This window comes from Peromyscus maniculatus, chromosome 1, assembly GCF_049852395.1.
Source record: "Peromyscus maniculatus bairdii isolate BWxNUB_F1_BW_parent chromosome 1, HU_Pman_BW_mat_3.1, whole genome shotgun sequence".
NCBI classification, from domain to species: Eukaryota; Metazoa; Chordata; class Mammalia; order Rodentia; family Cricetidae; genus Peromyscus; species Peromyscus maniculatus.
This window is the reverse complement of record NC_134852.1, coordinates 2,421,655-2,484,859: the sequence shown is the minus strand read 5'-3', so window position 1 is coordinate 2,484,859 and position 63,205 is coordinate 2,421,655. Positions and strand designations below refer to the sequence as shown.

The 63,205-nt window shown below is 38.8% G+C and overlaps 1 protein-coding gene and 1 pseudogene across 2 annotated transcripts; one reads left to right on the top strand and one right to left on the bottom strand.

Moving 5' to 3' along the window:
• The first annotated feature begins 15,128 nt into the window (after positions 1 to 15,128).
• LOC102904907 (vomeronasal type-2 receptor 116-like) lies at positions 15,129 to 37,499 on the top strand (annotated as a pseudogene).
• On the bottom strand, positions 32,630 to 55,093 carry LOC102928556 (vomeronasal type-2 receptor 116-like). Of its 2 annotated transcripts, XM_076568100.1 has the most exons (6): positions 54,594 to 55,088; positions 52,883 to 53,689; positions 52,026 to 52,253; positions 50,861 to 50,984; positions 40,163 to 40,255; positions 32,630 to 38,497 (listed from the first exon to the last, which is right to left on the bottom strand). In XM_076568100.1, the coding sequence occupies exons 1-6, from the start codon at positions 54,849 to 54,851 to the stop codon at positions 38,436 to 38,438; spliced, it is 1,572 nt and encodes a 523-aa protein (XP_076424215.1). In that variant the 5' UTR covers positions 54,852 to 55,088; the 3' UTR covers positions 32,630 to 38,435. The 2 variants fall into 2 exon arrangements, with proteins under 2 accessions (XP_076424215.1, XP_076424212.1); XM_076568097.1 differs by having other exon boundaries at positions 32,630 to 40,255; positions 54,594 to 55,093.
• Positions 55,094 to 63,205: the final 8,112 nt, after the last annotated feature.

The following is a 63,205-nucleotide window of genomic DNA, read 5'->3' as shown; positions in this document are numbered from 1 at the left end:
TGGAAGAGCAGCCAGTGCCCTTGAACTTTGAGCCATCTCTCCAGCCCCTAATAAAGTTTTCTTTCTTAGCAAAGCATTCTTTGTACACAGGGAAGCAAGTGTGTTTTGTGTTAATTTTGCATTCTGCCATTTTTTCCCTTTTTATGTTTATTATTATTATTTTTATTATTATTTATTTTACAATACTATTTGGTTCTACATAATAGCCACAGATTCCCTTGTTCTCTCCCTTCCAGCCTCCCTCACCTTCCCCCGAGCACACCCCCCATTCCCACCTCCTACAGATCAAGGTCTCCCCCGAGGACTGGGATCGACCTGATAGACTCAGTCCAGGCAGGTCCAGTCCCCTCCTCCCAGATTGAGTCAAGCGTCCCTGCATAAGTCCCAGGTTTCAAATAGCTAACTCATGCAATGAGCCCAGGACCTGGTACCACTGCCTAGCTGCCTGCCAAACAGATCAAGTCAATCAACTGTCTCACCTATTCAGAGGGCCTGATCCAGTTGGAGGCCCCTCAGGATTTGGTTCATAGTTCATGTGTTTCCATTCATTTGGCTATTTGTCCCTGTGCTTTATCCAACCTTGGTTTCAACAATTCTTGCTCATATAAACCCTACTCTTTCTCACTAATTAGACTCCCAGTACTCAACCCGGGGTCTAGCCATGGATGTCTGCATCCAAATTCCTCAGTCCTTGGATGGGGTTTATGGCACAGCTATTAGGGTGTTTAGCTATCCCATCACCAGAGTAGGTCAGTCCCGGTTGTCTCTCGACCATTGCCAGCAGTCTTTTATGGGGGTATCTTTTTGGATTTCTGTGGGCCTATTTAGCTCCTTGTTTCTTCCTTTTCTCATGGGGTCTTCAATTACCATGGTCTCCTCTTCCTTGTTCTCCCTCTCTGTTCTTGATCCAGCTAGGATCTCCCACTCTCTTTCCCTCGACCCTCGCGATTCATTGCTCCCACTCATGTCCTGGCTGTTCATGTAGATCTCATCCATTTCTCTGTGTCTTTCTTGGGGTCACATTTTCCAGGTACTCTCCCTAGTGATGTGAGTAGCACTCCAGTCATCCTTGTTCCACCTGTAATATCCTCCTATGAGTGAGTACATACCATATTTGTCTTTCTGAGTCTGGGTTCCCTCACTTAGGATGATTATTTCTAGATCCATCCATTTGCCTGCAAACCATATGATGTCATTGTTTATCTCTGGTGAGTAGTATTCCATTGTGTAAATGTGCCACAATTTATTTATCCATTCTTCAGTTGAAGGGCATTTAGGTTATTTCCAGGTTTTAGCTATTACAAACAATGCTGATATGAACATAGCTGAGCAAGTGCTCTTGTGGTATGATTGAGATTTCTTGGGTATATGCCAAGGAGTGGTATAGCTGGATCTTGGGGGAGATTGATTCCCAATTTTCTAAGAAAGCAACATATTGATTTCCAAAGTGGTTGTACAAGCTCGCATTCCCACCAGGATTGGAGGAGAGTTTCCCTAGTTCCACATCCTCTCCAGCATAAGGTGTCTTCAGTGTTTTTGATCTTAGCCATTCTGACAAGTGTAAGGTGGTATCTCAGAGTTGCTTTGATTTGCATTTTTCTGATGATTAGGGATGTTGAGCAATTCCTTAAATGTCTTTCAGCCATTTGAGTTTTCTCTGTTGAGAATTCTCTGTTTAGTTCTAAAGCCCATTTCTCAATTGGACAGTTGGTCATTTTGATGTCTAATTTCTTGAGTTCCTTATATATTCTGGATATCAGTCCTCTGTCAGATGTGGGGTTGGTGAAGATCTTTTCCAATTCTGTAGGCTGTCGCTTTGCCTTGTTGACTGTATCCTTTGCTCTAGAAAAGATTCTCAGTTTCAAGAGGTCCCATTGATTGATTATTTGTCTCAGTGCCTGTGCTACTGGTGTTAAATTTAGGAAGTGATCTCCTATGCCAATGCGTTCAAGACTACTTCCTACTTTCTCTTCTGGCAGGTTCAGAGTAGCTGGATTTATGTAGAGGTCCTTGATCCACTTGGACTTAAGTTTTGTGCATGGTGACAGATGTGACAGATATGGATGTATCTGCAGCCTTCTACACGTTGATATCCAGTTATGCCAGCACCATTTGTTGAAGATGCTTTCTTTATTCCATTGTACACTTTTGGCTTCTTTGTCAAAAATCATATGTTCATAGGTGTGTGGGTTAATGTCAGGGACTTCAATTGGATTCCATTGGTCCACAAGTCGGGTTTTATGCCAATACCTAGCTGTTTTTATTACTGTAGCTCTATAGTAGAGCTTGAAGTCAGGGATTGTGATGCCTCCAGAAGTTGTTTTATTGTACAGGATTCTTTTGGCTATCCTGGGTTTTTTGTTTTTCCATATGAAGTTGAGTATTATTCTTTCCAGGTCTGTGAAGAATTGTGTTGGTATTTTGATGTGGATTGCATTGAATATGTAGATTGCTTTTGGTAAGATTGCCATTTTTACTATGTTAACCCTGCCTATCCATGAGCATGGGAGATCTTTCCATTTTCTGACATCTTCTTCAATTTCTTTTTTCAGGGACTTAAAGTTCTTGTCATATAGGTCCTTCACTTGCTTGATTAGTGTTACCCCAAGGTATTTTATGTCATTTGTGGCTATTGTAAAGGGTGATGTATCTCTAATTGCCTTCTCATCTTCTTTGTCCATTGTATATAGGAGGGATACTGATTTTTTGAGTTGATCTTGTATCCTGCTATGTTGCTGAAGGTGTTTATAAGCTTTATCAATACCTGGGTGGAATCTTTGGGGTCACTCAAGTATACTATCATGTCATCTGCAAATAGGGAAATGTTGACTTCTTCCTTTCCAATTTGTATCCCCTTAATCTCCTTATGTTGTCTTATTGCTCTGGCTAGAACTTCAAGTACTATATTGAATAAGTACGGGGAGAGTGGACAGCCTTGCCTTGTTCCTGATGTTAGTGGAATTGCTTTGAGTTTCTCTCCATTTAATTTGATGTTGGCAGTTGGCTTGCTGTAAATTGCCTTTATTATGTGTAGATATGTTCCCTGTATTTCTGATCGCTCCAAGACTTTTATCATGAAGGGGTGTTGGTTTTTGTCAAATGCCTTTTCTACATCTAGTGAGATGATCATGTGGTTTTTTTCTTTGAGTTTGTTTATATAGTGTATTACATCGATGGACTTTCATATGTTGAACCGCCCTTGCATCCCTGGGATGAAGCCTACTTGATCATGGTGGATAATTGTTCTGATGTGTTCTTGGAGTCTGTTTGTCAGTATTTTATTGAGTATTTTTGCATCAATGTTCATGAGGGAGATCGGTCTGTAGTTCTCTTTCTTTGTTGCATCCTTCTTTGGTTTAGGAATCAGGGTAATTGTAGCCTCATAGAAGGTGTTTGGTAATGTTCCTTCTGTTTCTATTATGTGGAACAATTTAGAGATATTGGTATTAACTCTTCGTTGAAGATCTGGTAGAATTCTGTGCTGAAACAATGTGGTCCTGGGCTTTTTTTGGTTGGGAGACTTTTAATGATGTTTCTTTTTCCATAGGGGTTATTGGACTATTTAAATAGTTTATCTGGTCTTGATTTAACTTAAGTATGTGGTACCTATTGATAAAAATGTCCATTTCTTTTAGGTTTTCTAGTTTTGTGGAGTAGAGGTTTTTGAAATATGACCTTATAATTCTCTGGATTTTCTCAATGTCTGTTGTTATGTCCCCCTTTTCATTTCTGATTTTGTTGATTTGGATTCTCTCTCTGTGTGTCTTTTGGTTAGTTTGGATAAGGTCTAGTCTATCTTGTTGATTTTCTCAAAGAACCAACTCTTTGTTTCATTAATTTTTTGTATTATTCTCTTAGTTTCTAATTTATTAATTTCACCTCTCACTTTGATAATTTCCTGGTGTCTATTCTTCCTGGGAGACTTTGCTTCTTCTTGTTCTAGAGCTTTCAGGTGTGCTGTTAAGTCACTAGTGTGGGATTTCTCCAACTTCTTTATGTGGACATTTAGTGCTATGAATTTCCCTCTTAGCCCTGCTTTCATAGTGTCCCATAAGTTTGGGTATGTGTTGTCTTCATTTTCATTGATCTCTAGGAAGTCTTTAATTTCTTTATTTCTTCCTTAAGGCATTGGTGATTCAGTTGAGCATTATTCACTTTCCATGAGATTGTAGGTTTTCTGTAGTTTTTGTTGTTGTTGAAATCTAACTTTAAACCATGGTGGTCTGATAGAACACAGGAGGTTATTCCAATTGTTTTGTATCTGTTGAGATTTGCTTTGTGGCCAAGTATGTGGTCGATTTTAGAGAAAGTTCCATGGGGTGCTGAGAAGACAGTATATTCTTTCATGTTAGGATGGAACGTTCTGTAGATATCTATTAGGTCCAATTGGGCTATGACATCAGTTAAGTCCTTTATTTCTCTGTTAAGTTTCGATTTGGGAGATCTGTCCAGTGGTCAAAGTGGGGTGTTGAGATCTCCCACTATTAATGTGTGGGGTTTTATATGTGGTTTAAGCTTTAGTAATGTTTCTTTTACATATGTGGGTGCCCTTGTGTTTGGGGCATAAATGTCCAGAATTGAAACTTCACCTTGGTGGATCAATCCTCTGATGAGGATGTAATGCCTTTCTTGATCTCTTTTGATTGAGTTTAGTTTGAAGTCTATTTTGTTGGATATCAGGATGGCTTCACCTGCTTGTTTCTTAAGACCATTTGTTTGGAAAGTCTTTTCCCAACCCTTTATTCTTAGGTAGTGTCTGTCTTTGAATTTGAGATGTGTTTCTTTCATGCAGCAGAAAGATGGGTCCTGCTTTCCTATCCATTCTGTAAGTCTATATCTTTTTATAGGTGAATTAAGTCCGTTGATATTAAGGGATATTAACGACCAGTGATTGTTCATCCCTGTTATTTTTGGTGGTAGTGTGTGTGTACTTCTCTTCTTTGGGGTTTACTGTTGTGGCTTTATCTATTGCCTGTGTTTTCGAGTGTGTATCTGACTTCCTTCGGTTGGAATTTTCCTTCTAGTGCTTTCTGTAGGGCTGGGTTTGTGGATAGATATTGTTTAAATCTGGCTTTGTCTTCGAATGTCTTGTTCCTTCCGTCTGTGATGATTGAAAGTTTTGCTGGGTATATTAGTCTGGGCTGACATCCATGGTCTCTTAGTGTCTGCATTACATCTGTCCATGTCCTTCTGGCTTTCAAAGTCTCCATTGAGAAGTCGGGTGTTATTCTGATGGGTTTATCTTTATAAGTCACTTGGCCTTTTTTGTTTGCTGCTCTTAATATTCTTTCTTTATTCTGTACATTTAGTTGTTTAATTATTATGTGTCGAGGGGACTTTTTTGGGGGATCTAGTCTGTTTGGTGTTCTATAGGCTTCTTGTATCTTCATAGGCATTTCCTTCTTTAAGTTGGGAAAGTTTTCTTCTATAATTTTGTTGAATATATTTTCTGTGCCTTTGAGTTGGTATTCTTCACCTTCTTCTATCCCTATAATTCGTAGGTTTGGTCTTTTCATGGTGTCCCAAATTCCTTGGACATTTTGGGTCGTGACTTTGTTGGCTTTAGTGTTTCCTTCGACTGATGAAACTATTTCTTCTACTGTATCTTCAATGCCAGAGGTCCTCTATTCCATCTCTTGCATTCTGTTTGTTATACTTGCATTTGAATTTCCAGATCTTTTACTAAGGTTTTCTATTTCCAGCATTCCCTCTGTTTCTGTTTTCTTTATTTTTTCAATTTCCCTTTTCAGGTCTTGGACTGTTTCCTTTACTTGTTTCATTGCTTTTTCATGATTTTCTTTCAGTACTTTATTGTTTTCTTCCAGTGCTTTGTTGTTTTCTTCCAGTACTTTGTTGTTTTCTTTCTGTACTTTATTGTTTTCTTCCAGGACTTTATTGTTTTCTTGCAGGACTTTATTGTTTTCTTCTAATTTGTTTGCCCTTTCCTCTAGTTGTTTACAGAGTTCTTCCAATTTTCTTGTCTTTAGCTCTACACAAGCCTCTAACTTCTTCATGATGTTACTCATGAGGCTACTTTCTTCTGCTTCTTCCAATTTTTGATGTTCAGGTCTAGATGTTGAAGGCGGGCTAGGTTCTGGTGATGCTGTATTGCTCTTCATTTTGTTGTATGTACTTCTGCCTTGATGTCTGCCCATCTCCTTGTGGTTCCTTCTTGGTCTTATCAGTGTACTTGGTTCAGAAAGAGCTGACAGATTCAGGAAGTCTCTCTCTCTTGTACAGATGGGAGTTCTCTTGTCCAAATGGGAACTCAATGGCAGGACGAAAGCTCTTATCTGGACCAGAAGTCTCTGGTCCAGAAGGAAAGTTGGGAGCAGAATGGGAGCTGGGGGCCAGTCTCTAAGTCTCAGGAAGTGGCTGGGGTCTCGGGCAGATGGGCGTGGGTTCAGGGTGCGGAGATTGCAGGGGCTGCCGGGGGCCTTGGAAAAGGGCATCCCTCCCAGTGGAGCTAGAAGGGGACCTGCCCTGTGGCCAGAACCTAGGGCCAAGTTGGGCAGGTCTTCCCAGACTGGCTGGTGCCCAGGGGTGGGGTCCGGGTTGGGCCCAGATACTCACCTCTGGTCCAGAAGGGAAGTCAGGTGTAGGATGGGAGCTGGGGGCCAGTCTCTAAGTCTCAGAAAGTGGCTGGGGTCTCAGGCAGATGGGGGTGGGAGCAGGGCGCGGAGATTGCAATGGCTGCCGAGGGGCTTGGGAAAGGGTATCCCTCCTGGTGGGGCTAGAAGGGGACCTGCCCGGTGGCCAGAACCTGGGGCCAAGTTGGGCATGTCTTCCCAGAGTGGCTGGTGTCCAGGGATCACATTCTGCCATTTTGATGTAAGCATTTTCTGTGGAATGTTTAGGATTTCAATATGGAAGCATGTTGTTGGTTTCTTTTTTATTCTTTATTATTTGGGTGACCTGCCACCTAGCTTCCAAATAAATATGCTGAGTTGCTATGGGATATCATTCTGTATGTTGTGAATATGTATTGCTCTGATTGGTTAATAAATAAAATTATGATTGGCCAGTAACCAGGCAGGAAATATAGGTGGGATGAACAGATGAGAAGTCTGGGAAGAAGGAGGCTGAGTCAGGAATTGCCAGCCAGACATGGAGGAAGCAACTGAGAAAAGGTTCCAAGCCATGTGGCTAAACATAAATAAGAATTATAGGTTAAATCAAGTGTAAGAGCTAGTCAGTAATAATCCTGAGCTAATAGCCATACAGTTTATAAGTAATATAAGCCTCTCTGCATGTTTACTTGGGTCTGAGCAACTGCAAAACTATATGGGACACAGGAAAACTTCAGCTACACAGAGTCTTATTCTTTCTTATGAATGGCCAGCCTTAGCTTGGCTTCTTTCTATCCAGCTTTTAGTAACTTAAAATATCTCAACTATCTTTTGCTTCTGGGCTTTTGTTCTTCTATATTCTGCATTTCTTTCTTTACTTCTTATATTATGGCTTGCTGCATAGCTGGGTGGATGGCCCATTGAGTCCTCGTTTCCTCCTTTTCTTGCTTCTCATATTTTTCTTCCCACATTTCTCTTCATTTTTAGCCTCTCTGTCTGCCAGCCCTGCCTATCACTTTGCCTGCCTGGCTACTGACCATTCAGCATCTTACTAGACAAATCAGGTATTTTAGACAGGCATAGTAACACAGCTTCACAGGGTTAGACAAATGCAACATAAAATTATAAAATACAACATTGCATCATTAAAACAAATGTTCTCCAGCATAAATACATGTAACACATCTTACAATAATATTCCACAATAGAAGCATGTCTTCTACAAGAGAGGAAACTTTGGCTTCTTGCTTTCCTATTTGTATCCGTTGTATGTCATCTTTTGTCCCTTTTCTTTGGCTAAGACTTCAATCACTACATAGAACAAAATGGAGAAAGAAGCTGGGCATAGTGGTGAACTACTTTAATCCTAGTACTCAGGAGGCAGTGGCAGACAGAATTGTGTGTTTTTGAAGCTAGCATGGTTTGCATAGTATGTTTCAGGCCTACTACAGTTACCTCTGTGGTGGTTTTAAAGAAAATGCCCCCCAAAGGGAGTGGCACCATAAGGAGGTGTGGCCTTGTTGAACAAAGTTTTTCACTATGGGGACAGTATTTGAGGTCTCTTTTCTCGAGCTTCTTTCAATTACATTCAATCCACTTCCTGTTGCCTGAGTCAAGATATAAGACTCTCAGTTCTAGCACCACATCTGGCTTTGTGCTGCCATGCTCCCCATCCTGATGATAATAGACTAAACCTCTAAATCTGTAAGCAAGCCACCTCAATTAAATGTTTTCATTTATAAGAGTTTCCGTGGTCATGGTGTCTTATCACAGCAATAAAAAAACCTAACTAAGACACATTGTATGACTCAGTCCCATCCTTACTCCCAAAATGAAGGCCCTTATCTTTTTCCTGGTTTATGTAGAAATAGCTAGTTTATTTCCATTAATTACATTGTTGAATCCTTCTCATAAATATTATTATAGTGCTGGTATATTTGTGTTTGCTCTGTTGCTATTATAAAACAGTAACCAAAGGAAACTTTTAGAGGATATGATTTATCTTGCTTTCCTGTCCTGATCACAATACCTCACTGAAGGAAGACAGGTCAGAAACTCAAGCAGGAGCAGAGGCAGGAACTATGGAGGTACGTTGCCTTCTGGCTTGCTCTCCATGGCTTGCTCAGTTTGCTTTCTTATACAACTCAGGTCTATCTGCTCAGGGACAGTATGGCCCACAGTGAGCTGGGACCTCCTATATCAATCAACAATCAAGTCAAAGCCAATCTGATGGCAACAACTTCCCCCAAAAGATTCTCACTTCCAAGATATGTCTGTGTTTGATTTAAGTTGACAAAAATTAACCAGGGCAATATAGTATCCTTTTATTCCTTCTTTATTTTGTGCATTTGTCACAAACGGAGGTAAAATTTTTGTCCCAAGTATATTTTGCATCTATCTAGATTTACTGTGATTCCTTTCTTCAGACATTTATGGTATACATTACATTTACTGATTTCCTTATCATAAGCCATCATTTCATCTCTGAAAAGAAGCCAACAGGATCACGGTGAATGATTTCATCCAAGGTGTTCTTTAATTGGCTTTACAAGAAATATATCAAGAGTCTTTTAATATCTGGGCATAGTGGATCATGCCTATAACCCCATAACTCTGGAAGCAGATGCCAGCAGTCTCTGGTGATGTTAAGACTAGCCTTGTCTACATAGTGCGTTCTATGACAGCCAGGGAGACATAATTGACCCTGTATAAAAAAAATAGGGGAGGATTTTTTTAATATATTTTCATATAAATTTAGTTTTGTATAAATCCTGTTTGGACATCAGGCTTACACTGCCTTTGTAACTATATTTGAATGATACTTCATCCATTTCTATTGGATGGAATAATTTAATATCTTCATAGCATTGGTTGTAATTATGGGACGATCCATTTGCATGCAGCAGTGACTACTACTAGTCTAGTGTGTATGTAGTCAGACATGTTTTTTTATTACTGTTTTAGTCCCAATCTTTATGGTAATTTTGCTTAGTGTTTGCCACATCTTGGTTTATTTTTTTGCCAGATATATAACACAACAAGGAAATCTTTCAAACAGTTCTCAAAATTAAAAAGGAAAGAAATATAAACAATGACATTTTAAAAACTCAGTATGCCCCTAACACCAAAACCAGATAAGGAATCATCAAAATAGAAAAAAGGAAAAGGAAATTATAGGCAAATATCACTGATGAACCTATACCAAATATTCTAAAAAAAAAATACATGCAAGCCAAATTCAAGTATGTGTCAGCAAGGTCATTCATGGTGGACTGGGTAGCTTCATTCCAGGGTTGGAAAAATGGTATAACAAAATAACTCAGTGAGATTTACAAATAGCTTTAATAGATAAGGCAGAAATTATATGATCATCTCAACAGATGCAGCAAAGGCATCTGACAATTTACAGTATCTCTAAGACATTAGGGATAGAAGGAAAATACTTCAATGGTATGAAGATTGAATATGACAAACCTATGACCAGCATTATATCAAATAGAGAAAAACAACCTTCCCTAAACACTAAAGGATGGAAGATGCTCATTCTTGTATGTTAAGAGTAAGTCTTGCTCAGATTCTGCTAAAACAGTAAGTCCAGAAAAAAGAACGGAATGAAACAAAGAAAGAAGTCAAACTATTTCACCAGCAGATTGTATGAACTTGTACATGAAAAGGTCAGCACTCCCTGAGACCTAATGAACACCATCAGGAAAATACAAAATCAAAATACAAAATATCATTTTTGTGAAGAAGGAATTATGATTCTGAGAAAGACATCAAGAAAGCAACAGTTACAATAATCTTCCCACACACATACACAAAATATCTGGGAATTAATGCAACCAAGGAACTCAAGGGTCTTCTTGGTGAACATTTTATAACACCAAGGACAGAAACAGAAGACAACGGAAGATAAAACTATCTGACATGATGAAGGGTTGATACAGTCAATATTGTATATTAATACGTAGTTACATTATAAAAGACATCTAAGATTCTTTGCAATCTCCATCAAAATTCCAAGAAAACTTAACTAAAAAAACATAATTAGGAAAAAAGTTCAAATAGAAAAACAGACTCCAGATAGAGCAAACAAAGGTGAGGAAAAAGAACAGTGCTGGAGGAATCACAATACGTGTGTCCCATTTATAACATAGGGCAATAGTAGCAGAGGATCACAGTGCTAACTCTATATTATACAAATATTTCAACAAAGCAAAATGGAAAACTCATAATTCAGTCTCACAGATATAGTCAACTAATCTTTGACAAAGGTTTCAAAAACAACCAGTGTGGAAGAGACAGCCTGCTTAACAAATACTGGTAGGGAGCTGGACATAGAGGATTAGTATCTCAAATGCATAAGAACATCAATCAAATAACAGCCAAATTTAAAATGGGGTAAAGAATTAATCAGTAAGTTCTCAGAAGATTAAACTCAAATGACTAAACAATACTTAAAGAAATCATCCTTAGTCATTATAGAAATGCAAATAAAAACTACTTTGAAAATTCATCTTACGTTTGTCAAAACAGCCAAGATTGATAATACAAATGACAGCACATGCTGGTGAGGACTTGAGGAATGGGGAACACTTACTGATTGTTTATGGGAGTAAAAAACATGTTCAACCTCTGTGGAAACCAGTGTGGCAATTCCACATGAGGTTGTGAATCTATCTACTTCAAGACACAGCTACACTATTTGTGGGCATATACTCAAAGTATTCTGCACCACAGATACTTGTTCATCATTTTCATTCTTGCTCTATTTATAACAGTTGGAAATTGCAAGCATCCTAGAAGCTCATTAACTTAGTAATGGATAATGAAATTATAGCACATTTGAACCATGAAGGTTTTTTTTTTCAGTTGTAAAAATTTTTAAAGTAATTCCTGAACAGAGATAAGAGACCTACAGCCAGACATTAAGCTGAGCTTAGGGAAACCTGCTAGATAGAGGGAAGAAGAAGTGTATGAGCTAGAGGGGTCAAGGACACAGGAAAACCCACAGAAGCAACTAACCTGGGCTAATAGGAGAACACAGAGACTGAACCACTAACCAGGGAGCCTGCATGGTAGCAAGCTAGGTGCTCTGCATGTATGTGACAGATGTGTAGCTTGGTCTTCTTGTGGAACTTTTATCAGTGTGATCAAGGGATGTCTCTGACTCGGTTGCAGGCATTTAGTACCCTACTACTCATTCTGGGCTCCCTTCCCAGCCTTAATACAAGGGAAGGTTCTTAGTCTTGCTGCTACTTGATATGCCTGTGTGTTAATATACATTGGAGGCTTGCCCTTTTCACAATAGAAAAGGGGGAGGAGTTGATGGGGGTGGGGAAAGAGGGGAGGCTTGGGGAAGGTACTGAGAGGAGAGGAGTGAAGAGAAACTGTGGTCAGGATGTAAAATACATATTTTTTTTTAAATAAAGAATCCCTAAAATCAGAAGGTAAATGTTGGAGCTAGTAAAAATTATCCTGAGAAAGGTACCCAGGCCCCAAAAAGAGAAAGACAAATATATGTTTTCTCTTACATGTGACTATTAGCTCTAAGCCTTTGATATGTGTTCTGCCATTTGAATAACCAAAAAGTTATGTATCTAGTAAGGGACCAGGAAAGGAGAGGATCTAGCATGGAGGGAAAAACAGAATATATTGTGATGGAGATATACAGGGAAAACTAGAATTAGAAGATTAAATAGAGAGGGGATGGCAGAGAGTGATAAATGAGGGTATATGTGGTAGGACAACTAACACTAAAGATCAGTTGAAAAGTATATGGAAACCTGCTACTTTGAAGTTTTTTAAATTATTTACATATATGAATGAAGTCTAAATGGAGCCACCAAATAAAGGGGTAGACAATGACCCAACTAGTTATTTTTTGCACCAAAAGATTATCTAATGCAGGGATGGGTTACATATCTTGTTGAATCATTGGCCAAAGGGGCTTCAAAGAAACTCCCAAACATCATAGGCTATTCCCACAGCTATGGGTTACTCTACACAAGTTTCTGGTAAGGCTTTATTGCAGAAGACACTACTTATATATTTCATTGAACATGGAGAAGTCAAGCTGGTGCTTAGCTAAAGCTTTCATCACCATTGACTTGTGTTCATGGTACTGGAGGGTATTTTGCATTCTACCAGATGAGAAATGTAACCACCAATCAGACTCTACAGACTCTGATCTACCATAGTGAATCATCTCCATGATACATAAGTACAATAATGGCATAAATATTAAGGGTGTAACCAACCACTGTCTGACTGGGTTTAAATTCCACTCCATGAAATGGAACTTGACCTGACATGGATAAAATTTCCAAGAACCTCAGACGATATATGTCAAAGACATGGAGTGGGGAAATATAGTACTATTATTCTGTTTAAGGAACACATCAATAAATTGAATCATAATGAAATATAATGCTGTACTCATTGATTAATTTATCACTCAGCTTTCATCAGAGAAGATTCTTCTTGTAGTAGATAGGAACTAACACAGGAATTCACAACTGGAGAGTGTGCAGAGAGTGAGGAACTTTGGGAGCACATTGTCTTCAGGGAGTTGTCTTCATCAATTCCTTCAACTCAAGTCTCAGGTCTATTTGGAAAAGTAGAGAGATAGAATTATGAGTCAAAGGTGGTGAATAGCTCCAAGGAAGTGATGTCTTCCAGACACAATGGCACTGGTACATGTATAAGCTCACCAAGACTATGTGAGCATGCCCAAGGCCTGTTGAGTTTCAAATAGTACAGGTTCAGATGGTGTCTCATGATTGAGAGAGGCAAGTTGAAACAAATTCTCACCCCTAAATAAGAAGTTAAATGAAATTGATACCTGCTTGAAAGTGAAAATCTGTTTTTTCCCCCAGTGGAGTCTGAATATATTATTAGGCACACTTCAGGACCAGTCCCATGCTCAGGAGTGGTCCCATAACACAAAACTGAAAGAATGGTATTTTTGTAGACTTGTCTTATTCTGCTTCCCTTGGTCTTTTTCTGTGTATTTGTTTCTTTTTATTTTTTCATATTTATTATTATATTTTTATTTATTTATTTTCTTGCTTTTACATTCCACCTAAAGCTTCCCCTCCCTTCCATGTTTCCAGTTCTCCCCTTTTTTATTCTCCCACCCCACCACATCCAATTCTCATCCACTGTTTATGTTTAGGTACAAGTGGATATCCCATAGATATCATTGTGCCATGGTATATCAAGCTGCAATAAGACCTGGCACCCCCTCCTCCACCAGGTTCCATGAGGCAATCCAGAAGGAGGAATGTATGCTAAAAGAAGGCAACAGAGTCAGAGATACACACATGATTTCACTGTTAGGAATCCTACATGAAGACCAAGTTACACAATTGTATCATATAGGCAGAGGTTCTCAGTCCGTCTCATGTAGGCTCCCTGGTTGTCTGTTCAGTCTCTGCAAACCCTTATGACTCCTGGTTAGGTGTTCTGTGGGTTTTCTTGTGGTATCCTTGACACCACTGGGTCCTACATCCCCCCTCCCCCGCACTTTCTGCAGGACTCCCCATGCTCTGCTAATAATTGACTGTTGCAATTTGTCCCACCTACAAGTTATATTGGGGTAAAAATGGTGCAGAAATTGTGGGAGTAACCAACAGATGACTGGCACAGCTGGAGACCTGTACCCTGAGAAGGAGTTCCCTTTTGAGGGCCAGGACTCAGAAGTGGGATATCCCAGAGACCTAGGATAGAACCAAGCATGAATTGCAAAAAAAGTCAATGGAATGATTCCTGATGATATTCTGCTACACTCTTAAATTGGTATCTAGACCAACTGTCATAAGAGAGGCTTCACCCATCAACTTATGGAAACAGATATCTGTTTGGTTTTTTATGTTTATTTTAATTTTCATTTTATGGGTTTTTTTGCCTTTTTATCCTTTTTGTTTTGTTTTTAAAGAATAATACAAAGAAAAACATTATAGAGGTAAGTGGTTAGGGAGTTGGGGAGGACCCAGAAGAAATTGGGAGAAGAGAAAAACATTAACAAAATATACTCTAGGAAAAAATCATTCTAATAATAGGCAATCCCCCCCATATGTGAAATGGAGAACAAACAGCCTGCTCAGCAAATGCTAGTGGAAAAAACTGCCATTCATAAGTTGAAATGAAGTATCTTCTAACCATTATCCTGTTCCAAAATCAAGTCCAAATGGATCAAAGACTTTACTCTAAGTCCTGAAGCCATGAAACTGATGGAGGAAACATATAAAGATATCTAATAACTCAGGAAATAAGATCACATCTTAGAGGCCCATGTGCACAACCAATGCCGCTATACCTCTACCCATTGTAGCCCCAGTCGCAGACCAGTTGTCAGGACTCCTGTAGGCAGCCCTGACTACCACTCTCCCCATGGACCCTATAACCTACAAGCTCTACCCCACTCTCCAAACTCACCCATTCTCTGAGACCAAAGCTGTTTCCTGAGACAGACACAGACGCTGCCAGGTCTGATTGGATCAAGAAGGGAGTCTTTGTTCTTCTACCCAATCACTCCAGCTTCAAGGCTTTAGGCTCATGGGTACAACGTGCACCGCAATATTCCCACTCATTGCAGCCCCAGTTGCAGACGACCAGGTAGGCCTGACTAAAAACCCCCACTGGACCCTGTGAACTACGAGCTCCACCCCATTCCCGAAGCCCACGCATCTTTTGACACCACAAATGGTCCCTGAGTCACAGACTCTTGCCAGCTCCTATTGAACCAAGAGGCAAGTCTTTGTTCTCCTAGCCTCCCACACCAGCCTCTAGGCTTTAGACCCAGGGGCACAAATTGTGCCCATATACACCCAACCATTACAGCCCCAGTTGCAGGCCAGCAAGCAGGAATCCTGCAGGTAGGCATGGCTACCACCATCCCCACCTGACTCTAACCTACAAGCCCCACTCCACCCCCACCCAAATCCACCTATTCTCCAAGACTGAAGCTGCTACTTGAGACACAGACTCCTTCAGCTCCTATTGGATCAAGAGCTCTCAATGTACCAAGAGTGCTGATTGGACCTAAGACTCAGACACCATTTGCACTGATTGTAGGAAGAGATGGGTAGATGGTAATGCAAAAATACATTCAACAACATAAAGACCGGTATGGCACCACCAGAACCTAGTGGCTCTACATCAAGACCTGAACATCCCAATGCAGAAGCAGCAGAAAAAGTTGACCTTAAAAATGAGCTTAAGAAGATGATAGAGGCTTTCAAAGAGGAAATGAAAAATCCCTTAAAGGAATCAAGGAAAAGACAAACAAAAAATTGGAAGAAATCAATAAATCTCATAAAGAAAGTCAAGAAAAAGCAATCAAATTGGTGAAGAAAACTGTTCAATACTTGAAAACTAAAATAGAGGCAATGGAGAAGACACAAAGTGAGGGAATGCTGGAAATGGAAAATCTGAGTAAACAAACAGGGACTACAGATGCAAGCATAACCAACAGAATGCAAGACATAGAAGAGAGAATCTCTGGCACTGAAGATACAATAAGGGAAATAGATTTGTCAGTCAAAGAAAACATTAAAGCTAACAAAATCATAACACAAAATGTCCAGGAAATACCAGACACCATGAAAAGACCAAACCTAAGGATAATGGGAATGGAAGAAAAAAGAATACCAGCTCAAAGGCACAGAAAATATATTCAACAAAATCATAGAAGACAAATTTCCTAACATAAAGAAGGAAATGCCTATGAAGATACAAGAAGCTTACAGAACACCAACAGACTGGACCCCAAAAAATTCCCCTCACCATATAATTATCAAACTACTAAACATACAGAATAAAGAAAAAATATTAAGAGTTGCAAAGGAAAAAGGACAAGCAACATACAAAGGCAGACACATCAGAATGATACCCAACTTCTCAACGGAGACTCTGAAAGCCAGAAGGTCCTGGACAGACATTATGCAGACACTAAGAGACCATGGATGCCAGTCTAGACTATTATACTCATCAAAAATCTCAATATCCATACATGAAGTAAACAAAATATTTCATGATAAATCCATATTTAAACAATACCTTTCTACAAATCCAGCTCTACAGAAAGCACTAGAAGTAAAAATCCATCCTAAGGAAGATAGATGCAACCATGAAGACACAAACAATAGATATTTCCACACCAACAAATAAATCCCAAAGAAGGGAAAAACACAACCCTACCACCAAAAAATAACAGGAATTAACAATCACTGGTCATTAATATCCCTTAATATCAATGGACTCAATTCACCTAAAAGACACAGGCTAACAGAATGGACATGAAAACAGGACCCATCCTTCTGCTGCATACAAGAAACACACCTCATTTGAATTCTACACAGGTACCTGCCCTGAGGAGATTTCTACCAGAGTCCAGTACAGAAACTACAAACAGCTAGGATACTGATCTGAGGGATATTAAATGAATCTAAGCACATTGAGTTCTTTAGTCTATTCACTTTTTTCTTCTATGTCAAATTCTATCTATACAGATTTTCTGTTCTCATACTTAGCTCCTCTCAGTCCCTTCTGCTCTCAGTCCCTTCTGCTGTTCTCTCATTTCTATCTAGTTCTTTCCATTTTCCTCCTCATCTTTGTTCTTCTAAATCAGTTCTCACAAGTGTTGTGCGGAACCAGTATATACATAAGCAGTAACTCTTTGGCAAAGCAGTGTGAGGGTTGAAGCTTTCAGAGTTGCAGAGGGAGATAAGGATCTACACATAAAGCAATAATTGTCAGCTTCCAGCTACAAATGAAATGGGGGAATGACTAAAAGGGAGGTCTCTGGTAGGGTCAACTGAAGACTAAGTTCAATTAGGGTAGGCTAAAAAGAAATTTATGTGCTCAAACTATAATCTAGAAGTGGTTAAATACAATTTTAGGAGTTTATCTATGTCAGTATAAGTTGTTAGTAAAGTAAAACTGTCTTTTATTCTTAGGCAACACTCCTCCCCCTGCTCATCCCTGTTGTAGCTGCTTTCTGGTAGGGTGGGTGGGAGATGTATGCTCAGTTGCTAAGCAACCTACATCAGAGCATGTAGCATTTGGTTAGTAAAAGCACTTTCACTTATAGTAATTGCTAAGGAGGAAATCTGGCTGAGCACCTGGCTGAGGAGGATTAAATCTTAATTTGCACAAGATGCAAAGCTTAGCATCTATCATATGCCTGGCCTTTTTAGAAATCTCCTTTTGAGGCCTGGCAGTGGTGGCACATGCCTTTAATCCCAGCACTCAGGAGGCAGAGGCAGGTGGATCTTTGTGAGTTCGAGGCCAGCCTGGTCTACAGAGTGAGATCCAGGAAAGGCGCAAAGCTACACAGAGAAACCCTGTCTCAAAAAAAAAAATCTCCTTTTGTCCATGGGAAATAACTCAGTAACTTAACTCAGTAATTAGCAAGTAGCTAAAACATCATCCCAGAAATGTGAGCAGGAAATAAATTAAGGTCTTGTGTAAATAAACCATGCTGAAGGTAAGGAGTTGTGTATTTATTTGATAGTGGTTATTTTCTGTATCTGTGGATGAGATGAGCTCATGTTTATCTATCTGCACTTGGTCTTGGATAAAAAGGTATCTTTTTTATCTTTGCTGAAATACTTGTCTGGAGAATGTCCCTGGACAGATGTATATTAGTAAAAAATAAACACATCTGGGGAAGTTATCCAATTATCAAAAAGTACAAAGAAAGTTGTCCCCATAAGATTGAGAAGCAATCATGAGATTACATGTACATGTGACATGGAAATGCATGGCAAATGAGGAGAATCATAGCTGTTATTGTATAAGAAGTTTATAACAAGAAACAGCCAATTCATTAAAAAGGCAGTAATTCTATAACACCTTGTGTGATGGTTTCCTCTAACAGAAAACTTAGCTGATAGGTTGACCTTCTGAACTCTAGTGGTCATCTGCTGTATAATCCCATAATCTTTTCCTACCAGCAGCTCTCAATACACATCACCTTCAAAAACAGACACTACCTCAGAATAAAAGGCTGGCAAAAGACATTCCAATCAAATGGACTCAAGAAACAAGTTGGTATAGCTGTTCTCATATCTAACAAAATAGACTTCAAACTAAAATCAATCAAAGAGATCAAGAAAGATATTACATATTCATCACAGGAAAAAAATCCAAGATGAAGTCTCAATTCTGAACAGTTGTGTCCCAAATACAAGGGCACACACATTTGTAAAAGAAACATTACTAAAGTTTAAATTACACATCAAACCCCACACATTAGTAGTGGAAGTGTTCAACACCCTACTCTCACCAATGGACAGATCTGCCAAACAGAAATTAAACAGAAAAATAAGGGATCTATCAGATGTTATGACTCAAATGGATGTAATAGATATCTACAGAACATTATACCCTAAACACAAAAGAATATACCTTATTCTCAGCACCCCATGGAACCTCCTCTAAAATTGACCACATACTTTGTCACAAAGCAAACCTCAACAGATACAAACAAATTGGAATAACCTCCTGTATTTTATCAGACCACCATGGCTTAAAGTTATAGTTCAACAACAAGAAAAATTACAGAAAGCCTACAATCTTATGGAAACTAAATAATGCTCAACTGAATCACCAATGGATTAAGGAAGAAATAAAGAAATTAAAGATTTCCTAGAATTAAATCAAAATAAATGTACAACATACCTAAACTTATGGGACACTATGAAAGCAGTGCTAAGAGGAAAATTCATAGCACTAAATGCCCACCTACAGAAAATGGAGAAATCTCACACTAGTGACTAACAGCACAGCTGAAAGCTGTAGAACAAAAATTAGAAAACTCACTCAGAAGGAATAGATTCCAGGAAATAATCAAATTGAGGGCTGAAATTAATAAAATAGAAACAAAGAGAACAATACAAAGAATCAATGAAACAAAGACTTGGTTTGCATGCAGATTTCCCATGTCCTGCCTAGCCTGTGGTCAGGACAAATCTCTCACTCATAGTTCTGCAGCTTTTTATAAAATAATCACACAGAGGATTAATACTATTTACAGCCGCTTGGCCATTAGCTCAGGCTTATTACTGACTAGCTCTTACACTTAAATTAACCCATAATTCTTATTTATGTTTAGCCACATGGCTTGGTAGCTTTTCTCAGTTCTGCCATGCCATCTTGCTTCCTCTGTGTCTAGCTGGCTACTCCTGACTCAGCCCTTTCTCTTCCCAGAATTCTCTTCATCTGCTTACCCTGCCTATACTTCGTGCCCGACTCTTGGTCAATCAGCATTTTAATAAACAGTGTACAAGGGCATTATCCCACATCATTGGTTCTTTGAGGAAATCAAGAAGATAGACAAACCTTTCTCCAAATAAACCAAAAGGCTGAAAGGGAGAGGGCATCCATATTAAAATACTAGAAATGGAAAAGAAAACATAACAACAGACAATGAAGAAATCCAGAGAATCACCAGGTCATACTTCAAAAACTTGTACTCCACAAAATTGGAAAAATCTAAAAGAAATTTACAATTTCTGAATAAGTACCACATACCAAATTTAAATCAAGACCAGATAAACTATTTAAATAGACCAATAACCTCTAAAGAAATAGAAACAGTCATTAAAAGTCTCCCAATCAAAAAAAATGCCCAGGACCAGATGGCTTTAGTGAAGAATTCTACCAGATTTTCAAAGAAGAGCTAATACCGACACTCTTCAAGATGTTCCATACAATAGAAACAGAAGTAACATTACCAAACTCTTTTTTGTGAGGCTTCAGTTATCCTAATACCCAAACCACACAAAGATGTAACAAAGAAAGAGAATTACAGACCAATCACCATCATGAACATTCATGCAAAAATAATGAAATACTGACAAACCTCAACCAAGAACACATCAAAAAAATTATCCATCATGACCAATTAGGCTTCATCCCAGAGACGCAAGGATAGTTCACCATATAAAAATCTGTCAATGTAATACACCATATAAAAAAACTGAAAGAAAAAAAACACATGATCATCTCAAGAGATGTTAAAAAAGACTTTGACAAAATCCCAAAACGCTTCATGATGAAGGTCCTAGAGAGATCAGAAATATAAGAGATATACCTAAACAAAATAAAAGCAATTTGCAACAAGTCAACAGCCAACATCAAATTAAATGGAGATGAACTTAAAGTGACTCCACTGAAATCAAGAACAAGACCAGGCTGTCCACGCTTCCCATATTTGTTCAAAATATTACTTGAAGTTCTAGCTAGAGCAATAATATAACAAAAGGAGATTGAGGGGATACAACTTGGAAAGGAAGAAGTCAGACTTGCACTATTTGCAGAAGATACAGTAGTATACATAGGTGACCCACAAAAAAATCTATCAGGAAACTCCTACAGCTGATAAATTCCTTCAGTAATGTGGCAGGATAAAAGATTACTCAAAACAATCAGTAGCCTTCCAATATATAAATGATAAATGGGCTGAGAAAGAAATCTAGAATCATCTCGATTAATAATAGATACAAATAATATAAATTACCTTGGGGTAACTGTAACTAAGCAAGTAAAGACATGTATGATAAGAACTTTAACTCTCTGAAGAAAGAAATTGAAGGAGATATCAGAATTGGAAAGATCTCCCATGCTCATGTATAAGTGGGATTAACTTAGTCAAAATGACATTCTTACCAAAAGCAATCAACAGATTGAATTGCAATCCCCATTAAAATTGCAACACAATTCTTCACAGACCTGGAAAGAACAATACTCAATTTCATATGGAAAAACAAACAAACAAGAAAAACAGGATAGCTAAAAGAATCCTGTACAATAAAGCAACCTCTGGAGGCATCACCATCCCTGACTTCAAGCTCTACTAAGAGCTATAGTAATAAAAACAGCTCAGTATTGGCATAAAAACCAACATGTGGACCAATGGAATTGAATTAAAGAACACCCACAAGCACCTGATTTTTGACTAAGAAGCCAATACTGTAAAATGGAAAAAAGAAAGCATCTTCAACAAATGGTGCTCATATAACTGGATGTCAACATGTAGAGGATTTCAAATAGAGTTTTATCACCATGCATAAAACTCACGTCAAAGTAGATAAAAAAAAAGACCTTAACATAAATCCAGTTACACTAAACATGACAGAAGAGAAAGTAGGAAGTAGTCATGAACACTTTGGCACAGGAGACCACTTCCTAAATATAACACCAGTAGCACAGACACTGAGAGCAACAATTAATAAATTGGGTCCTCCTGAAACTGAGAAGCTGTTATAGAGTAAAATACATGGGCAATAAGACAAAACAAAAGCCTGGAGAATGGGAAAAGTTCTTTACCAACCCCACATCTGACAGAAGGCTCATCACCAAAATATATAAGGAATTCAAGAAATTATTAGACATCAAAATCCCAAACAATCCAATTTAAAAATAGGCTACAGATCTAAACAGAAAATTCTCAACAGAAGAATCTCAAATGGCCAAAAGATATTTATGGAATTGCTCAACATACTTAGTCATCAGGGAAATGCAAATCAAAATGACTCTGAGATACCATCTTACACCTGTCAGAATGGCTATGTTTAAAAACACTGATAACAGTTATTTCAATAGGATGTGGAGCAATGGGAACACTCCTCCATTGAAAGTGGGAGTACAAACTTGTACAGTCACTGTGGAAATCAGTATGGCGGTTTCTCAGAAAATTGAGAATCAATCTACCTCAAGACCCAGCTATACTATTCTTAGGTGTATACCCAAGAAACACTTAATCATACTACAAGGACACATGCTCAACTATGTTCATAGCAGCATTACTCATAACAGCCAGAACCTGGAGACAATCTAGATGTCCCTCAAACAAATAATAGATACAGAAAATATAGCACACATACACAATGGAGTACTACTCAGCAGTAAAAAAAATGACATCATGAAAGTTGCAGGCAAATGGATGGAAGCAGAAAATATGATCCTGAGTGAGGTAACCCAGACTCAGAAGGACAAACATGGTATGTCCTCATTCATAAGTCGATACTAGATGTAAAGCAAAGGATATTTTGACTACAACCCACAACTCCAGAGAAGTTAACTAAGGAGAACCACAAGAGGGATAAATGGATTGCCCTGGGAAGGGGAAGTAGATGAGATCTCTATGAATAAACTTGGAGTTGGGGGGCCACCCATGGTAGGTAATGGGGGATGAGAACATAAGGGAATAGGATGGTCAAGCTGGAACAGGGATAGAGTAGAAGAACACCAAAAGAGATATCATGATAGAGGGAGACATCATAGGGATAGGGAGAAACCCTAGGTTCTAGGGAAGTTCCCAGGATTCCACAAGGGTAACCCCAACTTAGACTACTGGCAGTAATGGAGAGGTTGCCTGAACTGGCCTACTCCAATAATCAGATTGGTGAATACCCTCACTGTCATATTAGAGACTTTCTCCAGTAACTGATGGAAGCAGATGCAGAGATCCACAGCCAAGCACTAGGCCAAGCTCCAGGAGTCCAGTAGAAGAGAGAGAAGAGGGATTGTATATTTGCAAGAGGGATCAAGATCATGATGGAGAAATGTACAGAGCCAACCAAACCAAAGTAGTGGGAACTCATAAACTGTGAACCAATAGCTATGGAGCCTACATGAGACTGGACTAGGCCCTCTGCATAGACAAGATAGTTGTGTAGCTTGACCTGCTTAAGGGGACCCCTGGCAGTGGGGTTGGGATCCATCCCTGGTACACGAGCAGGATATTTGGAGTGCATTACCTATGGTGGGACACCTTGCACATCCTTGATGCAGGTTGAGGAGCTTTGACCTGCCTTTACTGAATGTACCTGGCTCTGCTGACTCCTCATGGGAAGCCTGGACCTAGAGGATGTGGGAATGGGTGGTAGGTTGTGGGGGCAAAGGCTGGCAGGTGGGAGGAAGGAGGAGGGAGGAGATTGTGATCTGTAGTTGGCATTTAAAATGAATAGAATATTTCTTAATAATAATAATAATAATAATAATAATAATAATAATAACCACAAATTAACAAGTGTGATTGCATAAAATTATTTTTTCTTCCTTTAAAAATGTTATGAACAAGGTAAAAGGCAGCCTACAAACAGAAAGAAAAATATCTGCTAGCTATACTAGACTGAAGAATATTGAGAATATAGAAAGAAATAAACTGGGGATATAGATGCGGGTCAGCATTTTGGAGCACTTGCTGTTCTGTCAAAGAACCTGAGTTCAGTTTCAACCACCCATGTTGGCAGGCACCTCAAAACCACTTAAAACACCAGCTCTGCAGGATCCAGCTTCCTCTTCTGAACCCCATGAAAACTATATTCTCAAGTGCCCATACCGATACACACACATATCTTTTATCAAATGTACATCCAGTACTCATATAGCCAAGGTGAAATTCTCTGTCAAAGCTGACAAGAACACATTTCTCTCATTTTCATGTCATCCACTCTCATCAACTTCTTTAGGTTTTTACAGGCTCTGAAGCCTGTAAAAGTTTCATGTTTTTCCAACCTTACACAGGGTAATTTGTGAAGCTTTAGCTGAAAATGGCGTTGAATTCACAACAATCTTTGTATTAACTAAAAAGTTTGTATCTATAGAGCCTTATCCATACTAAACCCTATGCCCTTATTTTTAGATTACCAACTCGAAACTTCCAGTTTGCTCTGCCCTTGGCTTTTGCTGTGGACAAAATCAACAGGAATCTGTATCTTCTTCCAAATGCATCGCTAATGCTTTACTTCTTCATTAATGCTTCTGATAATAAACAGGCATTTAAAAATTCCATGAACTTTTCTGCAAGAAGATATAATCTTCTCCTTAACTATATCTGTGAAGATAAGACAACATGTCAAGTAGTGATTACAGGGAAAATGTTAGCAACGTTCCTGAGACTGACACCATTTGTTCAGCTCTACCGATATCCACAGGTGAGGTTGTTTTGGTGGAAAAGTATGGAATATTTCTCTTTAGTTGGTATAGCCTGGTGCTAAGGAGAGTATAAGGTGGACATTGGCTTCACATTCATGTAAATCAGTTTCAAACACAATTAATCAGGCATTCAGTGTGACTTTCACAATTCAATGTTTGATATGTAGATGAGAAGAAGATCAAGTCAAGTCAAGGGGATTTTCCTTGAACAAATTGTAGAAAAGTGGTTTTTTTTTCATGTTTCTAATGGGGTAATAACTGTAGTGATAGGGAAAAATTGCCTTTCCTGTCATTTAAACTGGTGCTTCACACACCTCAGGGCTCCCATTGAGGTTTCTGACAGTCCTCTACCTCATGCTACTCCCTGTGTTTGTTTTTCAGCTCACCTATGGACCTTTCAATCCTATCCTGAGTGATCATGAACATGTTCCCAATCTGTATCAGATGGCCCCCAAGGACACAGCTCTGGCCCTGGCCATGGTCTCTTTGGTTCTTCACTTCAACTGGAACTGGTTTGGGCTGGCCATCTCAGATGATGACCAGGGTCTCCAATTTCTCTCAGATCTGAGAGGAGAAACTGAAGTCAAAGGAGTCTGCTTAGCCTTTGTGATCATGATCCCAGTCAACATGGAGTTATACATGTCAAGAGCTGAAGTGTATAACAACCAAATTGAGACATCATCCACAAATGTTGTTATCATCTATGGTGACACACACAGCACTCTGTGTGCTTTAGAATGTGGAAATCACGAGGTATACAGAGAATATGGGTCACAACCTCACAGTGGGATGTCACTACAAGTAAGAGAGATTTCACACTTGACTCATTCCATGGGACTCTTGCTGAGATTTCTGGTCTTAAAAATTATGTTCAGACATTGAACCCTTCCAAAATACACAGACAAATTCCTGGCAGGACTAGGGTGGATTACTTTAGATGTGAAGCCTCAACATCTAACTGTAAGATACTGGAGAACTGCTCATCTAATGTCTCACTGGAATGGTTAATGCTACAGACTTTTGACATGGCCTTTAGTGTTGATGGTTATGATGTATACAATGCTGTGTATGCTATGGCCCATGCTCTTCATGAAATGCTTCTTCAACAAGTAGAAAACCAGCCAATCAATACTAGGAAACCACTGGATTATGACTACTCAGAGGTACTGTATCTTCCAATGGATGGTACTTGGTGTCATTAATGTTATATTTTTTAAGAGTCTCTCACATGCTCAAACCAAGGAGTCTAGTAAAATCTTTCCCAACATAGAAGGATTTCTGTTTTTTGTTTTGTTTTTGTTTCTGTTTTTTTTGTTTTTGTTTTTGTTTTGGTTTTTTGAGACAAGATTTCTCTGTGTAGCTTTGCACCTTTCCTGGAACTCGCTTTGGAGACCAGGCTGGCCTTGAACTCACAGAGATCCACCTGCCTCTGCCTCCCAAGTGCTGGGGTTAAAGGCGAGCACCACCACCGCCCAGCATATACAAGGATTTCTGAACATTTTATTCTGCCAAGGAAGTAAATCTAAATGTGCTTATAATCCTTTAAGACAACACAGTGGAGTGGAAGACAGAATTTTTCAATGAAGTTCAATGATTTTGTTATAGATGACCTCAACATTGTCAGCCCCGTTCCAATATTGGAAATACAATCAATATTTCTTTCATAAATTCATTCCAAAATTAGACCTTGTTCTTTTATTTTGTTTTTGGAACAGGGTCTCATTATGTAGCTCTGGCTGACCTGAAACACACTATGTAAATGAAGCTCGTTTGAATTAAGAGTTTCACCTGCCTCTGTCTCCTGAGTGTTAGGCTTAAAGATCTGTGCTTCCACACTCAACTGTGACATTTTTAATTGTCATATATGTGGTAGTCACTATAGGGTTTACTTAAGTATACTCAACTGATTCTAACCCTACTGTAGACTCTGGGGATCTTATCCTCTTGTTTATTTTGAGAGCAATAAAACAAGAAATAGTGGTGAGATTCTGTTCAATACCTAGTTGTGTGCCTGTGTGAGTATGTTTTTGTCTGATTTTCTGTGTGTCTTTGTTTATGTCTTTGTGTATGGGTATTGTGTCTTTGTGAGTGTCTGTATATATTTCTGTGCCTGTGTATGTGTGTGTATATAGATGTGTTACTATGAATATACGATAACTCTCTCTTGTGTATGTGTATACCTGTGGATATGAGCACATATTTGTTGAGTGTATATATCTCTTTGTGAATATTTGCATCTCTGTGTGTGTCTCTCTCTCTGTGTTTTGTGTCTGTATGTGCCTGTGTGTTTCCGTGTCTGAGTATGTATTTGATTGTATAGGTTTATATGTATGTATGTGTTAGTGTGGCTGAATTATGTGTGTGCCTCTGCATGGGTGTCTTTGTGGAAGTGTGTGTGTGTGTGTGTGTGTGTGTGTGTGTGTGTGTGTGTGTGTTGTACACAGTTACATTTGGTGTTTGTGTATATGTCTGTGTTTGTGTTTGATGATTTCCTTTGAGAGTACTAAAATTCAAGGAACACAATGACTTTGTATATTCACATGCTTTTACTGAGTTTTTTTTCTCTTGGGCACCTTCAGTAAAGTTGCCTTAGGATGAAATCAGAACAGATTTTCTGACTTAAAATAAGGGAATATGCACTAAAGAATGTTTACCATCTCTCAGATTCACCAATTTCTGAAGAATTTGAAGTTTATTAACCCTGTTGGAGATGCAATAAATATGAATCAGAAAGAAAAACTGCAAGCAGAGTATGATATTTACCATATTTGGAGCTTCCCCCATGGTGTTGGGCTTAAGGTAAAAATAGGAGAGTTTAACCCATATTTTCCACATGGTCAACAGCTCCATTTATTCCAGGATATGATAGAGTGGGCCACAGGAACTAGACAGGTGAGTCTGACAAAAATGTACTGATGCACACCTCACAGTTTTAACCACTATTCAGTGGGGCCATTTGGGTTTCCTTGTGACTTAGTGAAATTAGATGGTTATGTGAAGACTCAACTTTAGACTTTCACTTTTGTACAATTTTAATTTTTAGTAATTTTTTGCAAATCTAAGACATTCATATGATGGATATTTATTACATTAGAATCTCTCTGATTTGTAAACAAATATAAAACTAGCTGTGGCCAATGTTTGATATTATTCCCAGTGAGGTTGTCAATGTTCTCCTGGTACCATTCTGATTACTGCCCATTGCTTTTCTTCTCTTCTGTTGAATCTCAAATCTATATGCTAAAAAGACTGAAGCTATTTGTAAGGAAAGATTTGGAACAAAGAACAGATATGCAGGTCATTAATTTATAATTTTATTCAGGTACTTTGACCAGGAGGTCCTAAATTGCCAACATCTCTAACAATACATTTGCATTTTCATGGCCCAACTTAGATATGTTATTAATTATAACTTATTTTTTTAGACTTTTTATGAATATGGACGTTTTGCCTGTGTATATCTGTGTTCTGTATCAGTATGAGGTAGCTAAGTATGACAGAGAGTGTTAAGATACCCAGGAACTGAAGACAATTTTGAGCCTAAGTGTAGAAGTGGGTGACTGAATAGCAAGTGCAATTGATTGCTGAGCCACCTCTCCAGCCCTGAAGAAATTCCTCGCTAGGAGGGCATTTTCTTGCATCTTAATTCTTTTGTTTGTTTGTTTTTCAAGTCAGGGTTTCTCTGTGTAATTTTGGTGCCTGTCCTCAATCTAGCTCTGTAGACCAGGCTGGCCTCGAACTCACAGAGACGCAACTGGTTCTGCTTCCAAGTGCTGGGAGTAAAGGCATGTGCCACCACTGTCTGGCTGCACCTTAATTCTTGTATAACTCCTTCAAACAGACAATCAATCAATCCAACAAAGAAAAAATTGTCTTGTTTTCTTGTTTGGTTGGACAGGTACTCATAGTCATAATGATTTGGCTTTCAGGAAATTTGTAAATAAAATATCTCATTATGTGTCCTTGGGTATATTGTAGGCATTCATTCTGACGTGTCTAGTTTTATAGTATCTGAACTACATCGCTTACTAAAATGATGTGTGTTGAGTTTGAAAAGCTTTACCTTTTGAAAAGTCTGCAGACTTCATCTGAAGTGATATCTCAGGTTGCTCAGATACAGTTAAATAAACAGTTGATATTCTGTTTTCACAGTGATGAGATAATTGTGCTAAGAGAACAGAGCAAAGGGGCTAAAGTTTTCACTACTGAGCTGCACCACTAGATCAGAAGAGAGCAATGAAATTACACGCCTGCTTCTACCAGGCCTAACTTGAACAAACATTACAAAAACATCAACCAAAAGGATAGGAAGGACTAAAAACAACCCAACATGTGCCCTATTCCAGATATGCAAATCATAATGCAGAAATGAAATCTGCAAACAGTGAGTCAGCAGGACTTCAAATGGTATAGGCTTAAGTGACAGTGAACTCAATGACATACCAAAGTTTCAAAGAATAATTGTAAGAATGTTCGAAAAAATCAAAGAGCATAACAATTACCTCTAAGGATTAGATAAGGTTAGATCAGAAACACTTGCAAACAATAGGAAATTGAAAGAGGATGTGACAGAAATTCAATAAAGGTACAATAACAATGAAGAATTTATACCAAAATTTTGAAAAGGAAAGTCACAAGAATTCAAGCAACAAACTGTATAAAACATGTTCTTTCAGAAAGTCTCAAGTGGAAGACAGGCTTTCAGAACTTGAAACAAGGCAGATGAATTTTAATTCAAACTATGACAAAGATAAAACAATAAGGAAGGATGAAGAAAACACAAGAGACTTAGGAGACATCAGTAAAAGACCAAATTAAGAAAGCACAGGCACAAGAGGAGGAAAACATGTGAAAGGACCAAAGATATTTCTCATAAAGTGACAGCCAAGATTTTACCAAATGCTGGGGGAGTTATAGCCATCCAGGTAAAGAAAGCAGTAAGAGTGCCTAAAAGACAGGTTCCCAAAAGGTCCTGCCCCTGTTAAATATTACCTAAAATCTGAATTAGGCAGAATACAGAGGAATTTTATGTTGCAAGAGAGAAGATCAATTTCATTGAAAGTTCCCATCGTAAGAACAGTAGCTATATTCATAGACACTTTAAAAGGAGGGAGTATCAATTATGTGTTTCAAACAAAGACAAAACTTCCAACTTCAATTACTATACCCAGCAAAGCTGTCCTTCATAAATTCAGGAAGATAGAAAAACTTGTAATGGTGACCATAATTGCAGGAATAGCACTAAGGGACACACTTGAAGAGTCTCTCATGCTTCACACTCCTTCACATTGAATATTAAGATAAACAGTAGATGTCACAGGAACATACAGACTACACTAGATCACTAGACAGAAAAGCAAAGCTTAGAAATATATTAAAAGTTATAAAAACACAATTTGACTAGACTCACCACATAGCTTTCATTAATAACTGAATTTGAAGAATCCTACTCTCTAATCAAAGGACACGGATAAGGAAATTATTTTTTTCTTTTTGACAAAACAATACTTTGTTGCTCAGAATGAATACACTGCACTCATGAAGAACAGAGTCTCAGCAGTAAAGGAAAAAGACGATTCCAGGTAAAGTGACTCAGAAAGAAGAAAACTGTAGTCCAATCTTATGAACATGGATGGAAAAATTCCCAAGTAAACACTGGCAAACAGATCAAAACAGCACATCAGAAAGATCAATCTCTATACCCAAGATGACTTTATTACAGGGATGCAAGGATGGTTCAACATATGCAAATCATTCAAGTACAATATGTCACATAAATATACTCTAGGACAGAAATTATATGCACATCTATAAAGATACAGAAATGTTCTTGAGCAATGTTCAGCATCTCTTCAGAGAAAGCAAACAAAAAACAGAAAAAAAAAACCCTTGAAAAATAGAAAGGACGTATCTTGACAAAATAAGTTTCTATAAGACAAAGCAGTTAACATTGTACTACATATAGAGAAACTTAAAGCATTTCCACTAAATTCAGAAATAGGACCAGGTGTGGTGGTGCTTCCCAGAAGAATGAGCAATTAAGAAAATAATTCACCAATGTGACCAGAGGCCAATTAGATGGAGACAATTTCTCAATTAAGTTTTTATTTTTTTTCTTGTAGCTTTGATTTGTGTCAAGTTGACAAAAACTAAGCTATACAATGTATGGATAGGGTGAACAGTTCAGGCATTCCAGTGGTCACATAACATACACTTTTAGTAGTTCAGAAGCACCTCAATGTTTCATCAATTTGTTCTCACATATTCATGTGTGTCCTCGTACAAAGTCCTGAAAGAAATGTGTTCACTCAGGTCATGTATAGAAAGAAAACTTGTTAACTATATGAGATGCTATAACTATTGAAAGAGTAGTCAGACTCCTGGCCCAGCATCTGTCTGCTTTTCCTCAGATGCCTTCTGCTGTGTGCAGTGTTGATTGTCACCCTGGATTCAGAAAATTCCAACAAGAAGGAATGGCAGCCTGCTGTTTTGATTGCACCCCCTGCCCAGCAAATGAGATTTCCAATGAGACAAGTGTTTACTGCAGGGAGAAATTCTTCAGATTGACTTTCTTCTCCTATCCATACTGTGACATTGAAGGGGCCTGGAAGGGAGCTGCACTGCTGTGTGGTATTCACCAGAGAAGACTGCACGGACATAGGTTTAGTCAAATAAAGTCTTGATTAGCTGGATAGCAATTATACTGGGTGTTCAGGACCCAGTGTAGCCTCAGCCTTTCTCAGGATGAGCTTTTGAGCATGAGAATCATGATCTGTGTTAACATATTTCAATTACCAAGGACAGTCAGCTAGGAGCAGATCTACAGAAGCTGAAAAGCAAGGTTAGTACATTTTGAGACTTTCCCAGAATTATAAGGACCATAGTGGATTAGGTCTTTGTTTTAGTTTTGCATGTGGTGCCCTCTCTGTGTGCTGAGTTTTGCAGTCTGAATGATATTTCTATCATGAAATCGGTTGAGCTAGAGTCTGGGGACCTACTAAGTTCTGTGGCCCTGTAACAGCACAAATAAAATCCATTCCTTTACAAGTGTATGATCAATAATAATGTCCTTATATTTAACACCCTGTGCCTTCACATATATCTTTGACTCATTGTAAAAAAAATTGCTGGTAGTATTTTCTAAAAGAAAATGTTTTTAAAAATCAAAAAGCCCTGTGAGGGAATTCTACTGTATATCTGTCCCATTGATTATATTTCTGTAAAGATGCATGTAGACTAGATTGTAGTCATGAATCTTTTTAGATATTTAGTTATTCATTTTTCCTTCTTGAATATATGTATGGTTTCCTGTGTGAGTTTATGTGCAGTAGATTTTGGAAGCCAAAATAGTGCATACAAGCCTCTGGAACTTGTTACAGACAGATAAAAGCTTCCACATGGATGCTGAGTCCAAACCTTTGTTCTCCACAAGAGCTGTAAGAACTCTTAACTGTTGAGTCATCCCCCGCCACTGAAGTCACGAATCTCACACAACTTGTTCTTGCCACTGCCCACAAACATTGCTGACAGTGATATTGAGCCATCATGTGTTGGGATGGTAAATAAATATTGTATGGTGGTGGGCATGCTATTTATACAGCATTAGATGAATTGCTAGTATTTTGTGTTGTCATTTAGCTGACAGGTAAGTGGGGAAGACAGCATGGAGATGTGAGTTCAGGGTGGTATCAAAAGGCTGCAATGGGAACCTGCTAAGGAGTCTTTGGGATGATGCAATTGCTGTTACTTCCATGTGAGGGAGGTTCACAGAGGGTTTTAATACTGATGCCATTGTAGGATGTCAGGTGACTAAAGAGTAGAAATTGTGGGTAAAATTACTAGAAACAGCTAAACATGAGTCAGCACCATGCCATGTAATTTCCAGAGTTCCCACTTACAGGTTCAATATGATTTCATATCAAAAAAGTGGAGTAAGTGTGGACAAATAATGTAGAGAATGATAGGCATCATACTAAAGTTTTTATACACAGTAGCAATAATTCCATAATACTATAAATAGAATAGTTTTGTAGTGAAAAGAAATAGCCACAATTATTCAAATGATATTGTGATACAAACAGTCCATATAAGTCAACCAGTTGTTGATTTGGAGATAGCCAAATACAAAGTCGAAGCCAGAATTGCTTTTCACTTTTATTGCCAGTCATTGTCTATAATGCAAAGAACATTTAAAAAAGAATTTAAGGAGCTGGAGAGATGGCTAAGTGGTTAAGAACACTGGCTGCTGTTCCAGAGGTTTGATTTTAATTCCCAGCAACTGCACAGTGGCTCTCAACCATCTCTAATTAGATCTGTTGCCCTCTTCTGGTGTGAAGGCATAGATTCAGGCAGAACACTGCATATATAATAAATAAATTGTTTTTAAAAAAGGCATTTAGCCAGGCGGTGGTGGTGCATGCCTTTAATCCCCACACTCAGAAGGCAGAGTCAGGTTGATCTCTGTGAGTCCAAGGCCAGCCTGGGCTACAGGGTGAGTTCCAGGAAAGGCACAAAACTACACAGAGAAACCCTGTCTCAAAAGACAACAACAACAAAAAAAAAAAAACATTTAGGATCAGTGAGAAGAGTTATCAGGAAACTCTCTCACCAATAAAGCTAATGACCTGAGTTCATCCCAGGATGCCCATTGGTGTGAGATGGAGCCAACTCCTACAAGATGCCTTCTTGACACCTTGTACTCTACATGAAGTCATTCCATACACACACACACACACACACACACACACACACACACACACACACACACACACTCACATGCAAATAGTAAATAAATAAACAGATGGTAATAAAATAGTTTTAACATAAAAGTAATATAAATGCCAATTATAATAATAAATACCAAAAAATAAACAAGAAACTCTTATGTTTATTAATATTTTAATTAGGTGTATGAAGAGGGTATTAAGTCCATACAGGCCAGGTCCATGTAAAGGCCATCCAAGCCATCTGATGCCCTTTTTTACAGCAGTGACAGATGGTAGTGTGGAATCAAATGTGTATTCTGGGAACTGGACTTAGGCCCCTGTAAGAGCAGAACATACTCATAACAGCATAACAGCTGAACTATTTTTATTTTTTCCAGCCCCATAAATAGCAACAAACAATAAAAAACTGTAATCATAGCTGTCCATGAATGCTAGGTTGGTTTTTTTCATAGAATGACTTAAAATCCTGGAAGCACATCATTGCTCTCCATTATTATCCACAATTTAGAACTATTACAATCATATTTCCTTTACTTGCTGTCATGAAAATTACAACTTATGAATATGGATTATTCTTGTTCAATTCAAATATTCTGTGTTACCACTCTCACTTGGGAGTTCTCACGTTGTCTTGTTCATGCTGTTTTACCAATAACTCCTTCACCATTGAGTACATTAGTAGAACCCAGGTCTGTTGGAGCCCACAGAGGTTTCCTAGTGATATCTGAGCTTGATTTACCAGCAGGGCTGCATAAGGGGATGACTGGACTGGACCTAAGGCCTGGGTATAGGTGTTTGGTAGGGTCTGTACCTGGTTGTATCTCGTAAGGGGGAGGTCTTTAGGTCTTTTGCCTCCCTGGCATTGTTATAAAAAGCCCTTTGGAATAAAGTTCTGGGATGGTAGATTAGGATCTAGGCCGCTCTGAAGCCTCTCTCTCTCTCTCTCTCTCTCTCTCTCTCTCTCTCTCTCTCTCTCTCTCTCTCTCTCTCTCTCTCCTCTCTATATTTCTATCTAAATCTCTTATCCCTCACTCCTCAAGAATATCCAGGGGGAAAGGGTTCCCCCCACATGTCTCATATAGAAGGAAATTAGTGAAGGAAGTAGGTGCTCTGTGCTCACTATGGTGGTGGTATAAGATACAAGCTATGTATGTATAGAGTTTTCTACCTTTATTAGTAGGATTATTTCACTTTATAAACTGTTTGGTATCCCTATTCCCCAATGAGGACACATCTAAGGTAATCATATTTAATTAATCTATCTTTAGAATTTCATATATCATTTTAAAACCTCCCTCTCTCCCCATTGAATTCCCCATACACCCACCCAAAACTCTCAAACTCATGAACTCTTTCATTTACTATTTTCACACACTTTCTCATTTACTGCTTTCACCCACATATGCACATATGCATGCACACGCACAATAGATTCTATTTGATGTTTCTCAGCTATTCATATGTTTAGTGATGACCATATGGGAATTAAAAAAATGTATAGAGGGTCTCATCCTGGATAAAACCAAGTCTCCATCTCTCATGAGGGGATCACTTCTTTTTTTTCTTTTTTAAAAATTATTTAGACAATTTATATTCATTTTACATACCAACCACAGATTTCCCCTCTCCTCTCTCCTCCCATCCCCCAGCCTTCCCCCCAACCCCCCCCCATTCCCACCTCCTCCAAGGCTAGGCTTCCCATGGGGAGTTAGCAAAGCCTGGTACATTCAGTAGAAGCAGGTCCAAATCCCATCCCCACCCCCGGCAAGGCTGCACAAGGTGTCCCACCATAGGCACTGGGTGCCCAAAAGGCCATTCATGCACCAGGGATGAATCCTGATCCCATTGCCAGGGGTCCCATAACAGTTTAAACTAAACAACTGCCTTACCTATGCAGAGGGCCTAGTCCAGCTACATGAGGGCTTCAAAGCTTTTGGTCCACTGTTCATGAGTTCCCACTAGTTTGGCCTTAAGGTCTAAGTTTCCCCATCTTGATCTTAATGTGCCTTGCTCATAGAATCCCTCATCTCTCTTATCCACTGGACTCCTGGAGCTCAGTCTGGTGCCTTGCCACGGATGTCTGCATCTGCTTCCATCAGTTACTGGATGAGGGCTCTATGATTCACCATTCTGATTACTGGAGTAGGCCAGTTCAGGCACCCTCTCGACTATTGCTAGTAGTCTAAGGTGGAGTTATCCTTTTGGATTCCTGGAAACTTCCCTAGCACCAGGTTTCTCCCTATTCCCATGATATTTTCATTTATCATGATATCTCTTTCCTTCTCTCCCACTCTGCCCCTGTTCCAGTTCCTATCCTTTATGCTCTCATGCCCCATTCCTTACCCTCCTTTGCACCTACCCCCAGTTTGCTTGTGTAGATCTCATCTATTTCTCCTTCCAAGGGTGATCTATACATTCCTCTTAGGGTCCTCCTTGTTAGCTAGCTTCTCTGGAGCTATGGGTTGTAGTCTGGTTATCCTTTGTTTTACATCTAATATCCACTTATGAGTGAGTACATACCATGTTTGCTCTTCTGAGTCTGGGTTACCTCACACAGGATCATATTTTCTAATTCCATCCATTTGTCTGCAATTTTCATGATGTCATTGTTTTTTACTGCTGAGTAGTACTCCACTGTGTATATGTGCCACACTTTTTAAAATCCAACCTTTGGTTGAGAAGCATCTAGGTTGTTTCCAGATTCTGGCTATTATGAATAATGTTGCTATGAACATAGTTGAACATTTGTCCTTGTGGTATGATTGAGCATTCCTTGGGTATATGAGAGTGTGTGTGGGGTCATCCCTCACCCCCACAATTCCCCAAAGTACTCTTGAGTAGGAGCAGCAGGAAATGTTAGTTAGAGGGATAGAGAGGAGAAAAGAGAGAAAATATAGGATGGCCTGGAGAGGACGTGGATACTAATCGAAGTCTCTGCCCTAGTGTATTTAAAGGAATGCCAAGGGGTGGAACAAAAGACCTCCCCCCAGCACAGCTAACGGTAGACCCTCTCAGACACCTGCACTCAGGCCCATGATCCTAATCATCCTCTATGCGGACCTGCTGGGTAAAGCCATCAGGAAAAATTGGCTCCAAAAAGAGGGCATCACTTCTAATTCGGACAGAAAAATTCATGTTATAGTGAATCCACAGGATCTGTGTTTGTCCTTGAAGAAAACAGGCATTATGAAATGGAAGCATTGCTCTTCAGAAAATTCTCAATTATATCTTCAGTGATAAAGAATGTGGATGTTGTAAAGATTCCACAGTACACTGGCATGGCCTGTCAATAAGAAATGCTGAAGTTCCACTAACAATACTTTTGTTTTCTGCATCAGATATGGATCAGTGTATGAAGTGTCCAGAGGACCAGTATGCCAACATGGAGCAGAACCACTGCCTCCACAAAGATGTGATATTTCTGACCTTTGATGATCCCTTGGGGATGACTCTGTCCTGCATGGCCTTGTGATTGATTGCATTCACCATTCTGGTTCTTGGGGTCTTTGTGAAGCACCAAGACACTCCCATTGTGAAGGCCAATAACCTCACTCTCAGCTACATCCTGCTCAGCTCCCTCATCTTCTGTTTCCTCTGTTCCTTGATCTTCATTGGCCATCCCAACTCAGCTACCTGTATCCTGCAGCAAACAACATATTGAGTTGTATTCACTGTGGCCATTTCCACTGTGTTGGCCAAAACAATTACTGTGGTTTTGGCTTTCAAAGTCACTGCTCCTGGAGGAAGGATGAGGTGGCTCCTGGTATCAGGGTCACCCAACTACATCATTCCCATCTGCATCATCATCCAAATTATTCTCTGTGCAATCTGGCTGGGAACATCTCCTCCCTCTATTGACATTGATGCACACTCTGAGCATGGCCACATCATCATTGTGTGCAACAAGGGCTCAGTAACTGCTTTCTATTCTGTCTTAGGATACCTGGGTTCTCTGGCCCTGCTGAGCTTCACTGTAACTTTCTTGGCCTGGAATCTCCCTGACACATTCAATGAAGCCAAATTCTTGATGTTCAGCATGCTGTTGTTCTGCAGTGTTTGGTTCACCTTTCTCCCTGTCTACCATAGTACTAAGGGCAAGGTCATGGTGGCTGTGGAGGTCTACTCCATCTTGGCCTCAAGTGCAGGCTTGCTGGTATGCATCTTTGTCCCCAAGTGCTACATCATTTTGCTAAGATCAGAGAGAAATTCTCTTCAAAAGTTAAGGGAGAAAACATCTTCCAGAACCACCTATTAGGATACAATGCAAGATGTACACATTACCTAATCACTGTCACTGTTTCTTGTAATAATGATTCCCAGAAGTGTCATGTATACTATTTTTCTCTACATTGTCTCCCATAACCTTCTACTCAGCCACCTATTTTTACAAGACTTGAATATTGGATGTTAGTATGAAGTGGAAATGTTCTTTTCTTCACAAATATACAATAAAATTTAAAGCAAACTCAGAGGCTTCTTTTTGAGATGTTAGCAAATGTAGGACTTTGAAAGCAATGGAGTACTGAGGGAAAATGCAGGAATTTTGTGAACTCATGTTAGCAGATGAAGGCAGAGCAAGGCTATCCCTTGTAGGGGGAAAACTTGATTATCCTCATGCATTCTGAGAGTTAGAAGAGTAGAACTTAAGAGATAGGGATGTTTTGGTAAGCAGATAGAATAAATGCAGAAGCTGGAGAGATATCTCAGGAGACAAAATCATGTGTTGCTCTTGCAAAGTGGCTGAGTGTGTAGTTCACACACCCTGTAATGGTAGCTCCAAAGGATCAATGCCCTCTTAAGGCCTCCAAGGACACTTATATACACACTTGCATATAACAATACACTCAACACACACACACTCTCTCTCTCTCACAAACACACACACAAAAAAAAAATCTGAATAGTGGGTTTCTATGAGAATGAGGGGAATGCATAATGGTAAGAGCTCTGGGGCTTTACAGGTGCATGAGGCATTGTCTTCCTCTTTTGGGGACTCCTTATGTAAATAAGCATGTGCCAGTCCCCACGTTCCTTATTGATTCTTATTTAATCTTCTTGAACTAGTCTTCCTGACTGATCTGACTCTCTCTGACATAGTTCATGAAGTCCTAGTTCACATACAGCCATCACCCAGATCAGTTGTGAAGCCAAGCACCATGATCTTTTGCTGATTCTATCTGGAGTCCTGGGTTCAGAGAAGCCTCCACATCAATGGTTGCAAATGGCCTTCCTGGATTGTAGGTCTTTCCCAGTCTGTAGGAGTTGAAGGAATATGCACATATTTAGCAAAAGGTGAAGGACTTAGAGGGAGTGACAAAATAAAGGCTGACTGGATGTTTAGAGTAACACAGAGAAGTGAGTACAGAGTCAGTGTGAGTAGTTACATCTGGGCATTTGACACAGGGCATCATAATTCAAAGAGAGGCTCCAGGTATTGACTGCAAATTGCTGTTCTGGTTGACATTTGGTGTTGGGTTATAAAAGGAGGTCCTAAGTTTGCAATAACTTAGTATGTAGCTCATTACGCAGTGATCTGGTATAGTATAATCTTTATGAAAAGTTACATCGAATGTGAATAATTTGGATTTCTTCAGAATAAAAACATGTAATAAAAGAAAGCATGACAAATTGGTGAAATGTCTTAGGGGCTTCAAAAACAAAACACTATATCAACACAAATTTGTTGCACTGAATGTCAAATTTATAAAATATTTAAGAATATTTACATATATGACTCTTGAATCTGTTCATGAGCATACGTAATTGATAGAGGAAATAAATCTTATTTGAATCCAGTTGTCAAGCTAATAAAATATGTGAATGATCCAAATAGAAGAACTCACAAATAAGGATTTCATCAGCAAATGAAATCAATAACACAAAAGTAATAGTGAATGAAAGAAGAGGACTCAAAATTCAGGCTCTCAACATGAAAGAAAGGATGGATGCAGAATTCATTTAGCTTAATACTATTACTTAAAGAAATAACAGCCTATGGGATCAAATGCCAAATTATGACTTCATAGGTGAGTGTTCAGATAGTGAAGAACAATCATGCTTCCAATCTCTTTAAGACACATGGTAGCTAGGTTTCAAGGTATTTCCTCCTAGCATATGTTTTGTCCCTAATGTAATGAAGTGAATTCCTTTCTGGCCTTAATAGTATGATGTAACACTTCGGGGCAAAGATGATGCCTAAGAGTGATGTACTGGAAGCCAAGATAGAGAGGACTTCCATAGCCACCATGACCTTCCCCTTGGTGCTGTGGTAGACAGGGAGGAAGCTGACCCAGACACTGCAGAACACCAGCATGCTGAAAGCCAGGAACTAGGCTTCATTGAATGTGTCAGGCAGATTCCTGGACAAAAAAGCCATAAGGTAGCTCCCTAGAGCCAGTATTCCAAGATATCCCAGGATGCAGTAGAAGGAAATAGCTGAGCCTTTGTTGCAAATGATGATGATGTGTCCATGTTCTGAAAGGACATCTTTGTCAGTAAACGGAGGAGAGGTTGCCAGCCAGATTCCAGAGAGAACAACTTGCAGCAGAGTGCAGATGGGAATGATGAAATTGGGGGCCCTTGCTATCAGCAGCCACCTCCTCATTCTCCCTGGAGTAGTGATCTTGAAGGCTATGAGTACAGTGAGAGTTTTGGCCATCACAGTGGAAAGAGCCACAGTGAACAGAAGTCCAAATATGTTCTGCTGCAGGATACAGGTGACTGTGCTAGGATGGCCAATGTAAAGCAAGGGACAGAGAAAACAAAGGATCAGAGTGATGAGCAAGATGTAACTGAGATGCTGGTTATTGGCCTTGACAATAGGAGTGTCTCTGTACTTCAGGAATACCCCAAGGACAACAGCTGTGAGTAATGAGAAACCCAGGGACAAGAAGCTGAGTGTCTTTCCCAGGAGCTCACCATAGGCCAGAAATGTCACAGTCTTATGTTGACAGTGGCTCTTCTCAGTATTTGCATATTGAGTTTCTGGACACTTGACACACTGATCCACATCTGGAAGAAATGCAGATCATCATGAATGCATTCTCAGGTTCTCCTTCCCCCCTTTTTAATATTTTATTTTATTATTATTTTTATTTTACATACCAATCACAGTTACCCCTTTTCCCACTTCCCCTGACCTCTCCCCACCCCACACTCATCCACTTTTCATATGGGATAAGGCCTCTCTTGGGTAGTCAACAAAGGCTGGTATCCTAAGCCACTTCCCTGCTCCAGAACATTGCAATGTTATCTAAACCGTCTTCCTCTGTTTTAGATACATATACAGAAGGAATACACTCAATTTATCTTCTGATTCATGCTGACAGAAATTAAACAAAGCTAATGCTTTTTCAGTTGTTACTCATATGGTATCCTCACCTTAGTGACACTGTAGTATCTGTTTTATAAGTCATTAGAGCACTGATGTACATTCCATGAACCTGATTTGGCTCTGACATTGCCTCTTCATTAATACATCTCCATTCTTAATAGGGCATGAAACTTCAGTGTAATAGAATGTCCTTTGAAATGCTTATTCTACAATGATGTTCTCTTCTACATATCCCAAATGTATCTACTTTCATAAAGTCTATGGTGTTCTCTAAGTTTTGTCATTCTCTGAAGGAGCCTGAGTGAATTAGTATTCTTAAATTCTTGTGGCCTTGAATAATTTCATCAGTGACACTGCTCTCATTATTCTGTACAATATTACCTATGTAATGCATAGATACAGCACTGCTCATGTATTCTTATGTCTTTATGGAACAGAGTTTGAATGCTCTGTTCCTGGTATCTTATCAATTTATTCTTGGATTATGATGTATACTTATGGATTTTTCTGTTATATTTTCAATGTATTAATAATGCCCATATTTCTATACAGTTTTTTTTATTTTTGATATATTTATTTCTCTTTATATCACCATATTAACATTCTTAATCCCTATATTCTGATAGTGATTCTGCTATCCTTCAACTCCTTCAAGATTCTCCCCACCTCTATGCCCAACCGATTCTACACATTCTTTCCCCTCTGTCATTAAAAAAGAAAAAAAAATCCCAACAAAACAAACAATTTAAAAAAACCTCACTCTCTCACACAGGTACACACAAACAATAAAAATAAAAAAACACAAAGTTGTAAACCAAACTATAAAGGAAAAGTCGAATAAAACCAGAAGAAAATAAATAAATAAAAATAACATCCCAGAACATCACCACCTCTACTGGGCTCCATATTCTGGCCCACAATTCTGGTAGCTTTACTGGAGCCTCACTGGTCCTAGAGACTCCAGCCTGCTCAACATCTTGAGGTTGTACTCTCTCCCCTGGGCTCCATATTTCTGCCCACAACTTCTGCAGAAGATTTATGCTTTACCTAAGGCCAGGTTGGTTTTAGGGATGGAAGAACCCCCCTTCCCTGGCATCTATATTTCATCTAACTGCTCTGGCAGCTTTACTGGACGACAGGCTGGTCCTAGGGACCCTAGGTAAAACTCTCCACACTGGTGGCTAACACTCCTTAAAGCCTGAACAACATCTCCCAATAACACCCCCTCTCTTTTGCTCCATATTCCAGCCCACAACTCTGGCACCTTTACTGGAGGTCAGGGTCAACCTAGTGACCCCAAGTAAGATACCATACCACCTTCTAATACTCCTTAAAGTCTTCCCAACAGCCCCAATTATACTCCCTCCCCTGGGCTCCATATTTCAACCCACACCTTAGGCAGAAGATGTCTGCTTTATCCCAGTCCAGGGTGGTTCTAGGGACCCAAGATAAGACACTGTACACTGCTAGCCAACACTCCCTAGAGCTGGCCTAATAGCCACTAATTGTCCCTCTTCTGTACTCCCTCTCCCAGCCCACAACTTCAGCAGATAACCTATGTTTTTACTGGAGGATATGTGATGCTATGAATCCCAGATAAGAAGCAGGTACCCAGAACACCAGAGGCCACACAGGTTCTTGGAACCACAGAGGCAAGTTTGTTATCCAAATCCCAGAGGTCATGAGGGCCACAAAACCCCCACTGGAGAGACCTTACTGGAATTAGACTGCCTAGTCACCAGAATCCAGAGCCACATAGGCCAGAAGAACAGAGAGGAAACAGAAACCAAGGAACAAAACCCACATTCAACACAAACAAAGTCAGGAATAAACATCAAAATGTATAATCAATGCAAACCTAGATGCCTAAATGCCAGTGTAAGAACATAGTCAACAACAGAAAGAGCAAAATTATACCACCAGAACCCAGCTATCCTATAACAGAAAGACCTGAACATTCCAACATGGCTGAAGCACAAGAAATCAACCTTGCACAACTATTAGGGTGTTTGGCCATCCCATCACCAGAGTAAGTCAAAAAAAAAAGAAAGAAAGCAACCTTTAAAACAACTTTATGAAGATGATAGAGGAAAGAGGGAATGAAAAAATCTCTTGAGGAAACTGGGGAGAAGTCAAACAAAAAAATTGGAGGAAATTGATAAATTCCTTAAAGAATGCCAAGGAAGCCAGGAAAATACAAACAAACAGGTGAAGGAAACTGTTCAAGACCTGACAGTGGAAATGGAAGCAATAAAGAAAATACAGATGGAGGGAATACTGGAAATGGAAATTCTGGGTAAGTGAACATCACCAACAATATTCCAAAGATGGAAGATAGAATCTAAAGTGTTGGAGATACAGTAGAAGAAATAAATTCATTGGTCAAAGAATTGTTAAATCTAAATCTAGAAAATGTTAAATCTAAAAATTCCTAACAAAAAAACATTCAGGAAATTTTGGAAACTATTAAAAGACCAAACTAAGAATAATATGAGTAGAAGAATGCCAGCTTAAGGGCCCATAAAATATATTCAATAAAATCATAGAAGAAAATTTTCCTAACCTAAAGAAGGACATTCCTATAAATGTACAAGAAGCCTACAGAATTCCAAAGCAATTGAACCTGACCTGAAAAAAAAGTCCCCAAGCCACTTAATAACAAAAACACTAAGCACAGAGAACAAAGAAAGACCATTAGAAGCTGAAAAGAGGGAAAAATAACATATAAAGGCAGACAGACCTAGTCGAATTACATCCTGCTTCTTAATGCAAACTCAGAAGCCAGAAGAATCAGGGCAGATGTTATGTAGACTCTAAGAGACCATGGGGGCCAGTGCAGACTACTATCAGACTACTATACCCAGCAAAATTTTCAATCACCATAGATGAAGAAAACAAGATATTTCATGACAAAGTCAAAGTTAAACAATATCTACCCACAAACTCAGGTCTATAGAGATATAAGAAGGAAAAGTCCAAAACAAGGAGTTTAACTACACCCATTAAAATAAGGCAATAGATACTCTCACCCCCACAAAATGAATGGAAACACACACACACCATCACCACTAACCACCACCACCAACACTACCACCACCAAGAAAATAATAATTAACAATCATTGGTAATTAATATCTCTTAATATTAATGGAATCAATTCCCCAATAAAAAGACATAGGTAACAGAATGAGTATGAAAACAGAATCCATCCTTTTGCTGCATACATGAAACACACCTCAACACCAAATATAGAAATTACCTCTAAGTAAAGGGTTGGAAAAAGGCTTTCCAAACAAATAGATCTAAGAAACAAACTAGTGTAGCTATTATAATACCTAACAAAATTAACTTCTAACCAAAGTTAATCAAAAGAGATGGAGAACATTTTATACAAATCAAAGGAAAAAAATCCATGAAGAGAACATTGCAGTTCTTAACATCTGTGACTCGAAAGCAAAAGCACCAGGATTTATAAAAGAAATATTACTAAAGTTTAAATCACACATAATCCTCACATGTTAATTGTGAGAGACTTCAATACTCCACTCACACCAAAAGACCGGTCATCCAGACAAAAGTTAAACAGAGAAATAATGGAGCTAACAGAAGTTATGACTCAAAAAGATGTAACAAACATTTATAGAACATATCACCCAAACACAAAAGATTATACTTTGTTTTCAGTACCCTACAGAACATTATCCAATGTTTACCATATGCTCACCAACAAAACAAGTCTCAATAGATATAGGAAAATTGAAATAACCAACTTATACCTTATCAGACCACAGTAGATTAAAGCTGGATTTCAACAACAACAACAGAAAAAGCAGAAAGCTTACAAACTCATGAAAAATGAACAATTACCCTTGATTCAAAGAAGAAACAAAAAATTAAAGACTTCCTAGAATTCAATGAAAATGAATGCACAACATACCTAAGCTTATGTGACACAGTGAAAGTGGTATAAAGAGGAAAGTTTATAGCACTAAGTGCCTACATAAAAAGTGGAGAGACCTCATACCAGCAACTTAACAGTATATCTGAAAGCTTTAGAAGGAAAAGAAGCAAGAACATGCAAGAGGAGTAGATGGCAAAAAATAATCAAGGGTTGAATTCAATAAAATAGAGACAAAGAGAAAAATACAAAGAATCAATGAAACAAAAAGTTGGTTTTTGAGAAAAATCAGTAAGATAGACAAACTACTATCCAAACTTATTTAAAGGCCGAGAGAGAATACCCAAATTAACAAAATCAGAAATGACAATAGAGGCATAACAACAGTCAGCAAGGAAATCCAAAGAATCATTAGGCCATACTATAAAAACCTGTACTCCACAAATTTGGAAAATCTAAAAGAATGAATATTTTTCTTGATAGATACAACTTACCAAATTTAAATAAAGATCAGATAAACAACTCAAATAGACCTATAACCACTAAGGAAAAAGAAGCAGTCATGAAAAGTCTTCCAACCAAAAGGAGCACAGGGCCAGAGGGTTTTATAACAGATTCTCCCAGACCTTTGAAGAAGAGCTCATATGAATACTCCTCAAATTATTCCACAAGATAGAAGCAGAAGGAACATTGGCAAACTCATTTTATGTAGCCATAGTCACCCTGATACTCAAACCACAAAAAGAGTCAACAAAGAAAGAGAATTACAGACCAATTTCTGTTATGAACATAGATGCAAAAATAATGAAATACTTGCAAACAGAATCCAAGAACATATCTAAAGATCATCTACCATGATCAAGTAGGCTTCATCCCAGAGATTTAGGGATGTATCAACATATAAAAATCAGTAAACATATTCACCATATAAACAAACTGAATGAAAGAAAATAGCATATGATTATCTCATTGGATGTTGAAAAATCCTTTGACAAAATCTAATATCCGTTCATGATAAAAGGCTTGGAGAGATTAGGAATACAAGGAACATACTTACTCATCACAAAGGCAATTTACATCAAGTCTGTAGTCAACATTAAAGCAAGTGGACAGAAACTCAAAGAAATTCCACTAAATTTAGGAACAAGACAAAGTTGTACACTTCCTCCATAACTACTCAATATAGTACTCGAAGTTCTAGCTAGAGCAATAAGACAACTGAAGGAGATAAAGGACATAAAAACTGTAAAGGAAGAATTCAAAATATCATTATTTGCAGATAATAGGGTGATATACATAATTGACCCCAAAATTCAATTAGGGAACTCCTATAGCTGAAAAACCCCTTCAGCAATATGGCTGAATACAAGATTAATTTAAAAATCCAATAGCCCTCCTCTTTACATATTTCAAAGTGTTGGAGAAAGAAATCAGGGAAGCAACACCCTTCACAATAGCCACAAACAATATATAATCTGTTGGGGTAACCCTAACTAAGCAAGACTTGCATAACAAAAACTTCAAATATTTGAGGAAAGAAATGAAGACTATATAAGAAGATGGAAAGATCTCCCATGCTCACGGATCAGTAGATTCAACATAATAAAACATGGCCAACCTACCAAAAGCAATCTACAGATTCAATTCAACCCACATCAAAATTGCAACACAATTCCATTCTTTACAGAGTTGAAAGGACAAGACTCAATTTCATATGATAAAGCAAAAAACTCAGGATGGCTAAAATAATCTTGTATAATAAAAGAACTGCTGGAGGTATCACCATCCCTGATTTAAAGTTGCACTACAGAACTATGTAGCAAAACCCATAAGGTATTGGCATAAAAACAGATAGGTTGATCAGTGAAATCTAATTTAAGACACAGACATAAATCCACACACTTAGGTACACTTGAATTTTGATAAAGAAGCCAACGAGACACAATGGAAAAAAGAAAACATCTTCCACAAATGGTGCTGGTTTTACTGGATGTCTACATGCAGAAGAATGCAAATATATCTATATCATCATCCTGCATAGAACTCAAGTCCAAGTGAATCAAAGATCTCAACAGGAAAGCAGACTCACTGAAAAAAAAAAAGAAAACTGGACTCACTGAACTTAACAGAAGAAAAAGTGGGGAGTAGCCATGAACCCATTGGCACAGGAGATGAATTCCTGAACAGATCACCTATAGCATAATCATTAAGATCAACAACTAATATATGAGACCTCATGAAACTGAAAAGCTTCTGTAAGGCAAAGGACACTGTCAATAGGACAAAATGGCAGCCTATAAATGGGAAAAAGTTTTCACCAACTCCACATCAGATACAGGGAAATATCCAAAATATATAAAGAACTGAAGAAACTAGACATCAACAAATCAAATAATCAAATTAAAAGATGAGGTACAAATCCAAACAGAGAATTCTCAATAGAAGAAACTAAAATGGCTGTGAAACACTTAAAGAAATGTTTAACATCCTTATACATCAGGGAAGTTCAAATGAAAAAGATTTTGAGATTCCATCTTACACCAGTAAGAATGGCTATGATCAATAACACAAGTGACTATTTATGCTGGTGAAGATGCAGAGCAAGGGGAACACTCCTCTGTTGATGGTGGGAGTGCAAACTTGTATAGCACTTGGAAATCAATATGGTGATTATTCAGAAAATTGAGAACTGACCTACCTCATGACCCAGCTATACCACTCTTGGGCATATATGTAGATGTAACCAACCGTCTTATTAAGTAAGAAACACAGAACCAATGCAAAGAAGAAAACCAAGAGATCAGAGCTAAGAGCCTTACCCGCCTGCTGCAGCTAGCCAAGAGACCTCTCTGAAAAAGGGACCTAATTCCTGTGTGTTTATCTTTATATAGTCTTTTTGTTCTGCCTTCTCATTGGTTGTAAACCCAAACACATGACTGCCTCATCACTGCCTGTATGTACAGCCCTCCAGGTCTTCTATGGTATTGAGATTAAAGGCATGTGTCTCCAATGCTGGCTGTATCCTTGACCACACAGAGATCTAACTAGCTCTTCTACCAAGTGCTGGGATTAAAGGCGTGCACCATGAACACCCTGCTCTGCTATGGCTTACTATTAGCTCTGACCCCCAAGCAACTTTATTTATTAACATACAAATAAAATCACATTTCAGTATAAATAAAATACCATCATACATATACCCAAAGGATGCTCCATCCTACCATAAAGACACTTCTACAACTCTGTTCACAGCAGCATTATTCATAATAACTAGAAACTGGAAACAGTCTTGATATCCCACAACCAAAGAATAGATAAAGAAATGTGCTACATTTACACAATGTCTTATTATTCATCTGTTACAAAAAAAAAATGACACCATGAAATTTGCTGGTAAATGGATGGAACCAGAAAAAAATATCCTTTGTGAGGAAACCCAGAGCCAGAAAGACAAACAAGATATGTCCTCACTTATAAGTTAATATTAGCTGTTAAGGATAATCACACTATAATCCACATATACAGAGAGCTAAGTAACCGGAAGGGTTCTAGAGGCGACAAATGGATCTCCTTGGGAAAGGGAAACGTAATAGATTTTTGTTAGTGTACTGAGTGCAGAGGGGATAGCAGGAGGTATCAGGCAGGGAAATAGGACTCAGGGAGGCAGTATGGGGAGAGACGACTGGAACACATGGATTATGGGGAGTTATGTGTAAACCTAGTGCAGTGGATACTTCCTGGAAGCTATGAGGGTGACCTTTGAGAGGACTCCTAGTTATTGACGATATGGAGCCTAAACCAGCCATCTTCTTTCACCTGGCTAGGCTATCAGTGGTGGGACTGGGAAACCAATCCAGCCACAAAACTTTCCACTCATATCCTATCTGCCAGCAAACTGTGCTGGGGCAATGGTGGCTCAGAGCTCTTGGGGGTGGACAACCAGTGACTTATTTGTCTTGAGGCCCAAGTCATGAGAAAGAGCCCATGATAGACAATGCCTGGATGGCCAGGAATGTGAAGCTGAATGCTCAGAGACCTAGAGGACCAAACACTACTGAAAAGAAAATAAAAGAAAGAAAACGAAAAAAGTCAATGAAATGCTTTCTAATCATATTCTGATATACTCATTGACTGGTGCCTAGCCCAATCTTCATCAAGAAGACTTACTCTAACAGCTGATGAGAGCAGATGCAAAGACCCACAGCCAAACATTATAGGGAGCTTAGTGAGCCACACAGAAGAGGAGGAGGAAGGATTGTAGGAGCCAGAGGGGTTGAGGTCAACAGGAGAACATGGCCCAAATAATCACCTAAGCAGGGCTCATAGGGGCTCACAGAGACTGGAGCAGGAGTCAGGGAGGCTTCATGGGTCTGTGCTAGGCCTTCTGAATACATGCTGTGATTTTTTTTAGCTTGAGATTTTTGTGGGATTCCTAACAGTAGAAGTGGGGGTGTGCCTGATTCATCTGCCTGATCGTGGGATGGATTTCTTCCTATGTGTTGCCTGGTCCAGCCTTGATATGAGGGTTTATGCTCAGTCTTATTGCATCTTGTTATGTCATGTTCAGTTAATATTACTTGGAGGCTCTCATTTTCTGAAGGGAACTGAAAAAACAGTGGATCTTGGGAAGAAGGGGAGGTAGAGGGTGTGGCTGGGTGGAAGGAAGGGAGGGGAGGCTGTGGTTGGGATGTATTGTATAATATATAGAATTATCATAAAATTGATTTAAAGTAAAAAACAAAACTATGATAGGCTCACAAGACTAATGGTGTCAGTGAACATAATGCAGTGGTTTGAATGCATATGTTCCCCCTTACACCATATATTTGTATGGCTTGCCCACAGTTGGTGGAGCTATTTGGAAAGGATTAGGAGATGTGGAACTTTTGAGAGAGGCCCAATGCTGTGGAAATTTTTAAGCATCTTGTCACATAGAGTGTGTCTTCTCTGTCTCCTACTTGTGGATCAGTATGTAAAGTCTCAACTGTTCCTGTTGTCACGCTGTTTTAGTCAAATTTCTATTGCTATGAAGAGGCATCATAACCAAGGCAACTAATAGAAGAAAGAATTTAACTTGTAGGCTCACAGTTCCAGATGGAGAACATGGCAAGCTGCAGGCAGGAAGGAATGGAGCTGGAAAAAGAGCTGAGACCTTACATCTGATCTATAGGCATGATGCAGAGATGAGAGAGAGAGAAGGGGGGAAGAGAAAGTGGGGGATAAGTGGGTTTTTAAACCTCTATTCCCTTCCTCAGTGACAGACCTCCTTCAGCAAGGCCACATATGCTAATCCTTTCCAAATAGTTCCACAACTGTAGAGCAAGTATTCGAGCATATAAACCTATGGGGGTCATTCTCATTCAACCTATCACACATGCCTCTGCTCTGACTTCATGGACCCTAATAGTCTGAAATTGTAAGCCAATTAAATGTCTTCTTTTATAAGTTGCTTGGTCATAGTGCTTTTTCACAGCAATAGAAGAGGACAAAAAAGATACCAAGGTAGAGCCTTCATCCATTAACTGATGGAATCAGATGGCGACATCCATGGCCAGGTGCCAGGCCAAGTTCCAGGGGTGCAGTCGATGAGATAGGAGGGATTCTATGAGCAAGGAACACAGAGATCCTGATGGGGAAACGTAGAGAGACCACCAGGCCAAACTAGTGGGAACTCATGAACTGTGGACCAATAGGTATGGAGCTCCCAAGTGACTCGACTAGGCACTCTGCATAGGCAAGGCAATCATTTAGCTTGGCCTGTTTAGGGAGGCTCCTGGCAGTGTGATCAGGATCCATTCCTGGTGCATTAGTGGGATTTTTGGACCCCAGTGCCTATGGTGGGACACCTTGGGCAGCCTTGGTGCAGGAGGAGGGCCTTGAACCTGCCTCAACTGAATGTACTGGGTTCTGCTGGCTCCCCATGGGAATCCTTGCCTTGGAGGAGGTGGAAATGGCAGTGTTTGGGGGGGAGAAAGCTGGAGGGCAGGAGGAGAGAGGAAAGGGGGATCTGTGATTAGTATGTAAAATAAATAGAAAATTTGTTAATAATATAGGGAAAGAAAAAAGACAATAATATAGGAAAAGAAACCAAGACAAACTGCATGGCAAAATGAATCATACTGCTCTGGTGTGGGAAAGTGGTTTTCTGTAGGTAGACATGTCCACAGTGGTTCAAGAACACAAAGCAGGTATGGATTTCAATGTCAAGAGTGTGTTATTTCAGTGGGAGAAATGAACTGTAACCTGTAGTTTTCTGACAGTTGGAAGAAAGAGGATTGTCTTCACTGAAGTGAACTGATTGCACTTCACCTATAGATGTTTTTCATTTGCTTAGATATTGCAGTTGTGTATATCTGTGACTGTTTTCTGCATGATTGACATGTACCTGTCTCATTGGAAATCTCATTCTCTGGGCATTGCTTGCAGTCATAGCAACAGGCAGCCTCCCCCTCTCGGTGGGTTTTCCTGAATCCAGGATGACAGCTCTCACTGCATACAGACTGAGGAATCTGAGAATAATAAAATGAATGGCAGCAAATGGTCATGCTCTATGGAATCTCCAGTAGAGTGTTTTTGAATATAGAATTATTAATTTATTTATGTTAATATTTCTAAATGCAGATAGTTGAATTTTTTATTGCTAAGTTGAGTCATTCACAAGCCCATGTGGTAAATGCTTTGCCCTAATAACATGACTTTGTTGGGAAATTGTTCAAAGATTATGAGGTGAGGCATAAAAGTAGGAATTTAGGTCCTTGTTAGCATGTCTTGGTGAGACTACAAATTTACTGTCTCTTGACTCCTGGCTAGAAAGGCAAATAAATTTTTTCTTCCATGGTAAGGGTTCATCGTGTCATTCATGGTAGTGGTTAATCTTAGAACCACTGTGGAAACCAATATAGGAGAATTATTGGAAAATTTTCCTAGATTAGGTTAGTTGAGGCAAAATATCCTCTCTAAAGTGGGTCACCCCAATTTATTGGCCCTGGACTACAAATGAATGTAAAGGAATAAAGGATGATGACAGCAGCATTCAGCTGTCTCTACATCCTGACTGTTACTGCATTGTCAACATCTACCTCTACCACCTAAAGACATGGCTTCCTGCAGTGAGTGAATATATCATTAAACTGTTAACCAAGAAAAATCCTCCCATACTGTTTGTTAAGTAGCCTTTCTACAACAGCAAAACAAACAACGAACACATCTACATATTACAGTCATGTTCTTCTCTCTTGACAGGGGCCTAGAAGCAAAAGGCCAACTGACCATTGACTGAAACCTTTCAAGATGGGATCAAAATAAATCTTTTGTCAGATGATCTGTGATAATGATGTAAAGAATCCTGAAAAAAGATACTCTATATAGTATACTAAATAAATGGGCAGACTGGAAAATAAATAGTTCATTCAGCAAAATTAGGTATGATATTGGTGATCACTGTCTGTATATAAATGGGCCATTTGTGAGCAGTGAAGGGTCATGACATATGGAAATATATGTTTTGAAATTTATACAGGTCAAAATACTGAAGTTAAGTTGCAACTCACCTCTGACAATCCTGTGGCCCACTGTATCATGTGATAAGATAAGGACAATTTCTGGCCCTCTGGAGCATTTGGAGAAAATGTTCCTACTTTTGCATTTATCCCAAGACCTTGCGGGAAATTCCAAAAATTGAGAATATCATATTCTGCATGTGATTTCCTTTTCCAGTCCAGAATCATCTGGTCTCCAGCATGATTGATGAGTTGTGTGCTTTTCAGAAAAGGGTGAAGCTAAAAGAAATGCATGCTTTATGCTACATAAACTTCAGAGAAATAAAACAGAGGCAGAATCAGGAACATCCCTTCTTGATTTTAATCCCTGATATGAAAAGCACCTTTAATATAGGTACCACTCATATAAAACAAGTGATACCTAAGGATAATAGAAACATCACTATGGTTCTAAATATTCCAATCAGTTCCATTAGAAAACTTAAAACCAAGCTCTCCTAAATCATAAATGTGCATGGAGAAAATTCTCACTCTCTTTGAAAATATAGTCGTACCGAGGTTGGAGAGATGGCTCTGAGGTTGAGAGCATTTTTATGAGTGTTCATTTATGTAACATAAGAATTTTATAAGTCTCCGTGTCCATTGTGACAATTCTCTGTCTGTGCTTTTCCGTTGTGTGAAATCTCTGGGGTTAATGGACATTTTGTATTGAAAATTTTACCCTCCAAATATTGTGTGACCCTTTGCAATACAACTACATATGGACTTAAAATAGTCTCCCCCTTGCACAGTCTCTCTTGCAGCTTTTTAACAAAGTAATCTAAACTATGTACTGCCTCATTTTAGTGTATTTATAAACCCTAGAGTGGCTTGTTGCTGATGTTATAATACTACAGAAGTGCCGTTACCTGCCAGGGGAAGAATACCATCTCTTTTCCTTTTCCACGAGTTTGAAATTGTACTTGATTGAGAGTCATCTCATGTAGACTGTGGGCCACAGCATACACTGCATTGTACACATTGTAACTCTCTTCACTCATGGCCATGTCAAACATGTTCCCTGGCAAGAATCCCAAGGAGGCGTTAGGCAGACAGTTATCCACAATTTTACACTCTTCCCTAGAAAATGAGCAGTTGAAGAATGAGTGCCATAATACATGAAGATAAATGTCTTGTGGGTATTTGGAAGGATTGACTGTCTGGATAAAATCTGTAAAATCATCTATCTCCTCATTATGGTGTGAAAAAATAAGGGCCCCATGCAGTGCATCTAACAGGAAAAAGGCATCAAATTTGGAATGGTCCCAGTGTGAGTTCAGGACCCAGACTTTCCATGTGACTAACTTCTGCTTAATATTCACTATTAAGCTCAATAGAGAATCAGTGTCCCCATAAATAACAATCACATTTGCTGATGATTCCAGGATCTGCACCTGATTTTTCCAGGATGTGGTCAGAAATGAACCCCTGATGGCTAGGATCATTTCCACAAATGCTATGTAGACTCCATTTTTCTCCAGCTCACTTCTCAAATCTGACAGAATCTGGGCACCCTTGTGATCATCTATGATGAACAGCCCAACCCAGTTCCAGTGGAAATGAAGCATCAAAGATACAATGCCAAGTGTCAGAGATGTGTCCTTGGGGGCCACCTGGTACAGGGAAGAAAACCATCTTTGTTTACTCAGGGTAGTATCAAAAGGCCCAAAAGAAAGCTGTAGGGAAAAACAAAAAGAAAGAAGAACATTGTCATAAAATTTAACTCAAGTCTACAGAAATGGTTTGAAGCCTTTAAGACAATCCTGCTTTGAAGGTCAAATCTGTCTTTCTATGGGTTTATCAGAAAAGTACAGTGATGTTCTTCTGTCAGGATAACAGCTTCACATGCATTTACTGATAATTTAATTTAATGATAATTACTGTTTGCAACCTCACAACCCAGCAGTCAGTGCACCAACAGCCACCCAGGCTTTCAGGCTACAGCCTGGAGGAACTTCCAGTCCCAAGGCCTGGTTTTGCAGTGGCCACTATATATAGGTTTAAACTAAGTCTGCATTGTTCTTTTTACCAGTAAAGACTCAGAAGTCAAATGTGGGAGTGAAAACCTGTTACATCAGAGAGGGTGAGGAGCAACCAGCTTACTTTCCTTTTTACCAGAGATCCATCAATAGTCATGTCTCTCAATTCAACCCTAACCATAAAGAAAGCACCAAACTCCAAGTCCCATCCGACTCCTTCCTGTGTGTCTCTCTTTCTGTATTCCTGGATCAACCGGACTCGCTAATGCTAATTCCAGCCACCTAGTGGCAGGCTCTATTCCCCTAAACTAAGGTTAATTTTTTTTTAATTAACACAAACACAAACTCAGGGTTAACATTGTAATTGAATATCCCTTGACAGTACAGAGAATATTTACAGGTTCAATAGTGTAGTGTGTCTGTTCCACCCTTCCCCTTCTCTCTATTCTAAGCTACAAAAAATACAGCTATGTCATACACTATATCTGTATTACTTCCCTATCAATGAAGAGTTACTAAAGTTTGCCCTCTTTCCTTCACAGACAGCTGAATGTCACCAAGCAGAGCTGACATCATGTCCTATCCCATCACCCTCTCTTACCTGTGGAAATTTGTAAAGATCCAGCAGTGTCCCTATGTATTCAGATATTGCCCAAGATGGTCCTGTAAGTACAGCAGCTGACATGCTCTCTCTTGCACATCTGTAGTTAGGGATGGAATAACCAGGGCCTGAAAATGAGCCAAAAAGATTGGCCAGTGTGAGTCTTTGACCATGTGGGACATTGTGGATATCAAATCCCAGGGATATATTAGGTAAAATATTGAGATTGCTGTTGATCTCCTCAGTAGCAAACATCATGGCCAAAATACATTGGTAGTTCCTCAGCTTAAAGCTGTACAGAACGCAGGACAATATTGAGGAGGAACACTCATACTACACAACATTTTACATATGTGCAAGCTTAGTGCAATGGCTTTTACAGTTTAAATGCTTCTGTTTCCCAAACCCCCTGTTGAAGTATCTTCCCAGAATTAGCTGGAATTAGAATGGGAGTATTATTTCTTTTTTTACGTTTTAAAATTGAAAGTAGATTTTTTTTTCATACATTTTTGTAGCCATTTTTATTTAAACTTTTTAATTTTATAATTAATTTAATTTTACATATCAGCCATGATTCCTCTGTCCTCTCTCCTCCCCCCAATCCTCCCTTTATTCCTACTTCCTCCAAGGCAAGGTCTCCCCTGAGAAGTCAGCTCAGCCTGGTAGAATCAGTTGAGGCAAATCCAGTCCCCTCCTTCCCTACACCAAGGCTGCTGAGCAAAGTGTCTCATCATAGGCCCTAGATTCAAAAAAGCCAGCTCATGCACCAAAGACAAGTCCTGGTCTCACTGCCTGGGGTACTCCTAAACAGTTCAAGCTAATCAACTGTCTCATTTATCCAGAAGGCCTAGTCTGGTTCCATGGGGCATCCTTAGCTTATACTTTCCCTTCCACCAACTCCTTCTATGTCTTTCCTCCTTCCCTTTCCACCCAAATCCATGTCCTTTCTTTCTCCTTCTTATTAGAAAACAATCAAGTATCTGAAAAATAATAATAAATTAAAATAAAAACAAACAAGCCAGAATTGGACAAAATGAACAAACAGAAAAAAAAAGAGCCAAAGAACAAGGAAAATAATCACATAGATGTAGAGAAACACATAGATGTTTTCATACATAGAAAATCATAAAAATCGAACCAGGCGGTGGTGGCACACGCCTTTAATCCCAGCACTTGAGAGGCAGAGGCAGGCGGATCTCTGTGAGTTCGAGGCCAGCCTGGTCTACAGAGTGAGTTCCAGGAAAGGTGCAAAATTACACAGAGAAACTTTGTCTTGAAAAAAAGAAAGAATATCATAAAAATCATAAAAAACAAATCACCAGAAGCCATAATTATACACAAAATACATGTAAGGCTAAAAATGTTAACCTCCAAATATGCCATTGAGTTTGTACTTTTGTTTTCCATCCACTACTGAGCATGGGGCCTTCCCTTAAGAATTGTTTGTATACCCAATGAGACTCCCTTGAAGAAGACTAATTTTTGTATTTGCAACAGGGTTAGGGATGGAGGCTTGTGACATCAGAGTGGGCTTCTGAATTAAAGATGAGGGCTTGTGTCCACTTGCCCTCTCAGTGCTGACAACCCATCCGTCTTAGTGGTACAGGCCTGTACATCCTTCCCAGTCTCTTGAGTTCATATGTGCATCAGTCCTGCCATGTTTAGAAAGTCTTCTTTCCTCAGTATCTTCCACTTTCTCTGACACTTATAATCTTTCCACCTCCTCTTCTTTCAGGTTACCTGAGCCCTGAGGGAAGGGACTTTAAGAAGACATCTCATTTAGAAGTGAGTATTCCTCCACTGCTGGAGGGAACATCTCTGATGATAGCTGAGTGGCACAATGATGTATTAATATAGCAGAATATCCTTAGGAGACAATTTATTGCTACATTTCTTTAGCAAAACAATAGTATTTGGTTTCCCTATGGATCTATGGCCTGTCTAGTCTCAAGTTCTTGACAATATGAGATATGTTGGGTTCCAGCTCATGGAGTGAACCTAAAATACAATCAGATATTGATTGTTTAATTCCACAAGCTATGGGCCATTTTGCACCAGTATATCTTGCATGCAGAACACCATTGCAATTTGGAGGGTCTGTAGCTAGGCTTGTGTTTACCTTTCTCCTTTGGTAGCATGCAGGCTGCCTTCCAATACCATGAACACTAGTCCACAGGAGCAAAGGCTCTAGGTAGGCACCTCAGTTTCTCCATGTACAATGAGTCCTGTGGTGTTGTCTTCAGAAATGGGGCTTTACACATCATTGTGTAGAGAGCAACCAATAGCTTTGGCAGTAGCCTGCATTGATTGGGCATTTCCACTGTGCTTGTCTTGCTAGCAACTCAATTATCCCATTCCCAAACTGGAAGTTTTATTTGGTGGTGAGAAATATCTTACTTAGACTTTGTCTCCCTTGTTTTTTGGTGATTCCATTAAGATTTTTATATATGTATATATTTTAAAAAGCTTCTACTATATTAAGTTTCTATATGACTTAGAAGACTCTTTGTTTTATTTTTTTAGGATTGTGTAAAACCCTGAATGTGAACCTCCAAATAACTTGAGCTCTAAGTGGGTAAGCAAATATTCAGTTGTCTTATACTTGTGATGAGTTCAATCCATGTGTTAGGACAAGAACATCAAATTCTAGAATTCAACTTTCAATCTGCACAATCACAAAAAATAAAATGTTTCTTGATCAAGCTACCAGTTACTAAGACACTGCTTAATCCAGAAACATCCAGTCAATTCCATTTGTCTGAACCACAGTTGACATTTCTCTAACAATTTACTTTTATATTTGTGTTGTGTGATATGTGTATATATTTCTCTGTGGTGTGGGTGCATGCACATGATGCTAGACAGAAAAAATTTCAAATGTGGGTTGTTATCTGTATTTAATAATACATCTTTTGTGGTACATAAACTTGTGAGGTTCTCCTCCTTCTGCCCCTCCTTTCTCCAAAACCAACAGGATTACACTTGTGCACTGCAATGTACCCTCCCCCTTTTTTGCTTTTAGATCTGCAAAAGTAAACTCAGTTGTTTTATTTGCACTGCAAGCATGATATGTTTTGACGTATTTACTCATTCTCTTAATATTAGTCACTAGTGAGGAAAATAACTTGCACTTTGTAAAATCCCAATTTCCACATACAGAACAAATTATGACATTTCACAAGAAAAACATAATATGCAGAAAGATTTATTTCATTAAGGATGTATTTTATATAACATTCTTCGATTTGTGTGCCAAAGTTCATTTCCATGTTGACACACTTTTAGTGATTCATATAAATGTAATGCTCTTTTCTTCATGTTTCTGGGTTCTGTAGAAGATGAATAACATCATAAACTCATGTGATAAGAAAATGGGCTTTATTCTGCATGTACCTATTTTTTTCCTAGACTTTCATCATGAAATTATGTTGGATTTTTGTCAAAGGCCTTACTCCATTTTACCAGATGATTCATTTGTGTTCCTGTCCTTTACTCTGTTTATATGATGGATTACATTCATTGACTTAGAGGTGTTGGACCAGTCCTGTATCCCTTGGATGAGGCCAACATTATCATGGTGTATAATCATTGTTGTGTGTACTTGAACTCAGTTTTCAAACATTTTATTTCTATGTATGTTCAAAAGAGGTTGTCCTATAATTTTTCTTTGTTTTTATTAGGATCTTTGCATGTTTTTGAAATCAGGGTAATACCACCTTCCCAAAGTAAATATTATTTCTTTTTCTGTTTTGTGTAATGGTTTTCAGTGTATTAGTGTTAGCTCTTCTTTGAAGGTCTGATAGAATTCTTCACTGCCTCCATCTTACTTAAGCTTCTTTTTTTTCATTTAGGATAGTTCTAATTAATGTTTTAATCTCACTGGATGTTGTAGATCAATTTGAACTATTAACTTCATTTATATTTAACATTAGTAGGTCATCTGTATATCTTGAAATGTATCCATTTCTTTAAATTTTTCCAATTTAGAGGGATATAGTTTTCTAAAAAAAAAAAAACATGTCCTATGATTCTCTGAATTTCCTCAGTGTCTGTTGCAATATCTCCCTTTCCATCTCTAATTTTATTAAATATAAATTCTGTATCTTTATTTTTGTTAATTTGGCTAAAATTGTCACTCTCAGTATTGGCTTCATTCATTCTTTGTATTTAATTTTTCATTGCTGGTTCATTAATTTTTGCCCTGATTTTGATGAACTCTTCCCATTTATCTTTATGAATTTTTATTGTTTTTGTATTTTTAAAGTTTTCAGGTATATCATAAAGTCATTAATTTGTGATCTCTAAAATTTTTGACATGGATACACTGTTCCATAAATTTTCATTTTATGTCAATTTTCATTGTGTTCCATAGGTTTTGGTATGTTATGATAGGTTTGATATGAATCATATTCATTTCCATTTGATTCTAACAATGTAAATTTCCTTCTTTGTTTTTTCCTTAAATCAATTTTGGTTCCACTTTGTGTAACTTAGCATCCATGAATTTGTGATCTTTTTTTGTTGTTTATATCCTGATAGTCCATGGTGGTCTGATAGAGTGCAAGATATTATTTAAATTTTCCTGTACTTGTTTTTATCTTAATATGTAGTCTATTTTGGAGAAAAATCCAATGAGCTGCAGAGAAGAATGTATATTCTTTAGTTTTGATTGGAAAGTTCTGTATATATATGTTGTCTATTTGATTTTGCAGAACTCCAAATATAAAGGACCACAAAAGAAACTTCCTATGTTATAAAAAAAGTGACAGTTAATGTACTGAACCAAGAAAAAACATGGAAAACTACAAATGAGAATGATCAAACCATATTCAATGAGGGGCCCATCGGAATATCAACATATTCTTTCAGTAAAGACTGGAAAGTCAGAATGGATTGTGCTGATATTCTACAAGTTAGAAAACAGTACCAATGCTCCCTGACTACTAAACCAGCAAAACTATCAATCATAATGAAAGAGAAAGGTAAACTTTTCATGATAAAAAGAGGTTAAAGAAAATTATGCCTACTAAAGCAGTTTCTCAGAGGGCAAATGAAGAAATAGTTAGGTCTGAAGCAAAGAATAAACATATTCAAGATCACAAGGAACAATAAACAATTCCAGAATAATAATTCATATTAATTAAGAGACAAGATAAAGAGATTGAATCAGAAAACAATACCCAAGCTTTTGCTCTCTCCAAGAAATACAGTTCACAACCAATAATAGACCCCGAATTAGGGTTAAAGGGTGGAAAAATGCTTCCAACCTAATATAACTTAAAACTAATCAGGCTGGAGAGAGTAGGGATACAAGGAACATACCTCAACACAATAAAGTCAAAATATAGCAAGTGATAGCCAACATCAAATTAAATGGAGAGAAACTTAAATCAATTCCACTAAAATCAGGAATAAGACAAGGCTGTCTACTTCTCCATATCTATTCAATATAGTACTTGAAGTGCTAGGTATAACAATAAGATAACCAAAGGAGATCAAGGGGGCATAAATTGGAAAGGAAGAAGTCACAGTATCACTCTTTGAAGATGATATGATAGTATACATAAGTGACTGCAAAATTCTATCAGAGAACTCCTACAGCTAATAAACACCTTCATCAATGTGGCTGGATACAAGAATAACTAAAAAAAATCAGTAGCCTTCCTATATACAAGGACAAATGGACTGAGAAAGAGAGGAAAACAACTTTCACAATAGCACAGATAAAATAAAATATCATGAGGTAACTGTAACCAAGCAACCAAGCCATAGACTTGTATGATTAAAATTTTCTGAACAACTGATTTTTGATGAAGAATCCAGAAATACACAATGAAAAAAGAAATTACCTTCAACAAATGGTGCTTGCCTAACTAGATGTCTACATGTAGAGGAATGCAAATTGTTCCATATTTATTCCCCTGTACAAAATTTAAATTCAAGTGTATCAAAAATGTCAAAATAAAACTAAACACATTGAACATAACAGAAGAGTAAGTGTGGAGTAGCCTTTAATGCATTCACACAGGAAACAACTTCCTGAACAGAACACCAATAGCTAGTCCTGGCATTAAGATCAACAATTAATAAATGGAACAACATGGAACTGAAAATGTTCTGTAATGCAAATAACACTGTCAACAGGACAAAATGGCATCCTACAGAATGGGAAAAGGTTTTTTTTTTTTTACCAACTTTACTTCAGATAGTTGTCTAATATCCAAAATATATGAAGAACTCAAGAAACTAGACCTCAACAAACCAAATAATCCAATTTAAAAGGTGGGTATAGAGCTAAACTGACAATTAACGAAAGAAAAACTGAAAGTGGCTGAGAAACCCTTAAAGAATGTTTAACAACCTCAGCCATGAGGGGAATGCAAATCAAAATGACTTTAAGATTCCATCTTACGGAGACTTAGAGACCGGCCCCCAGCTCCCAGCCTGCCCCCGACAACTTCCCTTCTGGACCAGAGGTGAGTGCCTGGGTCCAGCCAGGACCCCATCCCTGGCCACCAGCCACTCCTGAGAGGCCTGCCCAACTTGGCACCAGGTTCTGGCCACCGGGCAGCTCCCCTTCTAGCCCCACCGGAGGGATCCCCATTTCCAAGCCCCCGGCAGCCCCTGCAGTCTCCGCGCCCTGCCCCCACGCCCATCTGCCCATGACCCCACCCACTTCCTGAGACTTAGAGACCGGCTCCCAGCTCCCAGCCTGCCCCGACAACTTCCCTTCTGGACCAGAGGTGAGTGCCTGGGTCCAGCCCGGACCCCATCCCTGGCCACCAGCCACCCCGGGAGGACCTGCCCAGCTTGGCGCCGGGTTCTGGCCACCGGGCAGCTCCCCTTCTAGCCCCACCGGGAGGGATCCCCATTTCCAAGCCCCCGGCAGCCCCTGCAGTCTCCGCGCCCTGCCCCCACGCTCATCTGCCCAAGACCCCACCCACTTCCTGAGACTTAGAGACCGGCCCCCAGCTCCCAGCCTGTCCCCGACTGCCATTCTGGACCAGAGCTTGCCCCTGACTTCCCTTCTGGACCAAAGAGTTGGACAAGAGAACTCCCTTTTGGACAAGAGACAGAGTCTTCCTGAGTCTGTCAGATCTTTGTGAAACAAGTCCACTGATAAGATCAAGAAGGAATCACAAGGAGATGGGCAGACGTCAAAGCAGAAGTACATACAGCAAAATGAAGAGCAATACAGCATCACCAGAACCTAGCTCGCCTCCAACATCTAGACCTGAACACCAAAAATTGGAAGAAGCAGAAGAAAGTAGCCTTATGAGTAACTTCATGAAGAAGGTAGAGGCGTGTGTAGAGGAAAAGACAAGAAAATTGGAAGAACGCTGTAAACAACTAGAGGAAAGGGCAAACAAATTAGAAGAAAACAATAAAGCCCTCCAAGAAAACAATAAAGTCCTGGAAGAAAACATTAAAATCCTGGAAGAAAACAATAAAGCACTGAAAGAAAATCATGAAAAAGCAATGAAACAAACAAAGGAAACAGTCCAAGATCTGAAAAGGGAAATTGAAAAAATGAAAAAGACACAAACAGAGGGAATGCTGGAAATAGAAAACCTGAGTAAAAGATCAGGAACTTCAGATGCAAGTATAACCAACAGAATGCAAGAGATGGAAGAGAGGATTTCTGGCATTGAAGATACAGTAGAAGAAATAGTTCCATCAGTCGAAGGAAACACTAAAGCCAACAAAGTCATGAACCAAAATGTCCAAGAAATCTGGGACACCATAAAAAGACCAAACTTACGAATTATAGGGATAGAAGAAGGTGAAGAATACCAACTCAAAGGCACAGAAAATATATTCAACAAAATTATAGAAGAAAACTTTCCCAACTTAAAGAAGGAAATGCCTATGAAGATACAAGAAGCCTATAGAACACCAAACAGACTAGACCCCCAAAAAAAGTCCCCTCGACACATAATAATTAAACAACTAAATGTACAGAATAAAGAAAGAATATTAAGAGCAGCCAAGGAAAAAGGCCAAGTGACCTATAAAGGTAAACCCATCAGAATAACACCCGATTTCTCAATGGAGACTTTGAAAGCCAGAAGGACCTGGACAGATGTAATCCAGACACTAAGAGACCATGGATGTCAGCCCAGACTAATATACCCAGCAAAACTTTCAATCATCATAGACGGAAGGAACAAGACATTCGAAGACAAAACCAGATTTAAACAATACCTATCCACAAACCCAGCCCTACAGAAAGCACTAGAAGGAAAATTCCAACCGAGGGAAGTCAGATACACACTTGAAAACACAGGCAATAGATAAAGCCACAACAGTAAACCCCAAAGAAGAGAAGTACACACACACTACCACCAAAAATAACAGAGATGAAGAATCACTGGTCATTAATATCCCTTAATATCAACGGACTTAATTCACCTATAAAAAGACATAGACTTACAGAATGGATACGAAAGCAGGACCCATCCTTCTGCTGCATACAAGAAACACATCTCAAATTCAAAGATAGACACTACCTAAGAATAAAAGGCTGGGAAAAGACTTTTCAATCCAATGGTCTTAAGAAACAAGCAGGGGTAGCCATCCTGATATCCAACAAAATAGACTTCAAACTAAAA

Bases quoted from the DNA above. Each gene is read 5' to 3' on its own strand.
- LOC102928556 (XM_076568097.1), bottom strand. From the start codon at position 54,851: ATGATGTTTGCTACTGAGGAGATCAACAGCAATCTCAATATTTTACCT. The intron at 53,690-54,593 runs GTAAGAGAGGGT...TTTTCCCTACAG, and splicing joins ATCTTTACAAATTTCCACAG to CTTTCTTTTGGGCCTTTTGA. The intron at 50,985-52,025 runs GTGAGTTGCAAC...TATTATTCTCAG, and splicing joins GGGCCACAGGATTGTCAGAG to ATTCCTCAGTCTGTATGCAG.